Source organism: Phyllostomus discolor, chromosome 5 (assembly GCF_004126475.2).
Source record: "Phyllostomus discolor isolate MPI-MPIP mPhyDis1 chromosome 5, mPhyDis1.pri.v3, whole genome shotgun sequence".
NCBI lineage: Eukaryota > Metazoa > Chordata > Mammalia > Chiroptera > Phyllostomidae > Phyllostomus > Phyllostomus discolor.
The window spans coordinates 43,362,861-43,434,949 of NC_040907.2; the positions used below are offsets into that span (position 1 = coordinate 43,362,861).

A 72,089-nucleotide genomic window follows, 5' to 3' on the forward strand; every position below is an offset into this window, starting at 1 on the left:
TTTTCCTCCATGGTTATGGAAGTGCATATTTAGCAGAGAATGAGTTTTCTGGGCTTTGGACGGAGGCCTCAAAGAAGGAGCTAGAGACCCTATTGTGTAGCAGCAGGAGGGATACCACAGCTGTGTTAAGAACACTCCCTTTCAAAAAAAAATTGAAATATTATCCTAATAGCTGCAGTGTATTAATTCTTTGGTCCCATTCCAGGAAGAAATGAAGTTATTGTAGAAGAGGCCTGCCTCAGAGAGGACACCTGCATCTTAGTCATGGTAGCTGATTATGGCTTATTGTATTTCACAAAGCCCAAAGTGCACAATAATAATATGCTGATGGAACCAAGTCAGATTTTGCTGCAAGCTAGGATCCCACTGATAATGGTCAGAAAAATCAACAAGGAAGTGTGGGGCTGTCTATCTAATATTGCTCTGGTCCCAAAATGTCAGTGAACTGAGCTCTTTGCAGAAATACCTTTTCTTCAGGACTTGAGAGAATCTAAGGAAGTAGTTAACATAGGGCCTTCATATTATAGCTGAAGAACCAGAGGCTAAAGTTGGTACAGTAATTTGCTGAAAAGTCATGGAGGTGGTTAGGGCTAGAGACTGAATGAGAGACCAGGTCTTCTGAATTGCATTACCATCCTTTCTTACATTGCATTCATGAAGAATTTCCTAACTATTATACCTTTATTAAGAACAAATACTTGAGGGACGGGATAGACGAAGAATCTACTATTGGTTAAATAGTTAATAGATACTTAGAGTAGTACTTGACGGCTCTTATATTAAATATCTCATTTAATCCAGAATAATTTTGGGAAGTCCATATTATGCTCACTCTACAGATGCAGAAAATGAGGCTGAGAGAAGCTAAATTAGTCAAAGTGTCAGAGCTAGTGTGTTGGAACTGAAATTAGCTCTGAGGTCAATTAGGTTCCCAAATTGCCACAAACCACTAAATAACTATGAGGCAGTATGAATTTATGAAATCAAATATTCTAAAAGTTGGAATTACATTAGAGATAATGAACTACTATCTTCAATTTGATGCAATATTTTTTCCTACAAAATTCTTGACAAACATTCATCACTTTCTATTTTAGTACCTCTAGTCACGAAGGACTCTGTCCCTCATGTGATATTTAATCCTTGTAGATTTATATTAAAAACTATTGCCCATATTTTATTTCTTATTTTATCTTTACAACTCATATTTCCTAGGTTATGCTAGGAAATACTCAACTATTCATTTGCTAATTCAAAAATATATATTGAGTATCTATTAGTATCTATTACTTGCCAGGCACTATATTCTGCCAGGCACTATATTCTGAGAGCACAATGATGTAAAAAGCACATATCATTCCTATCTTCATGAATTTTACATTGTTTAAATAGCAAGGACTTGGGAATAACTCATGTTTAAGTAACTGCAAGAGGAAAATATTAATAACAGAGCACATTGAATTAAAAAAAAACTATAACCCAGGTTCTAAAATGTGGCTTGTTCAACCCTATAATAAAATGTTTATGTAGAAGGCAACTGACATGCCTTTGAGGATCACTTAGAAAATGAATTATGTGGAGATTTTTTTTTCTCAGAGAAAGCAATGGAAAAATTTGCTTAGAGCATCTAAATGGTTCCTCAGAGATCTGGCTGAGTTATGGCTGGTGACATAAAGGAATCCTCTGAAAACAGGGCTGGATGTTTGGCTGCAGGCAAATTGTGTTACATGCTGGAGTTTTTGTTTTGCAAATACTGACTGCAGAACTTGGTGTGAACAGGGCCATGATCTGATCTGAACTAGCAGCTGCTTGGACTGGCTCTCAGAGGACTTGGGTGAAAATCCAATTTGATCATAACAGGTAGAAAGCATGCCTGGGGAATGCTTGAAAGGAGACTGCAAAGGCAAAACTAAGCAATCACTAAGCACCTTTTTTTATGCCAGGACCTTTGTGTAGTTATTTCAGGTAATTGTCTGTCATAGATGAAGTAGACCAAGTCTCCTGGAGGTTAAATTCCCTATCCAAGTTTACAACCAATAAGCAGAGGAGTTGGAATCCCCACCCATCTGTGTCTGATTCCCAGTTCTAAGCATTTTGCATCACACCAAGGCTGCTTTCTTCGCATCTTTGTGAAAACAGCTGGAAGATTTCTTGAAACTCTGAGTTGAGATCCACGAAGTTACTGGTTGAAGCTAAAGAAGCTTAAGTTTCAGGGCTCTATATTTGCAGTGGACCCATTCAATGTCATGGGAGGGACCTTAGCAATATGGTCCCATGTTTTTGAAACACTGAGACATTCGTACATTATTTTTCTTAAAGAGAGCCTCCAAAATTGCTAAGACCTTTGGCTCCATAACCTGTGCTATGTCACCCTATTTAGAGAACAATGATTCATTGAAGAAATATTTCTTGAGTGTCTAATACATGTCAGGCATTGTACTAGGGGCTGGGGAGAGAGCACTGAGCAACCCAAAACAGAGATCCCTTTCCTCACAGAGTTAATAGTCTAGAGACCATGAAGATTGGAAGGGTCCTGCCAGGTAAGATATGCCACACTTAAACTGGATAATTTGAAGAAAGTTTGGTAAATAGATTATTTGCCAAGGTATGGTTGGGTGCAGGTAAACCACAAATAGTGTAGTGTTTTCTGGTTAGTAACAGGAAAGCACTAGTTCGATGGGCAAGGGAAAGGAAGATTACAAACCTGAAGACAGAGATAGCTGGGTGGAGAGAAGTGTTTGATAGGGGATGAGACCTTTGGTTGATGGCAACTAACCAGTCATGATGGGAGAGAGTGGGGCAATACACACTCAGCCTTACTCTGCTCTTGCCCTCTGACATCCCATTGGTATTCTTCATTGACCAAACCCAATTGGAAGTTAGAGAGCAGTGTAGTCCATTTACATATTTGCACAGATCAGCCTCCTGGATCACACAGTGCAGAAGGGTGGAACATAGATCCGGACAAGAAACAGATGATATCTAACTTATCATTTGTGTTCAGTTTAAGTCTTAGAACTTTGGCGAGGATGCTGTCTGGGGAAAAGACTTACAACAAGTAGAATGCTAATTCTCTAGTATTAATAGTACTCCTGAGAATAATAATAATAATAATGGCAAGAGAAAACATTTACTGGAAGCATACTCTGTTGTAGACATGAGGTGAGAATTTACAGCTTCTGATATTACATAAGTTCTCTCCTTCAAACAGTGTTCTAAAATGCTCTAGAAGTTGGTCTTTTGCCAAATTTGAAGCATTTTCCACCAATATAGGAAGAGTTAAACTTCCTTCGGGACCCCTTCATGCCTGTGTTTTATATATTAGTGTCTGTGGAAAAAAAAGAAAAACCATTGGGTAATTGTATATGTGAAGAATTCACATTCAATCGGCCATAGTGAGGATAATAAAAGATTGAGAAGCACTAATTACTGAGTCCAGTAATTTGCAAGTGTCTTAGTTACTCCTTGATTCTCTCTCAGACTGGGCACTTATTAAAGGTCCATTAGACCTAAGAGGCAGAGTGTGAAAGACTCAAGGCATTGAATAGTTCCCATTTCCTTCTTAAAATATTCTAAAGCAGAAAGGCTATTCCCAACGAGGACCAACAGGGACCAACTCATTTATGAAACTAAGTTGATATGTCAACCTGTGAGACATGTTTCAAATCACTCAGGCCACTGAGATCAGTTATACAAATGAGTTCTTCAAAATTCCTCAGAAGCATTCAAGGTAAACTTGGAAAAGTTTACAAATTTCAAAAATGTTAGCAATGACTTTCTCTGTGCCCATGATATCAGATGTACATTAGCCATACTTACTATCCAGAAAGTTGAATCTTTGTTGGAGTAAATGAAGTGCCTAAAAGTATCAGGAAATCAGACTGCAAATTCAACTTTGAATTAAAGAACTTTTACCCTGTAAATTGAGCTCACAAATTATTCATTGAATGCCTTCATTTGACAGATGAGAAAAATGAAAAGGAAATTACTTGTTCAAGGTCACGATGTCAGCTAGTGGCAGAGCTGTGATCAGTAGTAGCCTTTGTGTCCTGTCTCCAGCCCTATGTGGTCCCTATATTTACATCATAGTGGCTTTCAGATGTGTAGTCAGGGAGACCAACAGTCTGAGGAACCTGTAGGTTATTCAGTCCATCACAATCACTTCTTTGATAACATGGAGGTAAAAATTCAGTGTTAAAGAATTCAATTGGAGAAAAAGTACAGGAGAAAAAAATGTTTCTAAAATATTCTTCTCTGCTTACACAAAAAAGAAACTTTTAACCTGTGCAATCTTGCTTGACATCACTAGGTAGTTAGCTTCATGAAAAATGGGCAGGAACAATACTCACTTTTGAGACTACTGATAATTTGGGTAAATGACCTTATCTCAAAAATATATTAAGAAATTTAATCAGCAGCTCATACTTTACAACACCAGATTAAATGAGAAATGAGTAAATGAAATCTAGGCTCTGATAATTGTTGGAAATCTTAATGCTTCAAGAGCCATTTACACCACTGATGCTTTCTTTATGCCTTCTCCTGAGCAGGTGTGGACAACTTGAGAGATGTCTGTGTTCAGATTCCCAGCTTCTTCAAGATTTCACTATATGAATTTAGCTTTGGATAAAATAAGAAAATTAGCTATGCCCCCTTTTAACCACCACCTTCCCACTTAGCTGGGTCTGGTGCCACTGAGTTTACCTGCACTGTGATTTAGTCATACCTTATTTTCAGAGATGCCATTGACCCCACCAGCTGTTACCCGTCTAGCGTCAACTGCCATCTGAGGTACAAATATTATGGACTTTTTGTCTTGATGTCATCATGAATGATGAGCACTTAATTCCTTTCACTGATAGTTAATATCTCATTTCTTCTGTCTTTGTTGTTTTTGGCCAGGGATTTATTTTCTTTCTCATGAAGTTCTCTAAGAACTTCCCTGGCCATTTATTCTCCCACCAATCAACACTCCCAATGTATTTTCAGTTGGTTGGTGTTGACAAAAATCAACTTATATTAAAAATGTTGAATCTTGAAACAGGTTCAATGGAACCAAGAATACTGCCAGAATGCAGAATTGATGAGCTTCCTTCTACTGCAGATTGTTACTCCCTTTCTTATTTGACCTGAATAGGGGTAACCTATGGAAATATTTGGGGATAACCAGGAAGTTTGTCAAATCTCTTATAGAATGACATTTCTACATTTTAAGGGAGGAAAGTAATATCTTTTTGAGTATGCTTTTATTATTTTGAGCTCCTGACAGTTATCTGTTTGTTTCTAGTACTCTCCCATGACTTAGAGAATCATGCATGGGTCCATGCTCTGGACTTCATGTCCTGATGAGTATCAGTGTTCAGGCTTATTTTTCTATGGTGTGAAGTATATTAACTAAGGCACAAGCAGGAGAAAATTTGCCATCAATAGGGAAATTTGAACCATGGTTGAACTAAATGGTTCAACCATGAATGAATTGAACCACTTCTGGTTGAATCAATAGTGAATTCAGTGCGATTGACTTGTCAAACCTACCAAAAGGTAATCTGGTAGGTTTACCTTTTGGTAGGCTTGTTTTTTTTATGCACTTAGAATGAAAACATATATCCTGTGGAAATGTATGAACACTGATGTGATACATCATCATGGATCTTTTGAAGATACGCAAGCTACCCTGGATGATCACAAAATTTCAGCTATGCCCAATCCACGTATTAAACTCATAGGACTTCAAGACCCATCTTTTAGCTATGGATTCATACAGTTTTCAAGTTTTACATTAACTGAACTGAAGGAGAGCTATGAGAAAGATTGGGGAGGCCTACTCAAATACCATTTAATAAATGCAATTTTTATTTGATGTAGAATTAAAACTTCAAGTAGGGTGAACCAAAGACAATGAGAAATGACAGATAAAAATGTGTATCTTTTTTGGATTGTATATCCCTGTGGATTGATTGATTAACTGACACATTGTATCGTCCAATAAATATTAATTGAATTCTTACTAAGTTTGATATATTATATCAATTGGTGACTAAAACATAGAGTCCATACTCATAAAATACACAGTCCAGTGGCCTTTACCTAGTACTTGTAGTAACAGTATAAAAACATATATTTATGAGAGACCTACATGATTTTTAACCATACTTTTAGGTAAAAATAAAAGTATATTAGTATGGGCTCAGGAGTCACTCAAGTGCTTTATATCAAACACTTGCTTTGTTTTAAAGGTAAAAATATACATGTCAACTATTTAATAAATAATATTTTAACTTTTGTGGGTTGATACTTATATCATTGTCATTTATTGTGGTAGAAGAAGAAATTTATTTTGAGGGTAGGATTATATGAAATATATTGTGATTTTTATTTCTTGATTTTGAAAATCATCACAAATATCTAAACATATTTTTGTGCCAGTCAGAAGAAAATTCCCAAGAATTCTCTATGGATTTCTGGCCCCATTCTTTCTTTCTTAATCCTCTCCATGTAATATTAATTACCTAGAATACCTTAGTTAAGAGTCAGCTTGATATAGCTATTTGATTTCATGATCTCTTACTGATATATAGGGTTTCCAAACACTTTCAAGGTTGGGTATTTCTGTAAACAGGATCCTGTGGCTTGCGTTTGCTGTAGAAGTTGATGTAGTGCAACGAGGCAAACCAAGAGTAATGACAAATGACAGAAGGGAACTAGTCAGGTAATTTCACCTTATTGATCTCTCTGGGGATTTCTCTGAGGTGAAAAATTTCTCTGTAAACCTTCCAACGAAGTCCTGCAGGTCAAGCAAACACATCTGACAACAAGCTACTGTAAGTCTTCTTGACTTATTGAGAAAAAGTGACCAGGTGATAAAATACGTTGCATTGCTTCTCATATTTCCTTGCCTTGTTCTCCCTTCCTTTCTCACCTTTATACCTCTGGGCTTGCTTCTTCTATATAAAGTACCATTACTTTAATCCTTGCCTCAGGCTCTGCTTTATAGAAACTTGGTTAAAGCCAGAAGTAATTCTAGAAAACAAGATTTTAAAATGGTATTGCCCACTTGGACAGAAGCACTAATAAGACCCATTGCTATGCCTTGTAGTAAGATGCTGTGCTTTGCAATCACTTAAGTTCCCTGCCTTCCCACACCCACCCCCCCACCCCCCAACTTCACTTGAAGGGCAAGGCATTGGGAGGCCAAGAAGTTGTAGCCCTTAGTTGGTACAGAAACAAGATTTTTTTTGTTTATTTGTTTTTGTTTTCATTTGTTTATAAAGGCTGTAAAGTGAGGTGACTGCTTTTGATTGCACTAGAGATTTAGTTAAAAAAATGAAATGCAAAGGAGAGTTAATTTCAACTTAAGGAAGAATATGAAAACCAGAAGACCTATCAGAGATTTAAATGTCAGTTTTCTCTCCTGAAATCTTAGGATACAACTGTGATGGAAATCAGGCACAGAAATTGATTATGAAGGTGTCTGAGTTACAAAAGGGGTACATGCATCATCTCAGTAAGTCTGCTAGGCCAAAATCAGGACCTTGATCGAAAATGAATAGAACCATGAGACCTGGGATGGTAACATTTGAGTAAACAAATACGAGAAATTTGAACCCCTAATACTTTTGAAACTTTCTGGCCAGTAAAAACAGCAAAAGCACCTTTTCCAGAGGAAAATAACCTCTTCTTTCAAGACCCTGCTATTATTTCACCTGAAGCAGGTGCTTCATAAGATGGCTCTCTTTATAACCCCTAAAACCCCTCATTTCCTCTTAAATGCTAATCAGAATTAGGTCTCAGTAGAGTAGCCCTGACAGAAAAGTACAACCCTAGCTCTTCAGGAAAAAATCTTTAAGCCAAAGCAATTCCAGGATTTGTTTAATGTGTATCAGGAAGAACAAGGGGATGCACTGATCCCTGTGTTGCACATTTAATGCCACTGGAGAGCACCCAATGTAGGACAGAATGACCAAAGCTGAGAATGCCAGCCATATTCTTTCTTCAGTATTCCAGTGCTCCTGAAATTAATAGATAGGCCATGGTGGCAGATACACAGGTTATGCAAGAGCTCAACCATATAAACTTCCCCTCACCAAGGCTGATCTAACAATTGCCACTGCTAAATGCAAATTTGCCAGCAGCAAAGACCAAGGAGCAATTCCTCAGGGATGCCAGACAGCCGCCTAGTAGCAGATAACAACATCAAAATCCTCTACTTTGGAGCAGGATATAATTTAGTGGAATTGACACATAATTTCTAGATACTGGTGTGGCCTCCCTTCTAATATGCCCTGTCCCATCTGCACCATCTGAAAGCTTATAAAAAAGTCATCCATTGACGTGGGTCCAACAAAACATTGTCTCTGATCAAGGGATCCATTTTATAGCAATGGAAGTGTGACAATTGACTTATGATTATGAGTTTATGGTCTTACTATATACCTTATCACCTAGGAACAGCTAGCCTGATAAAAGAATGGAATGGCTTGTGAAGACTCAGCTAAGGCACTGGCAGTCTGACAAGGGTTTCAGAGTAGGATACTGTCCTTCAAGATGTGGCTTATATCTTTGGTAGTATTTTGTCCTGTTTAACTAAAGTTCATTGCTCTGCAAAATAAGGGATGGAAGTGAAAGTAACTATTCCAACTCTCACGTTCAATAATGCACTTGTGGAGTCTGCTTCCATTACAGAATTTACGGAACTTATTTCTGTGGTGGGGGCAAACTCTTTTCCAGGGAGTAGAGTTCCACTAAACTGGATGCTGTAACTACCACCAAAACACTTTGGGGTCCTCATATATCTGGCTGAGAAGAGCATTACTGTACTGGCTGTGACAATTTATCCTGTCACTGTAAGGCAATGGGGTGACTACTACACTAAAGGGGCAAGTGCAGAATATTCAAGAACCACTGGAGTGTCTCTTTATACTTCCATGCCTCCTAAAGCCTATGCTCAACTACAACAAACATACCTGAAGAAGAGCAGAGCAACTAAGTACTCAGATCTCTTAGGGATTAAACTCTGGGTCACTCCACTAAGCAAACAACCCCAACCAGCTAACACCCTGGATAAGGCTGAAAGAATCTAGATGGATAGTTGATGAAGGAATTAGTGAGTATTAACTTTGCCCTCTACAAAAACTGTAGCAGTAGACTGTAGCTTGTTTCACAAACTCACTTTAGTCTTTCAGGATATCATAGCTGGCTGCCACGTTGAATGTGAATCATTGGACTAGCATCTCCACTCTCAGAGAAGCAGTGAGAACAGCTTCATTTTTTAAAATGGTGCTATATTGTACTTTTGGAGCTTCTCATGACAAGAGATAACAAATAGATTTGAGTGATGCAAGAGGTTATCAGTATTCGAACTGAACCTTTTTTTGTAGCTCAGCATTTTCCTGGACTTAACCAGTCCCCATTTGAAGTTTGTCAATTGATTTGGGTGGTTTGATTGCTTACACCATATCTTTGTGGATTCATCTCAGATGCTTGCAGCAAGCTCACAGAAGGACTGGTCACAAGCAGACACAGAGCCTAAGTCTATTTGATTAGCTTGTACTAATAATCAGTACCCTAATTCAACCCAGTACTTCATAAGTATGTAGCCTTGGCCTTAAAGGAGACTTAGAAATAAAACAGCACAATAGGAAAAATAACACAGAACACTGATTTAGTTTGTGGTGTATCACTAGACATTTTATTAATCAATTAATATGTGCTGGACATTGAATTTTATAAAATGGCACAGTTTTTACACAAGAAAGTAAAAATGTACTTTCTTACAAAGTGATAAGAAAAATAATGGCAATATAAGCTCACAAGATTTGCAGTCTCTTACAGAGTTGAGGATAAAGTATTTTAGAATTTGTGAAATTTAGTGGAAAGTTGAACCCAGCCACCCTCTAGATAGCAGAGTCTTTGTCTGGGTTAAGGAGACTCAGTTGTGAATCCTAATTAGCAACAATTGCTGGTATCCATTTCAGAGCATGTCAGGTTTCATTGTGCAGGCACCAGCATGGAGCATTCATTGTTCCAGTGCAGCTGATGTGAAACTCAACACGAAGACAAAAACTGTAGGAGGAAGTCTGGCACCAAGTGTGTCTTTCATAAAGATAAGAAAAGTAATTTTGACTACTATTTCTTAATATAGTTTTCTAGTGTTTAGTTTGATCTATGAACTCATTTCAGTTTACTTTTATTTCTCCCCCATCTCCTTTTTCATCGTCATGTACATTAGACAAAAAGATGTTACTGGTCCGTCTTCCTTTGCCCATCTAACTCTTCAAAGGAATGAAAGAATCTCACGGAATTAGATGAGAATGAAGTAGAAGGTAAAAATCTGTTCCTGACTGATTTAGGAACCTCATGGAGTGCAAGAAAGCTATCAGGATATTGGCCCCTGCTTTAAAGCCATGTGGCTGCCAGTGAAACACTAGGTATCAATTCAGGTTTATCACATCTGTGGGAGGCACAAGTCTAAGAATGACCCAATGATCCTCATCCTATGTCATACCCTTTCCCTTGTACATGGGTAGAACCTGTGGATATGATGAGCTATCACTTCCATGATTATGCCATTTTTATATATGGCAAAAAGAGATGAGATGATCTGTGTGGTCTAATATAATAGCATGAACCCTTTAAAAGCAGAGGGCTTTCTCTGGCTTGTATCAGAAGAAACCAGAGAAAGCATAAGCCTGAGAAAGATTTGATATACTTTTACTGACTTGAGGAGGCATGTGATAAGAAATGTGGGTTGTTTCTAGAAGCTAAGCAGAGCCCAAACGGACCGCCAGCAAGAAAATGAGACTTTGGGCCTACAACTGCAAGGAATTGAGTTCCACTAGTAACAGAAATGAGCTTGAAAGAAGCCCCTGAGCTCCAGATAAGAATGGCCAACTGATGCTATTATTTTAGCATGAGCAGAAAACCTAGCCATATTAGTATTAGATTTCTGCCATCACAGCTCTAAGATAATGAATGAGTGTTTTGTTAAGTTGCTAAATATGAGGGATTTTTTTTCAGCAATGGAAGATGAATGCAATATTCAAGACTGGAAATAGTTTGAACTACAGATTTACAGTCAAACATGGTTCATCTTGAGCATGGTTTCTTACATGCTGAATGACTTTGGGCTTCACTTCTCCAGGTGTTTATTTCCTCATCTGTAATAGGGATAGAATAATACCCATCTGAATTTAGAATTTTTGCCACAATTAAATGAGATATAATTTACACAATGCCTACTACACAATAAATATTATTTCCTATGCTCCAATAAGACTGAACATGACAATCAATTTAGAAGTGATAGAAACAGACAAGATAGCTACTATGACTTGCAGGAATTATACCATTAGACATCTCTGGAAGGGGAACAGTTTGGAGCTTAGGAGAACACTTGGGTCCATATTAGGAAAGCACATCATGTTCCCCATAGTTTGGAAAAAGACTAGAACCCAAGAGTTGTAGGGTCATTGCTAAAACTTAGTGACTCACAGCCAGGCGTCATAGAGTACCACATATCATGATCTAGATGTGGCTGAGAAATCTACAGATTGGCAGTGGTGCCAGCCTGCACCTCCAGGAAAAAATCTTTTCATTCATTCATTCACTCATTCATTCATCCAACAAATAGTAATGGAGCACCTATATGCGTGGTAATTGTTCAAAATACTAGCTTATAGCAATGAACAAAACAGGTGAAAATTTTTGCCCAGTTAAAATCACAGATTAGTGGGGAAAGGCAGCAATAGACAGGACAGTTTGATGGCGGTAAGTGCTAAGGAGAAAAAACTTCAGAAAGAGGGATAAGACATTTAAGAAAAGAGCCCTTCCCCCATCACAGTTGTAAATAGATAGTTAATGTATCACAAAGCAGGGATCATGAAGCAGACCCAGGGAGTGAGCCAGATGAATATTTGATGCATGGGTCACGGGTCAGCATTGGTCACAGAACACTGCGGATGGCTCGTAGAAATGCAAGAAAAAACATACACAGAGACAACCAGGTCCTGTGGGGGAATAGGAACAGCAGGGCCACTCCTCACATGGGGAACACCTTGGCCACCCTCCCTGGTGGGGAGAGCTTGCAGTTCCCCCTCTGGGGAGGCTTTTTATTGGTTTCCTTTGCATAAGAATTCAGGTAAAAGCTCATTACTCATTGCTAGGAACTAAAGATCAAACCATAGATAACAAAGAAGTCTGAGGGCCTATTTTGAGTCAGGGTCAAACAGCTGTAAAACTTTAAGGAACAAACTAACTTCTTCCTTGGACCTTTCTCATTCAACTGAGAGTATTCTAAACAAAGAAGGTTTCACAGGAATGTACATGCTCTTTCTTAGGCCTGATCACCCGGGTAATCTACCCTTTTTAGCACAGAGCTACACCATCCTGTCATTGTTTCAGGCTTAGGTGGAGCAAGGGAAGTGAGGCAACCAAGAGATAAGGAGATTTTCTCCCAGATGATGAGAACTCAGGCTATGTCAAAGCCAAGGAGCAAGGGTCCATCACCCCCTTTTGCTGTAGCCCCCAAAGTCCTTCTTTTGGGGGCCTCCCACATGATCGTGCCTGTCTTACATTGTTCCCCCCTTGGGGAATCTTACCCGTCTTTGGCTAACCGACTGAGCTTTGGGGTTCAGTTATGAATGAAGCAGCAGAAGCAGCGCTCCTGCCAGGGAGATAAGCTTTTGTCTTCTTGCTGACTTACAGTCCAAGGCCACTTCCTCAGCCTTAGCCTAGGCGGGGGTTACAGCTCCTGATACCAGGCAGGGCGGTTCCCAACAAATATTTGGGGAAAATACCCTCTAAGAAGAGGGGTCCTGGTTTAAAAGGTTTGCATAATCTGGGACCTGCTGTACAAAATAGTAGTATCAGAACAATTCCCCTCACAGTGCCTGGACAACCTTCACAGATCCACTGAAGTAGGTGTTTAAGCAACACCTTACTTACCCCAAGTTTAAATAGAGACTAGCAAAGGACTGGGTTTAATAACATCTCAGGAGTCCATTTAGCTCAGTATCTCTATTACCAGAGTTTTATTAAACGCTAGTGATGTGTCAGGCCTTGACATTGGTGCTGAGAACAACTCCTCCATGGATAGAGAGAGAGGGCCTCCTGTCCTTAAGGAAAACACACTCCTTAAAGAAGAGACAACACAGACATTAAAAAAATAAATTGTGATGATTGTGATGAACTAAAGAAACAAGGATGAGCCCAGAATGGAGACTGGCAGGGCAAGGAGCTGCTTTACATAGGGTGAATGATGAGGGGCTCTGAGAGGATAACACTGAAGTTGATTCCACAGTGACAGAGTAGAGCCAGCACCTGTGCAAAGGTGTGGTCCACAGTGCACTCGGGAAAAGTGTGGGGTTCTTAGAGTTTTCCTCAAGACCTGACAAATAGATTTGGGTGGATCTAAAATGTTCTCCAAGCAGCGCTATTCATAGTAGCCCAGGGGTGGCAACAACCCAAATGTTCATCAGCTGATGAATGGGCAAATGAAATGTTCAATGTCCCTGTGAAGGAATATAACTCAGCCATACAAATGAACAAAGTACTGATGCATGCTACCATGTAGACAAATGTTGAAAACCTGATGCTGATTGAAAGTCACCAGTCATGATATTGCATGATTCCATTTATATGAAAAGTTCAGAACAGGCAAACTATAGAGACAGAGAGGAAATCAGTGATATCCAGGGGTGGGAGAATTGGGAAGTGACTACTAGTGGATATGGGGTCTCCATTCGAGGTAAAGAAAGTTCCTGGAACTAGACAGTAGTGATTATTGCACAGCATTGTAAAGGTACTTAATGCCACTGGATGGTACACTTCAAAATGGTTAAAATAGTAAATGTTATGTTATATATATTTTACCATAATAAAAACATGTGAAAGAAATGATCTCCCAGGCAGACATGACTACAACCATTGAACTCTCCAATTTACCTAAATTCTTACACTTCAAGCCACACATACTTGAAAGGCAGACCATGTCTACCTTTTCCTTCCCTTCCAAACCACTTCCTCTTTCTTGTGCCTTTGAAACTACAAAAAAACCCAGTATGGTCTTTCCCCTCCCTACCCCTTCACTCATGAAAACACATGTGAGTGTGGTAAAACTGTACCACCCTAGAATTGTACCATACATGGTGAAAGCCAGAGAAAATGTAATGTTTAGCAGTTGTTTATGCTTTATGTCTTCTGTGGGCACCCAGGAGCCCTGCCCTGCTCTCACTCATTTTGCTTTTTATTGAACTGATATATTTTTTTAAGTGTGTGCTTCTAATCCTTAATTATATGGTCAACATCTTTCCTGATTGGTGCCCTGAATATTTAACCACAATGACTAAACCATTTCTGGTTTCCTACTTTTATTTTCCAGTGTGTGTCAGAAAGCATGCTGGCAGGATATCAAACACCCAGGTTTAATGTTTGAAGTTGATGTCATGGTAGGTGTTGTAGAGGCAAAAAGACACTAAAACAGGAGCAAGCAAGAGTATTAACCCTTTAGAGACTGGACAGCAATGTCTCATTGATTCACATGTTCCAGGGCACCAGCTCTAACTTTCTATGCATTAGCATGGGGCTGTGGAGGAACCATAGATTTTGGAGTTGGAGGGTACTTTCAAGTTCTATTTCATTTCCTCAGCTAACTGTTGGACAAGGGACAAAAAACTAAATTTGCTGAACAGTTTCTTCATCTATAATATGGGGAGGGTTGTTAAAAAAGTTAACAGTATGTATCAAAAGCAACTAGCACATCATAATAACTCATAGAAAATACTCAATAAAAGGAAATTAATATTGAACATAGAAATAATAAAAAACTTTTCTCCAGAGAAAAAAGTGAGTGGATGTTTGAAATGGTGATTCACCAGCATAGATAAGACAAGGACCAGCTCTAGTCAGACTCAATGTCCTTAATGGATATAGGCCTGTTCCAATTGTTTATTTCTTGTGTGATTTTGACAAATTGTGTCAAGTTTTTGGCTGGCCTGTTTCATCAACAAATCTTTTACTGAGGGTCTGTTGGTGGTAAACTTAGTTTTGTTTACCCAAAAGCCTAATTTTTCCTTGATCTGGAAAAATAGTTTCATTGGGTGTACAACTATAAGTGTTTAGTTATTTTCTCTTAGCCTTCTAAATATGTTTTATCCATTCTACCTAGTTTCTCTAGTGGTTTTGGAGGTTAGTGTCAGTTTAATTATTGCTTCCTTGTAGGTGAGTTAACTCTTCTCTTTATTTGCTTTTAAGATCGGTCTTTATCTCTGGTACTCTCTTGTGTTACTATGACAAGCCTAGGTGTAGATTTATTTTATTTATGTACTTTCAGATTCATTGGATTTCTGTCATCAAGGTTCAAACATTCTTAGTGATTGTCTCCTCAACTATCTCCATTTTTAAAGTCATCTTTGACAGAAGTATAATTAAAGATATATTATACCTCCTCATTTTATTCCCCTACTCTCATAAACTCTTTTGTATTGTTTGTACTGTAGTATGTATTACATTATGGGTAATTTCATTAGATGCTTCTGCAGTTTATTCAGGTACTCTTCAACTATCTTACCTAGTACCTAATGTATTGTTTAAGTTTTTAAACTCACTTACTACATGGTCAACATTTAGAATTTCTTTTTGATTCTTTCTCAGGTCTCCTGGTTCATTTTTAATAATTGCTTGACCCTAACTTGAGGTTCTTTCACTTCTGCAGACATATTGAAAATACTTATGTATGAGGTCCTTGAGGATTTACTTTTACTGTGGGTTTTTTTCTGCTTACTGTCACTCGTGGTGCTTTGACTTTGTAATTTTTGTGTTCTGCGTGATGTGTGATTTAGACATGTTTATTGTGTGCTTACTTTTGTTGGGGCTTTGCATTTGGAACTTCCACAGGACCTGGATTAAGGGGATTTTTTTTTTTTTTAAGAGCAGAATTATGTTTGCTTATTTTAAGTGCTGGAAAGTACTGTTAACAGAACAGTTTTAAATCAAAATTTTAAGCTGTGGTTTTGGGAATGATGATATTGTTGGTACAGACAACAACTGCTGAGAGATTTTTGTTCTTTCTATTCCTATCCAAGGATTAAAAAGCTAACTTTTCAGTGAGGCACTTTTCTTTTTTCCCCTCATTTTGTAGGTTGCATTTGGGTATCTCAGCTATTTGTGGGTTCTCTATTTTTACTTCTTTCCTTGCACTGGCCCTGTGCCTCATAAACTCACCTTGGGTAGATTGTAGGCTATAATAAATATTTATGTCTGTAAATATATACAAAAAGTAGCATCTTTTTGCAGTTTTGCTTACCTGTCTAAATCCATGTTGTTATATTACATCTCACTATCAAGAATTTTTCTTGTGGTTTTGTAAGCCTAATTTTGCATTTATAAATTTCCTTTTTTAATTTATTAATTATTTCCAGGTATTTTACAGTGAGAGGATTGATAGGGTTTTCAGTGAACCATTTTGCAGAACAAAATCACAAATTTTATTCCTTAAATGCACTTCTAAACCCATATATTTGCCTAGAAAATAATCACTTTCATTGAGAATTTCAAAATTGATTATATTAGATTACACAAATATTTTTGCAATAATCTCCCCTGTAACCTTTACATATTTATCTCCATTTCATTCCTATTTTATATATTGTATTGTTTCCCCATTCAGTTTTTTTTTTTTTTTTTTTTGAAAAATGAATGGTTAATTAATTTCATTAATCTTTGTCTAGGGAGTTCATATAGGACATATTCAGCAATTTTTTATTTAATCTATTTTCTAAGTATTACCTAAGTATAGAATTAATATATTTTAATCTGCTCAAATTCTGTGAATTTTCCTCTTAGTACATCTTTGGCAAAGTTAAATAGATTTTGATATTAATGTTTTTATTTGTAATTTTTCAGAGATTTCTAGGTGTATTCTAGATATCTTATTTTTTTACATATTATTAAGAAACCATGTCTACATTTCTAAATTTTCAATTCAGAAATAAATTTTTTATGACTGGTTCGCTGTTTGTTTTTATTATTGTTTACTTTTGCCAAAAATATAGTATGTAATAGTTTTATTTTCTGAGTTTCTTGAAGGTTTTACATTTTTTCCTAGTATATGATACTTAATAAAAGTATTCCATGCATCCTTAAAAGGACAGTATGTTTGCCTGGGCTTATGTAGCTCAGTGCATTGAGTGCTGGCCTGCAAACCAAAAGGTTACTGGTTCATTTCTCAGTAAGGGCATATGCCTGGGTTGTGGGCCAGGTCCCCAGAGAGGGCACACAAGAGACAACCACACATTGATGTTTCTTTCCCTTTCTTTCTTCCCCCTTCCTTTCTGTCTAAAAATAAAAGACTGTATTTTATGTTTGTAGATGATATAGTTTAATTTAGCTCTATTTTAATTTATGTACGAAGCTATTTCTCCAGGTTAGCATATACCTACTTATTTCAAATTATATTATTTGAGTGCTCTGTGCTCACAAATTTTTAGCTATTTAACCTGCATTTTTACGTTGTACTTCATACACTTTAGTTTTATATATTTTAAATATATAAAACTCTATATAGTTATATAGAGTTAGAGTTTTAACTAAATATCTTAAAAGATAATTAGAGTTATAGTCTCATTATGTCTTGTATTTTTAGTAAACTTCCTTGTTTAAGACATTGAAGCCATTTTGCTTTAATTTTACTTGTGTATAATAATAATATATTCTATATTTTTTCACTGTGTCACTTTTCCTGCTTTTTCTTTTCATTATGTTTCAAAGGTGTTTTGTTTTAAGCATATCAGTTTTTATTTTGATTTAACCTAAAGATTAAAAATGTTTATCTTAACCTTATTATAATTCTTTTTTTAAAGATTTTATTTATTTATTTTTAGAGAGGGAAGGGAAGGAGAAAGAGAGAGAGAGAGAGAGAGAGAAAGAGAGAGAGTCATCAATGTGCGGTTGCTGGGGGTTATGGCCTGCAACCCAGGCATGTACCCTGGCTGGGAATCGAACCTGCGACACTTTGGTTCACAGCCTGCGCTCAATCCACTGAGCTATGCCAGCCAGGGCTTAATCTTATTATAATTCTTAACTATCATTTAAAGAAAATTGTTATGACCTTACATCTGTCTTTTACATTTTCTGTTGTTTTTAAAATTTTTTCTTTGCTTTTTCCTTTCTCTTAGATATATCTTTACTATATTAGGAGATTTTTGTCTTTGTTTCTCTCATCCAGTAATTTGAGAGGTATATTGCTTCCTTCTAGCTCTATTCATAGCTTTCAGCTCCATTCATAGTTTTAGGTCTATTACATAAAATTATACTTGTAATTTTAAGTAATTTCCTCACATTTGTATTTCCTAATACAGCCTCTTCAACATCAGAATTCTATCTATTGACTGTCCTATGAAAAATGAGGACTATCACTTTTCACCAGTTTCTGCTCTTTTACTAGATGTTTTTGTTTATATGACCTGGAAATTTCATAGTTTTTGTTAAGTTGTTGTTATTTTCATATTATATATAATTTTGATATACAAAAGACTGTTTTGTAACTATAACTACTATTCTTCAGATTTAATTCTAGGCTGCATGTGTAACTATTCATTGCCAATCATTTCACATTAAATTTCTCTACTTTGAGTATCAGTTTTGATATCTTTTTTTGATGAAGTATATGTTTAAGTAGGTTTATGAGGAATGGTATATGAATAGCATAGCTCCAGAAAGTTTATTAATTAGAATGTTAAATTTCTGTTGAATGTTATTAAAAATTCATAAAATAATAGTGGCTTAAATAAAACAGATGTTTATTTCTTTTTGCTGTAAATCATAACAGGCATATAATACAGTCTAATAAGATAAGCTAATATATTGTAAGAATTGCCCATAGTTATGCCTTGCACATATTAGGTCATTTAATCTTCGCAAAGCCATGAGATGGTATTTAGTCTTCCCTATTCTAGAGACAAAATACTGCAGCTCAAAGAGCAGATGTTTCTGGCTCAATGCTAGTAAGTGGCACACCTCAACGTTTAAGTCAGTGTTACCTCCTTCTCCTGTCATTTTCATTTTAGCTCTCTTCCTCTGAGGAATTATAAGGCATAATTGAGGTAAGGCTAAAATGCTACAGAGATAGAGCTGAGCAATCAGTGAATTCTTTCTGGGAAGAATCTTCCAGGGAAGTATCAGACAGCAGGAGATATTTGAGAACAATAATTAATACAAGTTTTCCAGGTGAGCAAGAAAGGTGAAAGCATTCTAGGCTGAGAATATAACATGAACAAAAGTTTTGTGCCTTAAAGGAATTAATCAAAACTTTCTCTTTTTTATTTCCAGATACAGAATAAGTACTTAAAAAGGCTTATTAGCTTAATTTTTTAGTCATCTTTTGTGCTCATTGTTGCAGACATGCTACTTGCTTCTCTAAAATTGTCCTACCTTTGCTTCTTAGTAACCAAATCCTAGTTTTAGTGGAGCTAGCAATGTATGCAGGTAAAAGATTATGTTTCCCAGCCTCCCTTGCAGCTTGAGAATAGAAAAATAAATTATTATTTTTTCATGTATGACCTCTTTATTCTTTTTTTTATTTTAATCATTGTTCAAGTATAGTTTTCTGTCCTTTACTCCCATTCCAGCCCACCCACCTATCCCTGCCTACCTCCCTCCCATTTCTACCCCCCTAGCTTTTGTCCATGTGTCCTTTATATTTGCTCCTGTAAACCCTTCCCATTCTCCCCTGAAATTCCCTCCCCTCTCCCGTCTGGTTAGTGTCAGCCCATCCTCCATTTCAGTGTCTTTGACTATATTTTCTTGTTTCTTTGTTTTGTTGTTTAGGTTCCTGTTAAAGGTGAGATCATATGGTATTTGTCTTTCACTTCCTGGCTTATTTCACTTAGCATAATGCTTTCCAGCTCCATCCAAGCTGTTGCAAAGGGTAGGATCTCCTTCTTTCTTTCTGCTACATAGAATTCTATTGTGTAAATGTAGCAGAGTTTTTTGATCCATTCATTTGCTGATGGGCACCTAGGTTGCTTCCAGCACTTAGCTATTATAAATTGTGCTGCTATGAACATTGGGGTGCATAGCTTCTTTTGGATTGGTGTTTCAGGGTAGAAAAATTAATTATTGAGAGGACTTTTGTGAAAACTCCACAAGAAATTGAAAGACAGCTGATTTTTCCTTTAACCTTATGTTTTGATTCCTGCTTTGAATGGAGTATTCATGGTCGTGGACCCAGTGGCTATCTGAAACAAACCATGGGTTAACCTTGAGAATGGAAACCACATGAACCTGGTAATAAAGTGAAAGTCAGAAAGAGCCTGGATACATGTTGACAGTGCAAAGTCACCATACTAATTCTAAACACCTATTTTAAGATACATGTTATGTGAAAAATAAATTTCTAGCATTTATGCCACCATTATTTCTATTCTGTGCTAGTATCAGCCAAATACAATTCTCATTGCTATGTCCCCAATTCAGCATCCATTCCAGGAATGTAGGTGACTAGGACATTTACACATGCTTATGCCTAGAAGTTACTATTTGGAAAATGCACAGAAATACTGAGAGAATTTTCCAGCTGGACCCCATTCCCAAGCTGGATCTCAAAGGCAGTTTTATACCAACCATATAACCTGGAAGAATTCCAGAGGCCTTTTAAAAAGACAAAGTGGCTGCTGTTGCTGCTGATACTGCTATAGTTTAGTGAAAACTGAAAGGCCGGAATGATGACCTTTCAAGAAGAACAAATGTTGTTAAATAATGGATTTTGTCCCACCTCCTGCTACAGTCAAGAGCAAGAGGATGAAAAGGGAATCCTATTCTTCTATTAATAACTCCTCAGTCAGTTTCATGCTGACAAAGCAGAAATCAACTGTAAAATTAGCAATTTTGCCTGCAAATTAGCCCCTTGAAAAGCCATAAAAAGAGGAAAGGAATTAAGAAAAATTCTATTAATGAAGTCAAGGATGGAAAATCCAAGAGTGATAGAGTATAAATACCCAGACAACTGATACTTATTTTAAGGAAGATATTACCCAGGTTTGAAATAGCAGCTTATAGCTATATATGAAGAAAGTGTTAATTTATAGCCCTTGGATCAGTGGCCTTTCTTAATGGCTCCTTGGAGCAAATCTATCAGAACTCGAGGAGTACAAGGTTTAGGTTGATGTTAATAAAAACTAACCCGTCTACCCCATCTGAGATATTACTCTTCTAGTTTAGAATGGCGATGCACTAAGTGGAAAGAAGTTAACTTCAGAGGCAGAAAAAGTTAGCTTTGAACCTGGCTCTGCTCCTGTACTAGCCTTGGGAAAGACTTTTCATCATTCTGGGCCTCTTATTATGTCTTCTGTCAAAACAGAGGGTGATTGTGTTTCACTTTGTTAGCATTAAATTAAGTACCGTGCAAAGAATTTGGTCCTTAATAAGTTGTTAGCAAATGTTGTTCTTTCTTCTTTCCCTTCAAGAACAGAAGACCAGGAAGTACAATCCTCACAAAACCAGGCAAAGTAGTCATAATTACCTTTGTGGCATTTCCCCCATAAGAAAATCAGTCCCTACAGAGGAGCTGAATATGTTTTCATAATTTATAACTGGTGTCAAGCAACAGGCTCCTATTTGCAATTTTATGAAAATGTTAAATCAGTGTCCAATAGTGGGGGGTAGTCAGAAAGATGAAATTGAGATCCCTTTAATGCTAAAAGGCAGGGAGCTCCATTTCCAAGAAATTTGAACTTGGTACAATTTGCTTCATTTGTAGCTTTGGTAGTTTCCACTATCACAGTCATTTAATACTTCTTAAGTTCCAAGGGGATGTGAGGAGTTAGTGCTCTTTCGGAGGTCCTAGGTGAGTCTCAGTCATTCCTGTTTTCTTAGTTCAAGGGGGTGTTTCATCTCTGAAACACACATTTTCAGGTCTAGAGCTGAAAAATGGCAAGATACAAACAAAGCAAATCAATCCACAATGCACATGGAAGACAGACACTATTTGAAGGCAGATAAATCATTGAGAAAGACCTGAAGAGCATGTTAAAAATCTTTTTCTAGTTGGTGGCTATAGCTTACAAGACTGGGCAAATTTATAAAATTCCAACTATATTAGAAACACAAGTTGTCACTTCTGAATGTTGCATTGTAATCCCGGAATCTTTTCCCTTCTTCCTCTTTAGATCTTAAGATCATAGGATCTGGTTTAGGTGAGACACTTAGAAACAATTTAAATTCTTCCACTACCTCAACACTGAGTGGTTTTTCTACTTGTGCTTAGCACCTCCAGCGACAGAGAAAAACATGCTCCCCAGAGCAGTTTAGTTCACATGTGCGTCAAGAAGCTCTGATGTGCTGTGCTGAGGATGTGTATTAATTTCCTAGGGCTTCCATGACACAGTACAATAGACTCCCCCTCTTTTTAAAATTTAATTCTATTTAAAAAAGTCATTGAATTTATTGGGGTGACATTGATTAATACAATTATATAAATTTAAGCATACAGTTCCACAGTACCTCATTTGTATATTGTATTGTGTTGTTCACCATCCAAAGTGAAGTCTCTGTCCATCACCATTTATCCCCCCTTTACTTTCTTCTACCTTCCCCACTCCCCTTTCCCTGTTATAATCACCATACTGTTGTCGGGTCTATGAGTTTTTTTTCTTAGTCTCCCCACCTTGTTATCAGTTTTGCTTTCCATAGTTTCAGTCCCTGTCCCCCTCCCTCCCCCCATGAGCCAACAGCAGTCTGAAATATTAAATGGAAAATTCCAGAAACATATAATTTATAGGTTTTAAATTGCACACTGTTCTGAGAAGTGTGATAAAATCTTGTGCTGTCAGTTCTGTCCTGCCCAGGATGTTAATCATTCCTTTGTCCAGCATACCACCTATATATGTTCCCGTCCATTGGTCATGTAGTAGCCATCTTGGTTATCAGGCCAGCTGCCACAGTATTGCAGTGTTTGTATTCAAAGAACACTGATTTTACTTAAGAATGTCCCTGAACTGCAAGAGTAGTGATGCCAGTAACTCAGATATGCCAAAGAAAAGCCATGGGTGCTTCCTTTGAGTGAAAACATATTTTGAGACAGAGAAAGGCCATATTTATGTAACTTTTATTATAGGATACAGTATTGTTATAGTTGTTCTATTTTATTAGTAGTTGTTGTTCATCTCTTTCTGTGCTTCATTTATCAATTAAACTTTATCATAGGTGCGTGTGTATAGAAAAATATATATAGAGAGAATTTGGTACTATCCATGGGTCAGGCATGCACTGAGGATCTTGGAATGTATCCCTGTGGATAAAGGGAAACTACTGTACCACAAACTAGTGGACATAAAACAACAGAAGTTAATTATGTTGCAGGTCTGAACACTGCAAGTTTGAAATCAAGGTATCAGCAGGGCCCTGCTCCCTCTGAAACCTGCAGGGAAGAATTCCGCCTTGCTCCGAGCTCCTTGCTTCTGCACTGATATGAGCCCCTCCGAGCATTCCTTGTGTATATAATGTTTCATACATATGTTTGTGTTGACTTTGCCCCAGTGTAATTTTCCACTCTAAGTAAAGTAAGTATGTTAAAAAAAAAAAGGAAGAAGAAAAGAAAGAAAGAATAAAGGTAAACTGAGTTGCATCTGAGGACCCCAGTGTCAGGGCCAGATTCAGGACCCTGACCTCAGGCAACCTAAGCTGGTTGCCTTTCAAGACTGGGAAGCCCAAGAAATAGATCATTGCCTGAACAGTGAAGAGAGATTTTGAAAGGGAGTAATGAGAAACTCCAGCAGCTGGAAGTGCAGACCAAGAGGCTTCAGAAGGACACAAAGGAGAGCTTGGATGATGACCTAACCATGCCCAAATCTGCTGTGAAATATCCTTAGACATCTCCTTCAATCTCCTTTGTGAGCAAAACCAGGACTTTCTGAACATGGTGACAGTGCTGGCCATGTCCATCAAGCAGATGGATGCCTTCAATCAGGAAAAGGTGAATCAGATCCAAAGGACCTTGGATCTGAATCCTTTAAAAAGTTTGGCAGAGTTTTCCCAAGCCTCAGCATGGCAGTGAAGCAGTGGGAGCAGGCCTTACAGGATAGTGGGCTATTGAAGGCCAATGTAGAAAAGTACAAGGAAAAGGAAAAGTCAGGGCCAGTGCTGGCCGAACTTCACCAGGCCCAAGACAAGCCTCAGCCTGTGTCGGAAGACTTGGAAGCCAGATCAAGCAGTTCCTGGATGAAATGCTGTGGTTCTCCAATAGCCAACTCGACTACCCCCAGCACAACTTTGAGTTCCTGATCCTAGCACAGATGGCACACTACACTGAAATGCTTAAGATCTTCAGAAACTTGACCCATCAACTTGACCAATTAGCCATACAGATAAGCAGCAGGAGTGGGAGAATGAGGTCAAACTGAGTGGGTTCAGAGCCCTCTCTATGGTGGCTGTTGACTGAATGTCTATTACCCTGGGAAGACTCCTGGGATATCAGTGAATCTCTCTAGTCTTTTCAAGTGTAAGCTCAGGCATCAACCCAGCAAAAAGCCCTCCCTTTGGGAAGAGGACAGACAGCTGCAGGGTTGGGGCAGAGGCAGCTCCTGCTCTGTCTCACCAGCTCTTTAGAATAAGCCTGGAACCAGGAGCCCCAAGCAGGTTACTATCTCCCCACCCAATAGCAAGAGCTTGCAGACACCATTAAGCGGTGTAGAAAAACCCAAAGGGCTTTCTTATTTCCAAAAATCCATCTAAAATGCATCCTGGCCTAAGGCCAGAGCTTCCAGCCTTTGAAGGGCATGGGCTTTGTCAGCTCATTTGAGGTCTTAACCTAGCTTGCATGGTTGGGATCACATCAATCTCCATAAGACATTGTGGGGAGTCCACCCATTCTCATTTCCTTTTTCCACTTCAAAGACTCTCTTTCTCTCTCTCTCTCTCCCTCCCTCTTTCTTTTTTTTCTTGGGAGAGGCCTGGGATACTGCCCTGGGGAACCTGAGAGAGCCTGGTTTTCCAGCCTTGACAGACCCAGCCTCTGAGCACAACAAAGGCTAGTTTAGCCCACTTCTATCCCTAGGTCAGGTGCAGGGAAGAGCCCCAAGTATTCTAGGTTTACTAGGTCACTAAGAATTAACTTATACTCATATAAACATCCTAGCACAGAAAATGTCACAGGTTGATTCACAGGCCTCAAAGCAAAAACGGTGGATTTGTGCTGGCAGGAAAGAGAGAGCAATGCCCTTAGGCAGTTCTTCAAGGGAAGAATAGGCAGGTAAGAATTCTAGATACAGGTCAGTGGCCAGGAGGAGGAAGTACAGTAGATGGCTCTTTGAATTGGGGCCCCAGGGTACCTTGCTAGAAGCCCGCATTGCTGCCCCGAGGCCTTTGGCCTCCTGTGTTGCACTGAGTAAAGACGATGAAAGAGGAATTCTAGCCTGAAACCCAAATTACACCTTTGTAGTGACTGGTCCCAAAAGGTCAGGACTGAATTGACAGCTTGCTTCATTTTTTTCCCCTATCCCCAACTTAGGATCCACAGTGGAAAGCCAGCTGTGCTCTCCCTCACCAATTATACTGGATGCCCTTCTAGTCAGCCCACCTCCAGCTTCCCCAGGCCAACAACCTTCCATTAGGACTGACCTTCCCTTTTTGCCATTGTAAAGCTTTCTCACTTCTCAGGCGGCCTTTCATTTGAGTCTCTGCCAAATGCCAAGTGCTAGTGGTAGCTGACTCTCTTGCTCTCAGTAAGCAATGCTTGTGCTCATTGGGTGATCTTTGCTTAGGTTTGCAGAGCTTAGTAGATCAAGGAGCAAATAAAGTGCTAAAAAATACCCTCCCCTCAAAAAACAAAACAATACAAAACACCCCACCTAGACAGGTTTTTGTGATACTATGCTTATTGATGAAATAGTTCCATTTATAAAGTTTTATATATCAAAGAGCTTTGAATTTGGCCAGGTTGCCCATTAATTTATCTCTGAAAAAGTAAGGGAAGTAAGTGGCATTTAATTTTAGCTACTGTATTTTACAGCATTAAAAAGCTTATGCATTAGGTAGTTTTCAAAATGTTACACTATGTGCAATAGCATTTAGTAGCTAGAGTCCATCATTTCATCCGGATTCGCACAGGGAGGTCTCCTCTGAGAGCTGAATGCTAAATAGCTGGTGTTTAATGACAATAGAACTCCTAACCTGAGTTTTCTAACACCAATATGGACTTTTTACTGTGAGAGCTGGTCTCCTCAGTGGTATTTTGTCCTGCCAGTGAAGACATGCCAGCAATTACCTCGTGTATAACTTGGCATTAGAGCACCAGGTCTGTCCGATGGTGGTGGCAGACACTATGGTTATATCCAGGTAAATAAAAGGCTATTTTTAAAAATGCCAATTTGAGATACAGATCAAGAATTCAACATATTCAGAACTGAGTTTTGAGCAATCTGGTATCCTGAATGCTCCCAAGATTCTGTTGGTTGCCAGCCACCCTTGGCATTTCTTGACCTCACTCCAGTCTCTGCCTCCATCATCACATGGCCATCCATCTTCTGTCTTTGTGTGTCTCTCTTATTGTAATGGTCATTTTTAATTAAGATCCTGCCCTATTGCAGTATGACCTTTTTTTAACTAGTTACATCTGCAACGAGTATTTACAAATAAGTTCACATTCTGAGGTACTTGAGCTTATGACTTCAATATGTCATATTTGGGACATAATTTAGTTTATAACAAGATATAAAGGTGATTAATAATTGGTCCCTGTTATGGATAGCTCCTCGTCCTGTAGATTACAGAGATGCAGGCTTAGAAGTTAGACACCTTGGCTTTGATGCTCAGCCAAATCCACGTAGACCTTAGCCAAGTTACTTAACCATGTGACCTTAACCATGTGACCTTAGCCCAGTTACTTAAGCCACAGTTTCATCTTCTAAAAAAATGGGACAAAAATTTGAGAAATTTAAATAAATCAAAGGCTAAAGAGTGTGTATCAAGGTGATTAACAAAGGGTAGGCACAGAATAAATGCAATTTTTTTCTTTCCAATATCATGACTTTATTGTCTGATCCGTGTATTCACTTGTACATGCACATTCATTCTTTCAGCAAGGTTTATTGAGCACCTAATATATGCTAAGCACTAAGATATCATGCATATAATACAGAAAAAGACAGGTATGATCCCTTCTTTCACAGAGATTACCTTTCAACTCTTACCTGGATTTTAATTGAAAAATTTATTCAGCAAAATACCAAAACAAATTCAAGATAAGAAAAATAGTCACTAGCCCGCAACTTGAGTATTGAAGGGTGATAAAGGGAAAAAGAACTAGCATGTATTGTTTACCACGTAACAGACACTGTCCAAGTTGAATTATATATCATTTCAGTGAACCTGAAATCAACCTGGTGAAGTAGTTGTTCAATTAAGTAAACTTGGGTTCAGGGAAGCGAAGAAACCAACGTACAAACACCCAGCTAGTAATTACTAAGAGTCTTTCCCCTTGACATATGCAGGAGTTTGTGCAGCTGGTCAGGCATTTTGTTGTGAAATTGAAGATGAAATTGAAGCAGGGATAAATGAGGAAGAACAGTGACTCAGTCCTCCTTCCCCCAAACTCTTGACTCTATGCATTATAGGGCAATTTATCTCCAAGCAAACTCTCAGGCCATTTTTCTACTCAGTCTGTCTTCTTCTCTTTCCATATTACATACGAGAGCAATTCAAGCAAAGCTTAAGTTGTGCCAAAATCTGTTCATTTTATGCTCAATTGGTTTGGAGAGATCCACTAGCCCTCTTTACCCATGGTCTCTTGAAATCAGATTGGCAAAGGATGCAATCACTGGTCACATATCAGGACCCATTTCAAGATTTTGATTTTCTGAATTCTGTGTTCTAAGAAACCATACACCTATGCAATAGCTGAAAATTCCTCCAGCTTTACAGTCTTCCCCACAGATTGCCAGTATCTTCCCAAGGCCCCATATCACTGACTAAGGACTCATAAACACTAGCGCGAGGTAACAAGCTCTCCATATGGTTTGTCTTTTCAGAGAAATCCTAGCAGTTTGGAAGACCACAATAGCCATGTAGTTGATGCCTACCCCTATGTTCTTTTTCTTCATTTTATTGCCTGTGTGGTTCATATATTCTCTTGGATACCAGCAGGAATCATAAAAGCTTTTCAAAATAATATATTCCTTCTGTTCTTTGGGGTAACTTACTTCAAAACTGTTATAGGTATTTTATCCTAAATTTGCTGAGGTTTAATATGTAGGTTTTGCTTGATTCATTTGTCCACATGTGGTTGTGAGTAAAGTTTATTCAATATTAAAAAGAATGACTTCTTACCGGCATTTCTTCCAAAGAGGATCTGCTTTCAGAAACTAAACAGCAGGAACCCTCTAGAGTAATGGTTTTTAACCAAGGGCAATTTTGCCACTACCCTCCCCCACAACCTAGGGAACATTTGTCAATGTTTGTAGATATTTTTGGTTGTCATAACTGGCATGTGTGTGGGTACTGTTGGCATCTATTGGGTAGAGGCAAAGGATGCTGCCGAATATCCTATAATCACTCTTCCATAAGAAAGAACTATGTGGTACCAGTATCAGTACTAGGACTGAGAAGACCTGACCTAGAGGAATATTTTTCTCCTGCAATTTTTAGGCATCTCCTTGAAAACTTTGTGACCTGTGTTCCAGGCTCAAGTCAAGTACTTATTAATTATTTTAATATGGTCAAAGAGCTTAATGCTTTTGGACATTAGCTTGCTTGTATGTAAAGTGAAGAAAGTGACTTTTGGGAAAGAAATTGGAACAAATTGAGTCACTAATTTTATTTTATGGTCAAAGGAAAAATGTTTAATATTTATGGATGTTCATTGAAAAGTTATTTGTCATGGTTAATATTATAAAACAGTTCTGTTTAAATAATAGTTCATTTATTTCATAGAACATTATGAGGATTGTACAAAAAGCAGTTCTCATAACACAGAAAATGCCTTTACTATAATGTTAAGAAAAGGAGTAATGGGATTCATATTTGTATGTGAAGTAGAACAGAGGAAAATGTGTCACTTCATTTTCTGAGCTGCTTCTATCCACCTTTCTCACTGCCGTACTCATCGCAGTGTCTAAGATGCACTTGTTTATGTGGGTGTGTCTTTATGACCAGACTGTGCATCTTTTGTGTGGATGATGGTGAGGTCTTAGTCACCTGTTTCCCTGGTGTCTTGTGCATAACTAATTGTACAGCGTCTTGAGAGAAAGGTAGGTGCTTCATACTTTGGTTTGCTCATCTGAAAAGAAACAGGCAAATTTTTGTCTCAGAGTTGTTGAGAGCAATAAATGAGGCAATGTTTATAAAGATCATAACATCCTATGTCTAATACACAGTGACTGTTCACTAAAATTAGTTACTGTGATTACTTGCATCCCAGTTCTGCCAATAACAAGACATGTGACCTTGGCAAAGTAAATTTGGGTCTTGTTTGTTCTTTTTTATTTTCTTCCCCTCCTCCCAGCCCCCATATATGATGATCTGTACTAGACTATCTCAAATCTTTTTCATGGATTCTAGATTTTTATATCCTTTCATTCTGAGTATTGAAGGCTTTAGGAGCTTTGTTGGAAGTCTATTCCTGTACAGACTTGATAGAGCTGAAAATGACTCCATTGACTGTGGTCTGAGGAGGCTTTGAGGCTGGGGGAAGTCATCAGGAGGGACAACGGTGGCAGGTGGGTGGGACACTGTGGTACAGGGGAAAGAGCACTGGGTTAGGCTTCAGAGAACTGGGAGCTAACTGGGGTATTGTGTGGCTGCATATATCATTTCTCCATGGCAGCATCTAACTTTCTCACCAGTAATATCAGAACAAAACATACAGAAAATGCAAGAACTCTCTCTCCCAGCTATCATATGATTTTTGGCCTATTCATGTCTTGCCAGGCATGCTGTTCTGAATTATTCTTCTGTGTGGTGGTTATTCCCAAATGCACCATGTGGCTGCCCTTCTCTCTCACTCTTTCTCCCTAGGTTTTGAAGACAACGTTTGCTGTCTTTTCATTTAGATGCTAGCTTATTAACCACTGTTTTCTGCTGCATGGAAATCCTAGAAGAATACAAGGTGTTTGTGTCAATGTCTTAGGGTCCTTTCTTTCTGTATCAGAATGACCATAATGAGGCTCATGGGACTAACTTAAAGAAAAACCATCTGGTGCTGAGAAACCAAAGGCAGTGGGAAAATCCTTCACAGGAACCAGAGAGGTTGGAAGAATAACAGATCAGAAGCCTTCTGGAAACAGATTAATAATAATGAATAAATAATTAAATCTTAGACTTAGCTAATCTTGATCCAGAAGGAACAACAGATAAATGAAGGTGATTTTAGACTCAGTGTTTGAATCAAATTTGTAACAACTGTTAATCTATAGAACAATGAAACCAACTACCTCTCAAGGTAGGAAGCTTCAAGCTGAAGAAAGGAAAGCTTTAATACTGAGGAAGATACCTTCTTCTGATGAGAGAAGAGATTTAATAATCTCTAAATTTGGGGGGGGGGCTCTAAAACAGTGGTTCTGCCCATGAATGTAGCCATGCTCAGAGAGCACGGATCCCGTGGAGCAGCTTTTATAGCAGGTGCCAGGCACTGTACTAGAAGCCTTACCATTTTCACAATGACCCTAAAAAGAGGCCCTTAACAATTCCATTTGACAGATAAGGAAATTGTGGCTCAGACAGGAAAATGAAGTGTTTTTTCCAAGCTCCTAAGAGTTACAGTAAGGTTTGATTTTATATCTGGGGAGGAATCTTTAAGAAGCCAAAAATCAGTGGTTCTTATTGTTTTGGCTGCACTGGTTTGACCTCCTAGACTCCTCCTAGGGGTTCCAATTGAAGTACAAAGTGTTAGCTGCTTTGCACATAGAGGAGGAACAAATGACTGCATTCTTTGACAAAGAGGAGGAAGGAGGATATCTGTGGGGAGATGTCTGGGAGCTCCTGCCACCTGCAGCCAGTCATTTCACCCTCTTGGAGTTGGACTGCAGGCCCCATGCCAGCTTGCAGCAGAGAAACTGACTAGCTGAGAACTCAGAGGCCGTCAGACTCGAGCGCCTGCCCTCAGGTTACATTGTGAAAGGGGGGCTTTAGGAGCAGAGAGCAATGGCCAGTCCCAGCAATCAGCAGGAAGAAAGGAAAAGGAAGGGAGGACTAAAACGTATGATGTGTACCATATTTTGCTCAGTACTTTTAAAATATTTCCTCTTTTAATCCCTTTCCACTGTCCTAAGTAGGTATTAGTTCTTCATTTTTCTAAATGAAGATGTTAAGACCACAACAGTTTAAGTTGTCTTACATTATTCAGTAGGCCTTATATATGAAGCCAATTTTGTCTGACTCCAAATTCCACATTTTCCAACAAATTACAGTTTTCCAAATTCTATGCACTGGTGTTCCCTTTCATGTTTCACCATGGCTACACAGCAATTACACTTCTATTTAACATTTTTCCAAAATGCGACCACCCTCCTTAAATTTTTACTTATATGAATTCATTTTACAAAGAAGATGTATAATGCTATCATAAATGAAGAGCAATTTCACTTGCCATAAATGATGGTATAACAAAAATAAATGAAAAGTGTTACTAAATTCCTGCAATAGAGTTTATGTCTGGAAAACTCTGTGCCTAAGGTTTCCTTTCTTTGTGATTAGAGAGGTTGCTAAAGATGTAGAGTACCGAACTGATGTTGTCCTCCTTGGTATAATCAAATGAATTGAAATGTAATTGAAATTCATATTCTGCGTTTCAAGGCTACTTTCGCTAGCCTGCCTTGAGGACTGTCAATATTCCATGCCCACACTTTGGGAAGCTCATTATGACAGTGGTGATAATATTAGCTTCTGTTCTGATATCAAGCAAGTGCTCACTTTGAATACCATTTCCTTGAGTGAAACCACACAGTTTGCTAGATAGGAAGTGAAGAGAAGGAGGCAGAAAATAAATGGGTTTGGATTGTTGTAGTAACCTCCTAAATTGTTTCCCTACCACAAGTCTTCAATTCAATGCATTATAATTAAAGATCATGACAATTTTCTAGTAAGTAACATGAAATGTTTTCTTTTGAAAATATAAGCAATTCTCAATTCCTTAGCTTCGAATTTAGGCTTTGCAGAATTCTCTTACACCCCACAGCCAACATTGTATCTAAGCCAGAGTGAGCCCAAATGAACCACTTGTCATTTGTCTTATGTGTCCTCAAAATGTTCTGCCTCCATATTATTACTATTCTCTTCCTATCTCTAGAGAGCCTCTCCCTGTTCCTACAACATATCTACATGTGTAATGGCTTTGGACAGAAAAATACAGGCCTGCAAAGATAACAGTAAAAGTAGTGTACTTTGAAAATGGCTGAAAGAGGTCTGTTGCATTTGGCAGTATCAAAGTTCTGAGAGATTCTTGCTGGAACTGTGTTAGCTGTATGTTGGAGATGTTAGTGGATTGAGTCACAGAGGGGAGTTGAGTAACTGGAGAGAGCAAGAGCACATGATTGATTGAGATGAAAGATGAAAAATGAAGTGTTAGTTGGAGGAACACAGGAGAACTTAGAGTATTTTTGGCTCCTTTTTGGGGGAGGTAAAAGTTTAGAGAGGAACAGGCTAAGATCTAAATCTAAAGAGCATGAGGGAACAGAATCAAAAGGAAATGGGAAGGGTGTGGCCTTGTACACGAGGAAGGACACTTGGAGAAGCTCATAGTGAAGTGATGACTTTCTATAAGTGGAGTGGAATTAGCAGAGTGAATTTGTGACACACACTTACTAGTAAGTAGCTGGAGAGCCAGGATCTCTCTGGATTTTTGCCATTCAATATATAATATTAGAAGAGTCAGCCTGCTAATACTTATGTGGACTTACAGAACACTTAAGGCTGAAGGAAGTCCAGTCCTCTACCTTAGGCTTGGGTCTGCATCACAGAGAGCAAGCCTACACTCTTAACTTTTGTGTCAGGAGATTCACCTTTATATCAAACAAAAAGCTCCATTTTCAAAAAGCCTGCAATATCTGGAAGTCCTCTTTTAAATAAAAGCAGTGCCTATCTCCCTGCCAGATGGGGCCAGTTTTGCCCTTAGAAAACCCCCAGGACTTGAATTCCTCCTTAAATTTATATATAGTGATAGATTTTTTTCCTTAAACCAAAATATTAGGTTATCCAATTATTTCCCATAAAATGATTTCAAAACTGTTCAGAGATTCTTTTTTGGATATACCAACATCTGTTTAAATTGTAATGTCAAAGAAAAAAATATCATTCCAGGTATGGTTTGATCAGGAAAAAGTAGCGAAGAGTTCATTCTAGGCACTAGATTTCATTAAGTCAAGCCAATGAAACTTACATTATTCATTAGGCATTGTATACAAAGCCAATTTTGTCTGACTCCAAATTCCACATTTTCCAACAAATTACAGTTTTCCAAATTCTATGCACTGGTGTTCCCTTTCATGTTTCACCATGGCTACAATCAGTCAAGTTGCTGATTGAAATTCATGGAGTACTTATTATATGCAGGCAATTTCTTAAGAGTTTTAATATATCATCTTATTTAATCTTTTCAATAACCCTATGAGATAGAAACTATTATATTAATTTTTTATTTTACAAATTGACGATTGGATGCCAAGATGGGCTAAACAATTTTCCCAATGTTACTGAACTAGCAAGTGGCTGAATTAGGATTTGAACTCAGGTTGCTTGACTTCCCTACATTATGATCTCTTCAGGTGTTGGTGTGTTTTTATTCATTCCTCTTTCATCTCATACATGTGCAGGTAGGTTTCTTAAACCAAGTGCTGAACAAAGAATGTGACATACAGGAGCTCTTGTTAAACATGGGTTGAATCTCTGTAGTACAGATATTACTTGTTCCCATTTTGCAGATTAGGAAACTGAGGCTCAGATTCACAACACATACTAAGAGCCTGCTAAGTACCAGTCACAGAACTGTTGCTAATAGTGTGACAAAAGTAAGCAAAGAGTTGTATGAAATAGTCCTATCTTTAGACTCAAAAAGTCAATGCTATTTCCATAACACCACAGCTATTTCATTCCACCAAATTGCTCAGAATCAGTCTATAAGAATGGAGTTTGCCCTTATTGTGTGCGTGTGTTGCGGGGGGGGGGGGGACCTTCAGAAAAGTGAGTATGTCCTTAGAGAGAAAGAAGGGTCTCTAGTAAGGGAAACACAATAATGTATAAGTCAAGGAGTGGAGCTCTCTTTACCTTCTCCCCACAAATCTAAATTTTTTATTAATGCCCTCTCCCCACCAGCAAATGTGGCATTCTTTTAAATATTCACTAAAAGTGAAAATCAGAGCAAAGACCATATTTCACGCCAAGAGGCTTGTATATCTATCAGGTATTTACGGCACTGCTGTTAGCCAACTCCTCCATCTGGGATGTCTTTAGCCATCTTTCATCTGGTACACCTATTAGAGGAACTCCAGAGCCATCCATAACAAAGGGGCTCATCTTTTAGAACTCCTTTGGCAGGAGGGGGAAATCCAAAGGTTTCCCATAAAGCCTGTGTTTCACATTCCGTTTAAAGCAGTTGTTTGATATGATAATGTCTTTAGAAGGAAAACTTGGCCTTGCCTCTCAAGGATAATAGAACACAATTATTTTATTCTGTTGTGCGGTCTAATGAGGAAACATCTATTAGAAGCAGAAGGGTTTGTCTAATCTACAAATTATGAAGCAAAGAGATTGCAGATCCTCTCTGCATCTCTTCCCCACCCCAAAGAAAAGCTTCCCCCACCCCCACAAAACCCCCCAGCTTTTTATCCTTTCTAAACTGGGTAGTGAATATCTGCACTAGTTTAAAAAAGAACAGAAGAGGAAAGATTTAATGCACTCTCCCATTAAATATGATCAAATATTCCTGGAACCAAGTTGCTTCCCATATACTTTTCAGTTTGAGTCTGTTCAAGTAAAGGTGAAATCTAAAATCTAAACATTAGCTTTTTTTAAAAAAAATAATCATTTTGAAAGAGATGAATGCATCACTGGGAAAAAAACAAACAGCTTTAATCGTCACTTTGAACACTGCAGTTCCATCTCATTAATCCCCTAGCAGAATGCCTCATTATTAAAATAGTATGTGGGGAGTTTGTAGTCCAAAAAATCCAGGAGACAAATCCACTGCTAAAATGTTCCAGAATGTCTCAGAGAGAAATAAAACTACCAGAACTTTCATCCTATTCCAAACATAGACACAATATCCACGAGGCACTGTAATTCATTTTGACGTGACTACTCAGAGGGTTCCAAACACAAGAAGTCATGGTGGAAACCACTCCGACTGTTTCCATCCTCAGCCTGGATGCAGACACACAGGCCTGCAAATGTCTCCTATCAATCAGACATTCAGAATACAGAAGGACCAGCTAAATGCATGAGGTTGAGGAAGCTGCAGGGTTTTATGCCTTATTAATTGGACATCACTATTTAAACTCTTGAGGACTCCAAATGGCTTTTGGCATGCAGTCAGAACCATAAAATAAATGGTCATAAGAAGTGAAAAGGAATATTCTGAGCTAGGCCATTTCCTGTTCCTCCCTAGAATCCTAAACTGTATCTGGTACCTGAATTTCAAGCTCAAATCTCAGCTGAATACTTAGCCAGCCTTTATGTGCTGCTGCAACTGGAATTGAGACGTTTCTTCCATTACTTTTGGTTCTGGCCTCTTCAAGAGGTGGTGGAATGAATAAATAACCACCTTTATTTTTAACAGGCCAATGGGTATGCATATGTTGAAAGCATTTGCCCAGCAAAATAAAAACCTTACTTTTTTTTATGGCCAGTATTTTGTCAAGCAATAGTGCCTTATCTGCCTCTCATATCAGTCTTTCTGAGTGAATCACCCTGAAAAGAAGTTTACCTCTGGCCTGAGAGAGGTTATGTTTCTGGGCGAGAAGGTGGTAGGAGAGATCACTGTAAGTTTCTATCTTTGCTTCCCTGAGAATGAACATAGTCTTCTGGGACAAGATAGCTCTTTCCCATGAAAATGAGCAGAGTCAGGCAACAAAGCAGAGACCTCTGTCATCAGCATTATGCCTATCACCACCCGTCCTCACACCTGTCTAGAAGGTTACCTTCCATACCTGACCCATGAGTGGTGTGGGCCAAGGGAGATCTTGAGGGTAAAAGTAGTGGAGTCACAGTATGGATTGATGGCATGCTACTTAAAATATACAGAGATAAATTGACTAGAACTACTGGCAAAAGTTAAAGGTAAGAACATTGTACCACAGAGCCCATTTTAGATGTTCTACTGAGGGAGATTAGAGAGGGAAGAAATGGACACCTTTCTTACACACCTACTCTACACTAGATGGTCACTTAAGAGTTTCACAGACATTGTTACGTTTATTCACAACAGCACTTGGAGGGAGGCATGACTTTCCCCATTTTATAGATGGGGAAAGGGAGGCTTAGAGATTTTAAATGCTGTGCTCAAGGTGCATGATGTGGACTTTAGGGTTGAAAAGTATGTCTGTGTGTCCCCAGAATCCTGCCACTTCATGTGGACAACAGCGCACTGCAGCCTGCATACCTCCTACCTTCCCCAGTGTCTGTCTCTACCAGCTCTCTTCTCAGTGCTTCTCATGGCATCTGCCTGGAGTCTCAACACTTGTCCTGGGCCTCTGTACATCATCTTGGTATTGGTAACCAGTTCTTTTTCCTCCAAATAAAGCCTAATCTCGTCTCCAACATGCTACTTCCCTGCACTTGTGTCAGCACACTGTGAGGAAGCACGAGCAAGCCTGGGCAAGAAAGTGTTCTATAGAAACCTACCTCCATAGTCTTTTATTAATTTAAGGTATCATTTCCTGCTAGGAACATGGACTTTAGGTTTACTCAGAACTGGGTTCAAATCCTGACATCATTTCTCAGTAGGTGGGCCACCTTAACTTTCTGTGTTAATTAGCCTCAGTATTCTCATTCATGATATGGGGATAGGAATGCATTTCTCACAGATTTATTAAGATTTATGTGAGATAATGTATAAGAGCACTAAGCATAGTGTGGAGGGCTTACTGAGTACTTAATAACTGGAAGCTATTATTTAAGACACATGTTTGAAATTAAATGGTCTCCATATTTATTTTAGAGTTGATGAATGAAGCTAACATCTCAGGGAAGGAATGAGACGGCACTATTAGCAAAAACTAACCCCCCTTCCCCTAGGATGCTAAAGTCCCTCCTTACCTCTTGGTGGAAATACTTCTTGTACTGCATTCTTTTCATGTTTTGCAAGGTCCAATCAATACAATTGATTTAATGATTAATTTATTGTGTTCCTCAGTAAAAGCCCCACATTGACTTCTTAAAATGGGATCTTATTGAATCTTAGACAAACAAAACTAATTGGCAGCACTCATTGTAAAGGGGAGGAACAAAGTGTTCTAAACACACATACACAATCCAAACCAATAATGAACAAAAACGCCTTGTACTATTTTGAGAATACAAAAGTGAAGGGATGCGCTAGAGGGTCATAGTATTTTTTGAGTTGCTGAGCCACAGAGAAAGATGATCAGGGCCAGAGATGCTCCTCTGAGTATTGATGTTACTCAGGACCTTTGTGTCTGCCTTCCTCACTGAGGACCTCAGGCAAGGTTTGTTCTTACCGCTGCGCCCACCCCCCTCCCCGGCTGTTAGTATTAGGAATAGTGGTGTTCCTCTTTGACTTACAGTTTGTTTTCATCTCATAGTCTGTAACTGGTGAGGTCTCCACCCTTCCGTTGGCTTGTAGGAGATGAGAGAAAATCCTGGAATGGCATTTTTTTAGTGATGCAGGTTGTATATGTTTCACTTCTGGACCTGTGCTTTGTTTTCTACCATTGTCTACCTTTGCTGCATCTTGCCCACCAAATTATAAAATGGATAACCTAACTGAGTGTCTATTGACCTTTTTAAATTGCCTATAAGTATATTTGAAACAAGGTAAAGGATATATAAACTGGTACATTAACAAAACAGAAATTAGAAGAGAAAAGACTAATTTCTGCTCTCTCATGCCACAGAGCAGCTTTGTAGTGGGTTGCAACAGTATTGGCCTTTCCGATGAGAACAAAATGGACTATACCAGCAGCTATTCTAACCCAGTGGTTGGTCCTGCTGCTCAGTGGTCAGTGATTAGCGATCCTTTCTGCGAGTCTGAGAGGGCTGGTGGGCCTCCCACCAGAGGCTGTGGGAGGGGGTTCGAGGAGAGCCTGGGGAGGGCTCACTTGGCCACAGGGTGTCAGTGTTGCTGCACTGGAGCGAGGCCTCTGGAACTTGTCTTTGGCCACAGAAAATGCTTCCTGCCTTCCTCACACAGCTAATTCTTAGGTGAACCAGAATGAAATAGCATTCATTCAATTTTTTTTTCTGCTCCATAGAGAAAGGATAAGAACCCTCTTTGATATATGCTTTCCCAGCTGCTGTATTAAGTTTAAGGCAATGGAGGAATTGGTGATTTTTTTAAATTAATTTTTTTCACCAGGATGCTGTCTTGATGGGATTGCATATGCAGCACCACACCAATAGAGCCTGCAGAGAAAGCCAAGAGTAGTAGCCAAATCCTGTGCTTGGAGCCTGGCAGACCTAGGTTTGCACCTGGGTGCTCTTCCTGCCACACTGGTACTCTTACTAGCTGTGTGACCACAAACAACTTGAAACTCCCTTTGACTAAGTTTCCTTGTCTCCAAAATGCAATTTATAATACCTATTTCAGAGCAATGTTGCAAGAATTAAATTGGGATAGACATGTAGTGGAGCAGAAGCTCAAAATAGGTGTTCAGTAAATGAGAGCTATTATTGATAAAATGTGAATGGTGGATAGCTATTTGATAACTCAAAATATATCTTGAACATTTTTTTTCAGTGTCCACTGAAACTAGGTAGAGGATATGTGTAAGAGAGAAAGAGAGACAGAGAGAGAGAGAGAGAGCATAGAAAGGCAGGTAGTGGGATGAGCTATACAATGTGCTTGTGTGAGAAAGGCTCTCAGGTGATATGCACAAGAAGTGTTCCTAACATATCACATGAGACAGTTTCTGAATCAGCATTCTAACATTTCTTTTCAAGCTCAACTGTTCTATAACTTCCATCTAGCTACAGAACTCCAAGATGCTCCCTCGTGACAGACCACCCAGGGTACCAGAGCTCGCTCACCCTGTGCATCCTGTGCTCTACCATTGTTTGCACCGACTCTGGCCTTCTCAGAAAGAAAGTTGCTTCCCTAGACCAGTGGGATCTCTTGGAACTGTCTTGCTTTAAATATATGCAGAGAGAGGAAAACACAAGTTCTGTTCTAAAGACATTAAGTTAGAAGTACCTATTGGATAGGTAGGTAGAGATGTTTACTGGACAGTTGAATGTAGTTTGGGAAAAGCTTTGGGTCCTGATTTGGAAGTCTCCTGAACAGTCCAAACTGCACTTAAGCAAATAACTTTCTTCCTGGTCTTCCCTGTCCACTGCCCTCCTTCAACTAGATTTAACACTTCCTGACTGCTAGACCTTTCTTTCTAAGAGCCTTAGACTAGAAAGAGATACTATTGTCTTTCACTTGGCTTATTCTTTCTTTCTGGCAACCTTTACATTACCACCCAGGTATCACAGAGTATGAAATCCACCTGGAGCTATGAAATTCTGTGCCATAAGCCATGGCTTCCTGCCTCACCAAATTCAGAGGTTTGAGACTGAGTATTGTCTAGGTTGACCAAGGATGCGATATTGTTGTAGACTCTAGAGGAGTGCTTCTAGATGATGCATAATAATATCCTGTTCTTCAGAACTGAAAACTGAGGCCCAGAGTATCTCAGTGTTTTTTCCCATTGCTGTGGAGCTCAGAAGCACAACACCAAGCTGCCCCCTTAGTTATAAGGCAAGGGGTTCTGATCCAATGTTAAATCAAATACTTAAGAGACCAGGGATTTAAGCCCAGCTCTTCTCACAAGCCAGCTGTTCTAAGGCTGGGAGGAAAACTCGTCAATGACTTTACATACATAGAGCCCTTAGTTATTAGGGGCCATTATGACACAGACTATGATTTGTCATGGGATAAAAACAATGCTGACCTTCAAATATAGTGCCAAAATAGTGAAACACAGTTTCCCTAAAGGAAAGAATCAGGTAGATTAAAGCTATGCTGGGGATCCTATATGCTCTTCCCATATTGGCCAAGGTTTCCCAGTGTGATTACAGGCCATGAATCCTTTGGGATGCTTAGTTAGGGAAAAATAAAACAAAACAAAAAACTTGCAGGCAACTGTAATTGAACAACAATAAAGTAATTTAAAAAAAAAGGAAAAAGAATAAAAAGCTTTGGCAAAAGTGGAATGTACTCTCTCTTAAAGTTGCACAATGAAAACTAGCATATTAAAAACTCTAGTTGTAAACAAATCTGCTCAAAGTTTGCACTGAGTTCAACTCCATATTTCCAAACCATAACTGATCATGAAACTTCAAATAAAACATCAATTACCTTCCCACAGAGTCAGTGTTTTATGACTTATCTTACTTTGAATTTCTGACATAAATACTGTTCTTGGTACTTTATAGGTTTTCATCTTTAATCTTTGCAACCAGCCAATGACATAGACATTGTTTAAAGTCATTTTATGATAAGAAAATTGGAGCTCAGAAAGGTAAAGGAATTTTCTCGGGCTTACACAGTCAACATGCCCCACTTTTCATTTTATGTTTATAATTTTTTTTAACAAAGTGGTTCTTTTTTTTAAGATTTTATTTATTTATTTTTAGAGAGGGAAGGGAGGGAGAGAGAGAGAGAGAGAGAAACATCAATGTGCAGTTGCTGGGGGTTATGGCCTGCAACCCATGCATGTACTCTGGCTGGGAATCGAACCTGGGACACTTTGGTTCCCAGCCCATGCTCAATCCACTGAGCTATGCCAGCCAGGGCTGTTTATAATTTTTTATACATCTGCCATAAGTCCTTCCTCTGTGTCTTCACTCATAATGTTCTCAGTGCCTGGGATTTGATTCTCACCATTCCTGGCTGAGATATTCCTTATTTTAAAGATCTAGGCCAGCAATTCATCTCAGTTGTGCTAAGTGTTTCTCCCCCATGCTCTCATGTCACTCTCTTTACCTCTATCTTAACATTGCCCATTTTATTCTGAAAGTGTCTATTTATGTACCTTCTTTTCCCAATAACCTCCTCACAAGTTCAGTGTTTGTCTTATAGTGAACTCACGTTTATTAAAACTCCTGGCATAGAGGTTCAGTGTCTCTCTGTTGCACTGAATTGAACTGAATTGAACTGAAGCCAGTTTTCTCATCTTCAAAGCCTCAAACATTTCCCATTATACTTCATTGCCTCCCATTCCAGCTGTAAAAGTTCTATTACATTTTGGCCCAAATAAGCAGTGGGCCAATTTTGTTCCCATGGGAGTTGGTAATACTGTCAAGAATTATAAGGAGCAAATTTGGGAAGAGAATAGACACCTAAACTCAAATTTGTATTACATCAAAGATTGTACTAGCAAACTATATATAAATTTCTTAGTATGGGGCCAGGAACAAAGAAAGCTCTCAGTAAATATTAGCTATTATTCAAACTAATATTTCAGAGAATGGGTTTAGCCATTGTCAATAATACTTTCATTTTGTGCTTTGAGTTAAAGATTACAGGGTAAATGGGGTCAAATACAAGGTGACAAAAGGAGAGTAGACTTGCGGCGAGCATGCTATAGAGTATGCAGATGTTATATTACAAAGCTGTAAGCCTGAAATGTATATGTTAGCTCAATAAACTTAATTTAAAAGATTAGATTATAGCATTTTTCTGTTGTTGGTGGTGAATACCATGGCTGGGTAGATTCAGCCTGCAAGTTAACATTCTAGTAGTGCTCAGAGTGAATACAGCTGAGTCAAAGCCACTGGTGGGGCTTCTGACGTGGGCAGGCTTATTCTGTGTGAGTGGGCTACAGGCCCACACTGGACATGGTAGGCTGCAATGAGGGTGCAGACTGGACAGAAGGGTTCTGCCTGGAAGTCAGGTTAAATCTCCATCTCTGCTTTGCTACCCATGCCCATCAGGAAAACAGGAGTCTGAAACTTAAGTTTGCCCATGTATTTTTGTATATTTGCTATTATAATTTTTCAAGAATAGATTTATAGGATTTTACTGTTTGTGATTTAATGCATCCTTTTCCCTTTCATGAAGGCTTTGAGGCATGCTTTTCTCTCTCTACTTCCTTTCTCTCGATACCTGACACTAAACCCTGAGGTTATTCCTCATAAATAGCCCCCAGGTTTGGTCTTTGGCTCATTCACAACCTTACACTCTCTGAAATGTTGGAAGACCTTCTTGACTTATCTTCCTGCACCTGATCTTGTTAAAATAAATCATGCCAGTTCCATGCTTTGAGATTTCTCATGAAAAATTAGAACTATTTCAACCTGACAAACAAAATTCTTTATACTCCCTCCCAAACATTTCTATGGTCAGATCTCTTATCACCTGCTTCCTCCTCTCTGTCCAGGTACCCAAGTGTTCATCAGTTCTTATCATTTCCCATTCTGTGCCTCAGAACTTTCTCACTGTCAGGAATTCTCTTCTCCATATGTTTGGTATTTCCTACTCATCCCTCAAACACCTCCTCCTCTGTGTAGCCTCTCTTTCTCCTCAAAGGCAGTGTACATAGCTGATTCTTTGGGCTCCTGCTGCACAGAGTCCTCTCCTTTCTTTAACCAGAAGGAGAGTTCTGTTGATACATAAAGAACCTTTCACTAGTGGAAAAGAGGGGTCAAAATGATTATTTGCCATGTGACATTCCCTGTCCTCCCCTGTGGCTGGAATATAAAATATAGGTTTGGTAGACCTTTTGCTAGGGAGTTCCCAAGACTCAGAGGGCCAAATGGGATCATCTGGCTCCCATGAGAGAATGGAAAAAGGGGAACTAGTTACTTGGAATTGATTCTGAGCTCTGTCTTAGAGTTCCCCCTCAAGCTTACTTTTGATTCTCTTATTTCACAAGGAGTCTATTCCATATCCCTAGCATAGGCAAGAATTCACACAAAAACCATGGCAAAGAATAACTGGGGCACCTACAGTTGACATTGTTTATGATATTGTATAATTTTTCAAGAGCTTTACAAACTGAGCAGGAATTTGGGATCCTGGCTCTCTTACAACCACACATTATAACACCCAGCATATTGAATGATAATTCTTTTTCTATGTCTTTCCTCCCTGTTAAATTGTGACCTCATTGTGTTCAGGTCTGGAACATATTTGCCCTTGTTCCAGTCTTGTCCTGGGCCTTGCAGCTATCTTAGCAAAAAAGAGCAGAGCAAGGCTGATGGCTAACAGTATGGACTTTGGAGAGAGCTTAGGTTCAAATATCACTTGTACCACTCAGTGGGATGTACATCAGGTAGGTTATATAAACTTTCTGTGCCTCAGTCTCTTCATGCATTTAGTGACAATAATAGTAGTGTCTTTCCTATATTGTTGTTGAGATGATCTAATGAACTACTCTGCAGGGAAAATTTGTGCCTGCCACATAGCAGGCATTGAATAGATGCTAGTTGCACATAATTTTATTTTTCTAGGACATAATATCTTATCAGCATATAATAGACATTTAATAAGTGCAAACAAATAATAAAGCATTGGATGGAAAGTTTATCAGAGCACTGTGTAAATTGTTTTGAGGCAAGGTGATGTTCTATCAAGAACATGGTTTGGGAGTCAGAATGATGAGTTTGAATCATAGGTCTGCTGCCTCCTACTTTTGTTAACATGGATAAGTCATTTAATTGGTCTCAGCTTCTATAACATCTTATTTAGTCCCAGAGGTAGGTATTATGTTCACCTTCTATGTTATCTGTGTCCCTGTACAGTGTCTGGTGTCCTGCTCTCCAGACAGAAAGCCACTTCCTTATGAACTGAAGCTATGTGATAGAGATGATAAAACAGGGAGTAGAGGTGAGGCCAATGAAAATTTCCAATGTTCAGGAGTTCTAGGGACTCCTGAATGCTGCCTTTTAAGTGGATATACTTTGTGTAATTATAACCCATTTTTTTAGAAAAAAAATTGATCATGGGTTTTATTAAAATAGTGAACAGATAAGGCTCAGTATCTTACTTATCTCCACCACTTCTTTTATTTAGGGCACTATTTTCCCAAATTATTAATTTTAATATATTTTAGAAAAAGGTCTTTTGATTTAGTTAATACCTCTGAATTTTGAGAATTTAAAAATATAGTTATTTTAATTTTATCCATATCCAATAATTTTAACAATCTGAAGTAGAGATTCTGAGAACTATTTTGGTGAGGAGACTAACCAGAGCCTGGGGTGGGGGGCAGGCAGTGGCTGGGCATTAAGGCATTGAGGTTTTTGGGGTGCTTAGTTTTGCCATGTCTCTTCATTATCTGTCATCTTAATGAGCACCTTGTTAGGCCCTATTAGGTCCATTTTATGGATTAGGAAACTGGAAAATAATCATGGACCTGAAGAATAACAGTTTCAACATTTGAAAATGATCCCTGTGCTTTTATGAAGCAGCAACAATGACTCTCAGACAGGGTCTGGCCCATGGGAGGGGTCCAATAAATATTTCTGGCATGCTGGATGAATGCACTGGTGGATGGATGGATGGATGCATGGATGAATACTCTCAAAATTCCCAGCAAGGTAAAATGTGTTAAAAGTCACAAGAAGTACAGAGGGTTAGGGGGTTTAGGGAAGCAGAAAATGTTTCAGCCTCTAGGTTAAGTACCAAGTGACTGAGGGGAGGATGATACCAAGTTCAACAAGTGCAGACTGAACCCACAGACATCCATAAGGAGAGGAGCGAGTGCTTCAGACGCCTCCCTTCCAGCCCCATTTGCTGAGTTGACAAGTTAATTACTCAGCTATCAGGAGATAACGTGGTAGCAGTAACACGTGTAAGTGTGTAATTATCAGGGGTTCCAGTAGTCACTGTGTAATTATCAAGTAGTTTTCATGAAACAACATGTGTTTGCTTGTAAATATACAATTAAACGGTGTCGCCACAGTTGACTATAAAACAAAACCAGCATCTGGCACTTAAGGTACCAGCTGTGGGTCTCGACAATTAAACTTTTCTTTAAATAGGACTAACTTTTAAAAGGCACCAAGTCCCCAAAACTCAGAGAAGCACATTGGATACTACCATTCTCTTCCTTTTGCCTGAAATTATACTTTTCGATTTTCCTTCATACTTTAAAAAATCTGGTCTACTCTTTAAGGTCAAACTTGAATGTTCACTCTTTTCCTTGTATTTTGCAGATTCCTTTAAACAAGATATAATGTCTGCCTCCCTAAAGTCCCTAAACCTCTTTGCACCTCTGAGGCCTTTTAATACATTCTATCTAGCTGGAAATTGTGGGCATAGCCATCCCTCAATCATGCTACAAATATTTATTGTTCTCCCATTATGTGGCAGGCCTTGGGCTAGGTAATGGAAATATAATCATAGTTTTGGCCTTTGCCACCACAAACTTTACAGCATAGGAGGGAAGACATGTATCAAATAATTATCAGTATGATACAACTTGGAAAAGATGAAGCAAAGTCTAATGCTATGGGTGTTCATTCTCATTCAGTCTAAGTTACTTGAAGGTGGTAGTTCCAGGTTCTATTTCATCACTTTCTCAGTAATTATTTAGTTAACATATGCTTTGTATTATTTGCCATGTTGTCTGCAAAGGATTTGATAATATACAAGATAAGCATTATCCCTGCTTATACTCTAGACTCCAAAGTTATCTACTTCAGGAACTGGAGCATATCAAGTACTCAGTTATATTTGTTCTTGCCTATGAATAAATGTAAACTAATAACCCTAATTAAATTAATTAGCATCTTTATCTTTATGTTGTCCAGGAGAATCTAGTGACATGCATCATGAGTATTTATATTATTAATAGGTATATATTAATATAGAGCTATTGTTACAACTCATATGAGATATGACCCAGAAGTAAAAACTTAGATTTATAATTTGGTAAATATATTTTCTTAAAATTCTTTTATTTATTCTAAAAGTCTTTCAAGAAAATTTGGAAAATATGCAGAAATACAAAATTATGACACAAAATTCTCTCATTTAGAGGGGCTTATTGAGATATATTTCCTCCCTATTTTTAACTCATATTTTTTAATGGCTTTTATATTTCACTATATATGTATCATAGTTCTTAACATTTCCTTAATTTCTGAATATATAATTCGTTTATTCTACCTACATTTATTTAGCGACTAGTTCTTTTTTTCAGCTCTGTTCTCACTGGAAATATAGTAAAAGTTAAAACTGAGAAGAACCCATATGGAATTTATATTCTGGAAGGTAGATAATAAAACGAACAACTACATACTAGGGCAGATGGTATAAAAAAGGTGAGGTAAGAAGATAGAGAGTACCGGGGGTGGTGAGGTGCTATAGTCCCTAAAGTGGTTAGGTATAGTGTCACTAATTAGGGGATATTTGAGTAGGAAAGACCTGGAGTAGATGGAGTTCACAGGTAGGAGTTGGGAGTAACAGAGGGAAAAGCAAGCACAAAGACCATGAGGTAGGAGTGTGCTTGGCTTGTTCAAATAATAACTAGGAGACTGGCATGTATGAAGGAGCATCTGCAAAGGGGAAGAAGAGTAAATAGAAGCAGTGGTATATGGGCCTTTGAGGTCTTTGGGTCAAATAGGGACCTATAATGCTCACATTTTAATATGTCATTCTGGTTGTCATGTTGAGAATAGATTGTAGGGAAGAAGAGTGACACAGAAGTCCAGGTAGAAGACTATAGCAATGACACAGAACTATTTTCTGGACTTTGAAATAGAAATAGCTTTTAAAAATCTTTATGATGAAAATTTTTAGTAAAATTTTGTAGAGGAGTAAAAAAATAGTGTAATAAACTACCACACTCGGCTTCAACATGAAAAACACATGGCTAATGTTGTTTTATCTGTACACTTACACATTATCAGCTCCAATACTTGTTGAATTTTTTTAAAGAAAAGAAAATCCGGCAATCTAGTGACTGGGGTGCCCAGCCCTAGTGAACACCTAAGGCTCCACCCCTCATTGTAACAGGAGCAACCAGACAAAAAAGAAAAAAAAGAAGAAGAGAGAGATGGCTAAACAGAAGAACAAATCAATGTCCCAGGACTCATCCTCTTAAGCGACTGAGAGACAGCCAATCTATCAGACGCACAGTTCAAAACACTGGTGATCAGGAAGCTCACAGAATTGGTTGATTTTGGGAGCAAATTAGAAGAAATGAAGAAAAATGCATAGGGAACCAATAGTGATGGGAAGGAAACTGGGACTCAAAACAATAGAGTGGACCAGAAGGAAGAAAGAAACAACCAAATAGGAAAGAATGGATAAATAAGAATTCAAAAAAATGAGGAGAAGCTTAGGAACCTCCAGGACATCTTTAAACGTTCCAACATCTGAATTATAGGGGTTCCAGAAGGGGAAAAGGAAGAGCAACAGATTGAAAACGTATTTGAACAAATAATAAAGGAGAACTTCCCCATTCTGGCAAAGGAAATAGACTTCCAGGAAGTCCAGGAAGCTCAGATAGTCCCAAAGAAGATAGACCCAAGAAGAAACACACCAAGGCACATCATAATTACATTAGCCAAGGTAAAAATGAGGAGAGAATCCTAGAAGCAGCAAGAGATAAGGAGACAGTAACCTACAAAGGAGTTCCCATCAGACTGGGAACTCCTGATTTCTCAAAAGAGATCTTACAGGCAAGAAGGGGCTGGAAAGAAGTATTCCAAGTCATGAAAGACAAGGACCTATACCCCAGATTACTCTATTCAGCAAAGCTTTCATTTAGAATGAGGGGGCAGATAAAGTGCTTCTCAGATAAGGTCAGGTTAAAGGAGTTCATCATCACCAAGCCCTTATTTTATGAAATGCTAAAGGGACTTATCTAAGAAAAGAAGATTAAAAAAAAACATGTATAGTAAAAGGACAGAAAACTCACAATTATTAACAACCACACCTAAAGCAAAACCAAAAGAAACTAAGCAAACAACTAGAACAGGGACAGAACCACAGAAATGGAGATCACATGGAGGGTTAGCAACAGGGGAGTGGAAGGAGGAGAGAGGGGGAAAAGGTACAGAGAATAAGTAGCATAGATTGTAGGTTGAAAATAGGTAGAGGGAGGGTAAGAATAGTATGAGAAATGTAGAAGCTAAAGAACTTATAAATATGACATATGGACATGAACTAAAGGGGGGGATGTGGGTGGGAGAGGGTGTACAGGGTGGAGGGGAGTGAAGGGGAAATGGGACAACTGTAATAGCATAATCAATAAAATATATTTTTTAAAAAAAATCTTGATTTTAATTATAAAAAAAGAAAGAAAAGAAAATCCAGATGTATATTTTTGTCTCTAAATAAAGGAAAACATTGCAAGCTAAAACAAACAAAAAAAACCAGTGAAGAAATCCCAATGGAAACTCTTATAGAATTTCTGAGAACTAGAACGAAAGATTCTGGACACAAAATACTGTACTTGGAAGGTATTTGGACTAAATATGCAAAAAGTTTATGTTGCCATATATAAAGAATTTATAGAAATTGGTAAGAAAAATTATTAATACCTTGGCATATATATTTGAATCAAGAAAATAAAGACCTTTTAAAAAGTGTTAAAATGACATTAAAAACTTCAATTATACAAGAAATCAAATAAAAATAAGCTAAAATAATAAACTAGTCTCCCACCCCATAACACACTTCCCTTCAGCAAACAAAGGGGGTACGGGGAGTGCATGTTCAAGTACTACTGGAGAGTAAGCAAATGTAGCAAGGCCTTTGGAGTTATATTCCCTGTGACCCAGTAACTCCACCTCTTTTGTTATTCATTCCAGCATCACATAAAATGCAGAAAAATTGGACCAACTTTGGTGCCCAACTCGGGCTAGAATATTTGTTATTTCACTTGATTGAAAACTTTAGACTTAGGATTGAATCATGTACATGAACATAAATTATATTTTGTCTAATGTTGTCTATGGCTGTTCTGTGCTAGATCTGTCCTTCAGTCAGTCCTGTCTTGTGCATGGAGTGGTACTTTCCCTAGAGCAAGTGGGCTGTTGGATACTTGTCTAGATCTGCCAAATCCCTGCTTGGAAATTTGTCTTGATTTTTGTTTCCTCTCCTTGTCCCCAAACTGTTACCAGTCAACAGGTAATCATGTGTTAGAATCAAAGCAGATAGTCAGTGAGTAATATGAGTATCTGCTCTAAGTTCCAGCATTCCAGTGTTCACCATTTATCTAGTCAGGCAAGCCCAAAGCTTGATAGCTCTTATGCTCCCCTGACACTTCTAATTCATTAACAATCCCTAGTGATTTTACCACCTACAATTATTCCAATCTTACTTCTCTTTACCACTAAGTTTGTTCCATTATTTTTTTTCTAGATTACTTTCTAATTGGGCCTACTTACCTGTACACATGCATCTTTTCTATTGATTCTTCATATTACAGGTGGAAAAAACCCTTTAAATGCAAATGCAAAATGTGTTTCTGCGCTGCTCAAAACCACTCAGTGCCCTCCCATTGGTCTTGGATATGTTATGGACTTAACCCAATCTATGACCTGCCTTCACCTGCTTCTTCACTCTACCCTACCCCATCCCATCCCATCCATCCCATCTCATCCCATCCCATCTGATCCCAATCTACTTTGTAGTCTTGGCTGGTTCCAACCATTGTGCATTTCTCTCAGTTCCTCATCCTGGAGAGGTTCCAGTCCACCATAGGAGGTATGCATGTACTGGAACACTTTGCCCTCATCTAGTACAAAGGACAATGCTGTCCTTACCCCTATTTTCTAGTAGACATTTCTGTCAATTCTTTGCCTCTTCTCCTTCTGTGTGCTTTCATGCTACACAGCACCTTCAGCCCCTCTGTGGAGAATTGCCCTCTGGTTACTGCAGCCACATTGCTGGCAGGAAGTACTTATGTGTTTAAGACCCCTCCCACAGCAATATTTAATCAATGGCTCTAAGTGAGAGTCTGAAAGACCCACAACCTTGTCATAGATTAGAATAACTCTGAGGCAAGAGTTAAAGTCCAGGGCCCCCTGAAAGCTCTGGCTGAAGATACTCTCTGCACAGCTATGCCTGAGGTAACATTATCACTAGGCTTCCTCCTCTTTTCTGGGCTACTCCTCTAGCCCTTACCCATCTCTCTGTGATAAATTTCTAGGGAAGGATCCTACATTTCTGGCTGCTTTGGGGAGTCCTTTATAAGACACCTAACAGCTTGAGATTCTTTAGATCTCAAGTCAAGTGTCACTTCGTAGGGGTTCCTGACTATTAATCATTCTCCCTCCATCCACTCCAACTGATGAAAATCTCTCCTTCATAGCGAGTCCCAATAAACATTTTATATGTGAGACTCTTTGATCATAAGCCACATAAGGCAAGGACTATGTGTCTTTGATATATCATTGTGTCCCCAGTGCTTGGCATAGTAGCTCAAGAACAATCAATAATGATTTATTAAATGAATGAATAAAAGTTGACACCCTATAAGTGATGAATGTTGAGTATAATAATGGATGAAAATGTTGCATTATTCAAACTATTTTTACTGAGTACCTGCTATACGTCAGGCACTGAAGTAGTAAATGTAAGTTTCATATTGTCTTATCCATATTAGGCACTCAGTAAATATTTGTAAAAAGAATGAATGAATGAATGAATAATGTGCAAACAAGTTGTACAATGGAAAATTACAATATAGTTTGATAAAATAAAAACATAGGTATGGAAAAAAGTTTTAAACTTAGGATTTGTTAACATATCCCAGAGGTTGTTTAGTTGGTTTTAAAGTTACTTTAACAAGGGAAGAGTTTATTCTCTTTGAATGTCAGCCAGATGGGCTACTGCCAATGTTATTTGAACATACTTAGCTGGAACTAAGTTAGCTATAAGAAGGTAAGGCTCATTATAGCCCACTATTTTGTGCCTTCACCCTTACTTCTGTGGTTTTCCTTAGTACAATCTCCTTTTACAACTGCTCAGAATTGAAAACAGTTGAAGTTTAATAATTTTATAGCTAGCTTGTTTTAAATGACATAGGGAAGTCCTCAGTTTGGCAAACTTTAAGTTGTAAAATCCCATATCTATATTTTAGGGTATTCAGTTGCTCAGGATACAATCAGCATCTGAAAATGTAAGGTGAAGTTTTCTTAAGTACTGACTAGTTTTGCATTTAGAATTTCTTACTCCAATTTATATGTCCCATCCCCAAAGTTATATGAATAAGCTCTTACCTTATTACAATAGCAATAACAGTATTACAGCCCCATTTCCAAGAAATTTTTTTTATTTTAAATGAAAGGATTAGTACATTTACTGTGCTGAGATGAAACTGGACTGAACTAAAGGTACTGAGGATAATTCCGAGGCAACTCTTGTTGAAACTCTTATCTGGACTATTGTATATTATACTAAGAAAAAAAGGACATTTGGCCAGCTGAATAATTAGAAATTTCTTTGATTTATGCTCTATTTTGAATTTCTTGATATTATTCAGACTATGTTTCACAGTACGTACTTCAATGGTAACATCAGCAAAAATGATTGGGCATATACCAAATGTAGCACATCATTGTGTTAACCTAAACATAAAAGCCAAAAAATCAAATACTTCATAAAACACATCTGCACTCCAGTTTCAACATACTCCAGTTGCTAGCCATCCCCTCAATAACTCAACCAACTCCAACCAAAGGTGGTTCCACAGAATTCAGTATTTCCTTTGAATTTTTGTTTAGGTTTCTGAGAACTGCTATAGCATAATGGCTAAGTGCATGGATTCTGTGGGTTCAAATCCTGCTTCTCTATTTATTAAGTTCAGAGGCAAATTGCTTAATCTCTAATGATTTTTGTGTTCGTGGGAAAGTCATCTACTTTTTTTGGTCCCAAGTATCCTCGCCTGAAAGCTGGTAATAATAACAATAACCACCTCAAAGCATTTTTTTGGTAAGGATTAAATGAATTTAATATAAATAAAGTGCTTAGAGTAGTGCCTGAAATAATAAGAATGATATAAAAATATTTTTAAATTTAAAAATTATTTATCATCTCACCTTTTCACTGACATTTGTGTAAATTCCTTATTGTCTTTAAGTTCTACTTTCCTTATTTGTAAAATAGGCCTACTGGCAAAGTCTCCCTACAATGTTTTGCAAAGAACAATTGAGATAATCTAGGAGAATATTACCTTGCCAACCCAAACACAAAGAATGTGACCTTGTACATAACAAGAATTTAAATATATTTCTTATATAAATGACTGAGGGAGTTGACTAAAAGAACAATTAATTTCTATGATACTCCCATGTTGTATTCACTGACTCATTTCACAAAAGATATTGCATATCTTCAAGGTACCAGATAGTATACTAGTTCCTAGGAGATGCTGAGATAAAGCAGGTAATTTCTCCTGGAGATTTAGAGTCTGAGGTAAGAGATATTACTCAAATAGTAAGCAGTCCATTATAATTGTGATTATGTGATACAAACCCTACAAAATAGGATGTGTGACTATTGGATTCATTAACTACATTTCCCTCAATTTATAGATAATAAATGATAGGGGCAAACAGTCCATTTGGGGCTGGACCAAGGTCAAAATGTTAATTTTTCATTAAGACTATTATTTTAGAGTACTTTAAGGTTCACAACAAAAGTAAGGAGAAGATACAGAGATTTCTCATACACTCCCTGACTTCACACATGCATAGCTTCCTCAATCATCAACATCCATCAGAGTGATACATTATACTTGTTGCAGTTGAACCTATGTTGACACATCATAATCACCCAAAGTCCATAGTTTACTTTAGCATCCACTCTTGGTGTTGTGCTTTCTATGGATTTGGACAAGTGCGTAGTGAAGCGTATCTACCATCATGACATCATGCTGAATATTTTTAGTGTCCTAAAGATTCTTGGTGCTCTGAGTTTTAACCCTTTCCTTACCCTGCAGCTCCTGGCAACTGGTGATCTTTTTACCGTCTGCATAGTTTTGCCTTTTTCAGAATGTCATATAGTTAGAATCATACAGTATATGGCCTTTTCAGATTAGCTTCTTTCACTTGGTAATATGCATTTAAGATTCTTCCATATTTTTTTCATGGTTAGATAGCTTATTTGTTTTTAGTGATGAATAAAATTCCATTGTCTGGCTATACTACAGTTTATTTATCCATTCACCTACTGTAGGACATCTTGATGAATGTTTATTTTTTACATTAAATTTCATGGTGGATGATATAGACTAATAGCTACTTATGGTGCCTTACAAGATTGTGTTGAATTCTGTTTTTCAGATCAAAGTATGGGGCTCAGTAACAAATAAAGGAGTAGGGGATAAAAAACCTACCTCAAATAAAAATATTCGCAGTTGCCAAGTGTTGAATACCTCCCACATACCAAACACTTTATATCCATTATTTGATTCAGTCCTTACAACTGTGAATAAGTATTATTGACAACTATGGCTTAAAGGAATTCCAAGCAAGATTGTTTTGAACCCACATGGCCAGAAAGTGCAGCGCAGTCTGCTTGATAATAAAATTCATGCTCTTTCTAACACAGCAAGCTATTTCTACTTCAGAATAATTTGGGCTTAAAAATCAGCCTCCGAATGTGCAATCTTGTAGACTTTAAGTTTCAGAATAAGCTCCTGAATTTCTGGCTGAGGAAGACTGCATATATTTAAATATAAATCTTATTGATTTCTTCCATTGGGCACATAACTTACTTTTGTTCCCCCATGTGGAATACATGTATGGCATGTTGGTATAAAGGGAAAAAGGGGGAAAAAAAGATTAGGATATCAGAGAGCATCGTAGAAACTGAGATGTGAATATTGAATCTTTTTGGTGTTCTGAAATTCTTTAATTTTTCCAGCCAGCTCCAAATTAGTAGACAATGGGAACTAGACTTGAGGGAAATCCCCAAAACAATCATTATTAATCAACCACATCCTCTTGAGGAGGCCATTCTGTTATAATTTTCTAGGACCCTATTTCCAGAGGGATACACAATAATATGTGATGCACAGTATTGTGAAAGTGTTGTGTTGGTCACTCACCCTTAGAAGTTTCTGAAGAAAAGCAAAAGAGGACCATTATTCTGAAGAGAACTACACCTCAACTAAGTAGAAGGGGCAGAGATAAATAATATATCCATTTACTGAGTCATGGGCCAAGCACTATGCTAAGAATTTTTATGCATATTTCCTCACTTTGTTTTCTCCATTTACAGATGAGGAAACTGAAGCACAGAGAGGGTAAGTGAATTGTCTAAACAAACTGACATTCAGATCATAAGGGTAGGGGTAAGAATGAAATCTAGATGAGTGACTCCAAACCTAGTCTTTTTATTTGCCATTGGAGCATATTCAAGAAATCCTTGGTTAACAAGGTAGGAAGGAAGGAAATAAGGAAGGAAGGAAGGAAGGAAGACAGGCAAATTTGACCCACTAACAGATTGTGTTTTATTTGTCCTTAAGTCTATGGTTTAATTTTTGCCCTATATTTCATATTGATCCTCTAGTAAACAAAAATTTAAAATGCTTCTAGAATCTTTAACTTATTCTGAGACTTCATTGTTAAAAGGACACTGGGGAAGGAAGCAAGAGTGGAGTTTTCCAAGTTCCAATACTATATGAAAACCGTCTTTTCCCACATGTCTCCTGAAATATCACCACCTATTCAGTTTCATGCTATCACAGGAGCAATAAAGCAGCTCTCTGTAAGATATATGGAAAATCCATCATTCTCTACTAAAGTAGAGGTCTTTTAACATATTAGGCCAGAAGAAAGAGGTATCATTGTGGTAACTTTAAACTAAAAAAAATCATATATGTATAGTGATAATACAAACATTTCACACATAAATATGTAAAATGATCATACCAGCTTTTAAATAGAAGAATATGGAAAATTTTGGTCTCTCTTTCAATCAGACTTGCTTGAGTATGCCAAAGTGGGGGGCAGAAGCAATACTCACTGTAATTATTTTTGAGAGGCATTCATATTCTTTTTTCCAGCTATCTCTAAAATGCTAGAATTGACAGAGTAAAAACAATAGTAATTATTTTCTTACTGTAAATGACTTATCATGTATGCCTCATTACTGCAAAATAATTATTATCATGAACGTAATAGAAACTTTTTATTATTTAATTTCAACCTTAAATCTTTCTCATTTATCTGTAGTCTGTCAGTTCTAGCATTCCTTTAGTTAGCTGGATAAAGAAGTGGTTGTAGGGAGAAGAGCCAGGCAAGGGAAAAAAGGCAGTGTTTTCTGTCTGTTTTCCTGTTGCCTTTTCTGCTGCTGGGGGGAGTCAGTCATTTTTTCACTTACATGTCTCCAAACAGATCTCACCTGCTCCAGCTGAAGCTGAATCCAGACCCCATCTTCTTACCCCCAGGGCATGTTCTGTCTCATTTTTTTGGAAGAGTCACACAGAATCCCCATGTAACACTGTTCACTGACTTGGAGAGGACATTCCTATTTCAATGGATAGGTGGTATACTGTAGGTCAATGGTTCTCAAACATTAGCATGTATCAGAACTACCTGAAGTGTTTGTTAAAACACAGGCTGATAGACCCAAGCTGCAGAATTTCTTACATCTAGGGCAGGGTTCAACATTTTGTGCTTCCAACAAGTTCCTACATGGTGCTGATACTAATAGTCTGGGGGCCACACTTTGAGAACCACTGATGTAGAGGTTAACTAAAATCACAGGCTCTAATGTTGGACAGATCTGGGTTCCTATCCCAGCTCTTCCACTTGTATGGGCCTAGGAAAACGACTTTGCCCCTTCAAACTACAGTCTCCTCAGCTACAAATTGGGCCCAGGTCGCAGCATTATTGTGTAGATTCAATAAGATAATGCATGCAAATTTCTCATCATAAGGCTTAGAGTTTGGTAAGCATTTTGTAAATGTTAGCAAATTTTTAAATAATATTTTATTGCCTCTCTTGGCAAACCATTGCCTACAAATTATTTTCAGGAGCTGCCAGCTGGAGTGGAAGAACCAGATCTAGGAAGCTCCAGGGCTGAGTAACAGATATGACTTACAATTAGGTCACAGTGAGTAATCAGATTTCATTGTACATTAGTGCTGTGCAGACTGTATAAGAATCATCTGAGAGACGTGCTAAAAATACATATTCTAGAGGCCACTCCCAGAAATTTTGATTCAGTAGACCTGAGACAGGCTCCAGGCTCTGGAATCTGTATTTTTGAAACAGCTTTGCAGAGCTCTTGAATGTGTTTTCATTTGTATCACTGGCATTAGCCATAGAGTGCTTTCCTGATACTCAACATCCAAGGCATTACTCTCAACCTTAGTAGATCATCAGAATCCTCTGGGGAGCTTTCAGAAATCCCAATGGCCAGGCTCTACCCCAGACCAATTACATCAGAATCTCTGTGGGTTGAATCCTGGCATCAGCTTTTTTGTTGTTACTGTTATTTATTTGTTTTGCAAGATCCCCAGTTAGTTACAATGTACAGCCAAATTTGAGAATTGTTGTTCTAAGAGAAGGAGAGTTTTCTTGGATGAAGATACAGTAGGAAGAAGTAACTTTGAAATATTAGGCATTATTATATTAAGAAAAACCTGATCTTGATGATAAAGAAGGTTTGCTCTTCAGTGGAGATTATAAAGGCACTAATAATCCTTCTAGTGCATTAGGCATTGGGAGGTTGGAGAAGGACACAGAAAAAATAGGCCCTAAATTATGTTTGCTTGTTTGAAATCTTTGGGCTGCCTTTGCCTCCTCTATATCTCAGATAAGATGTTTCTTATTTGTTAGTCACACTTACCTCATTACACAATGTGAGCCAGTGGTGTTGTTTTGCCTGCAGTGGGCTCAGTTCTGTGCTAATTTTTCATATATGCAATCTCAGAACCTCAGATCATCAGTCTGAAATACATGTCCTTTAGAGACGAAACAGGAACTCAGTCACTCAATAGCAACTTGCAGGGTTATCACAGACTCTGTCCCTCCTGTGCTACTGAACAGTAATAACTTCCTTAAAATGGCCTCAGATTTTATTCCTCAAATGTTTTTTAAACTTAAATAGGGTGAGATTCAAACTGAATGTCAGCCAGAGGGAGGAGAAGACCTATTCTTGACCATAAGCAGGAAAACCATTCTCTTCTCTTTACCTGGGTAGGGATTAAGGATACAATACAATTTCACTTATATGTGGAATCTGAAAACAAAACAAAACAAATGAACAAATAAAACCAAAACAGAGATTGTACTGATGGCTGCCAGAGAAGAGGGGGTGGTAAGGATGGGTAAAAAGGTGAAGGAGAGCATAGTCAATAATAGTGTGAGGACTGCACAGGGTGGCCACATCATAAGATATATAAAAGTTAAATCGCTCTGTTGTACAACAGAAACTAATATAATATTGAGTGCCAACTGTACTTAAAAAAGGAAGTGTCAGCACAAATGTCCTCTGGTACCTCTGCTTACTGTGCATATAAAAAATAAATAGTTTTGAAAAGAATACAGCTTTTATTAAATTGATTTGCTTATTTTTTTAGATATTTGATTAGTCTCAAAGTTTTCCATCATCTTCTCACCATTTACAATATTGGACATAAAAGTAAAAAATTTTATTGAACAATAAAAGTGCTCTAATAAAGTAATGGTAGTAAATCATTCCAAGAGCCGGCACAGAAGGCAATTCCAGGAGAGCCAGGAGAATGGGCCTGCCTGGAGAATGCAATTCTACTTATGGGAGAATATTGAATCTTATTTCTAAAAATCAAAACAAATGGAAAATTCTTGCATACTTAGACCAGCAAAAGAGACACACACTGCTGTCTGTGAAGAATCAATCAAGACCTTGGAATGGTTAGACCAAGCTTCAACATTTCCACTATGTGTGTCCTGCATTGACACTTCACGTTCAAAGCCACCTAAAGTCACTTCCGTGAAGGAGCTTATGAGGTATTGAATGGTCAGCTGATTTAAATAGGTCTCTGCAAATATACTCGGTGTAAACTTACCTGTCATAGACAATAGCTCTATTTTAAGAGGGTTTTCAGATTTAATAATGCATCTTGAAAAATAAGATGTTTAGCTAAGACTGTTAATTCTTTGAAACTCTAATCATTTAAGCTGTCTAGCCCTGTTCAGGGCAATTATTTCTATCCATTATCCATCATGCTAAGAAATGACAGCTCAGGGACAAAGAGACTTTTCAAGCAAATGCTTTAAGACAGTGTTTTAGTTTGCAGGCACTGGCCAATGTTAATTAAATTATATAAACAATGACTCATCTTATAAATACAGTACAGAGAATCTTGAAAGAAAAAAAGAGCAGTTCAATAACTTTAAAACAATTTATTCTTTGCAAAAGGAAATAAAAGGAGCCCTTCACTCTCTTGGTTTTATTTAGTTTTTTCCATCTGAAAATTTAGGTTTTGTTAATATACAGTGTCTCTGAAAGTTTCACTTCTAAGATTCAAAGGGGGACCTTTCTGGATTATATTTATGGAATATATTTTGGATTGGAGAAAAAGAAAAAAAAAACAAAGGAAGAAAAGTAAGCTCCTTGAGGAGCCACATAACCATGAATGAAGCACCTAGACGTCTGCAAAGTGGGAAACAAATCCCAATAAACAGGAGGTGTAATTGCTACTAGTGTAAGGGCTAACATTTCCCTAACGCACATCAGTGTTGAGTATAACTTTTAATGTCTAATACCCATGATTCTTTTCTGGAAAGTTTTAGATGGTTACTGCTTTTTGAAATTTTATCTTCTAAGGTGGATAATAGTCTAAGAACCAGTGGCATATATAAAAATGAGGAACTATAACCTCCACCCACTGCTCACCTTTTCTACCCCAAGGAGAAAAATATCTCACATGTCCTTTAATTTATTGTAAAGTCAACAGCTTTCCAAACTACTAGAAATTTAGAATTTTGGAGTGCTGGATTGACACCTACAAAAAGAAAAGAAGCTGCTGGATTGCTCTGATTTTCTAGGAAGGATTAATGCTTCACAAACATATCAGTGGCCTGTACTGTATGAACGTATCCTGGTAATTAAGGGGCTTTTGGTAAAGTAACTTGCAAACTCCTTGAGGTCAGAAGCTTTGTGTCACTCATCCTTGTACAGCCCAGAGAGCCTGATGGGTTGCCCCATAGGTTCTCAATGGGAATGATATATGTAGTAGTAGTTGCAGCTTGAGCCTGAGCAGGATCATCATGTGGTCAGGAGGGTGTCCATAAGAGTGCATTGTTTGAGGACTTAATAAACTCGGAAAGAATATGTCCTAAAAGAGGAGAACACCAGGGACTACAAGTTGGATTCAAACTTGGTATTGGAGAAGGGTGATGAATTTCATATCTCCCAATAAGTTTTTATTCACACAATCCCCATCAACTTATAATTGAATCCCAGCTTTCTAGAACTCCAATAAAAGAATGAGTATACATAAATATACAGTTAAATGGATAAACAAATAGGTATAAATTACAATGTGAACAGCAGCTCCTTCAGTGAGAGGAAGACAAAGCATCTGATGCAAAATTCAGCATCCTCCACATTTAGCAGCCCTGACACAGATTTCAGTTGGCTGAGGCAGCCACGGGAACACTTTTGTAGACACTAGCAGGCTGCATGTTGATGCGATCAACATCAAGTGCCAGACTTAGGCAGTCTTCTTGATGGCTATTAAATGTACTGTTGGCCAACTCACCAAGGACACAACATAACGCACTAAAATCATTTTCTTAAATAAGTCCCACCAGTCCCTCCCCTGCCTTAAAGAGAATAGTACCTGAGGGGTCAGTCATGCCATTTTAATTAAATGAAGGAAATGTCATGGGTTGGCATGCCTGGATTTAAGCTAGATCATCTTATTGACAACATGGTGACCTATGCACCTGGATGATTCTAAAATATTTGAACAATTAGCTTTAGGTAAAAGGCCTCCAGTGTCATAGTTGTTCACCCAATGAACTGAGTAGACTTGTGGAAATAAACTTACCCCAAGGAAGGAGGATCATGTGGTATAAACTGTTTTAATAACAGGAAAGTAGGATCAAAGTATGAATGATGTTTAAATGATACTTATAAAATGGAGAGAACATGGTAGCCATATTGACTACTGCATCAGACACAAAGAGTTTCCATAGACTGGATCTTTGGGCCAAAGCTAACATGATGAGTGAGGAAATATAAATGAAGAATGCTTTAAAAAAAATATATGCAGGATGGAGTAGTGAGAATTATATTATATGTCCAGATGGAATAAGGTTGCATTGATTTTTTGTTATATTCTTAACATTAAATCCAACTTATTTCTCAAATAAAATAAATTATATACAGTTGCCCTGCCAAATCTTAGGAAACTTGTATTTTCTGGGACAATAATATGTATGGATGAAGTTTTTGAGTTCTCTGCATGTGGAAATCAGCTGTTGCATGCTAAGTGATGATGGAGAGGAGAGATAATTCTCAGTTAGGGGTAATTAGGCTATTGAATGTGAAATTAAAACAAACTATTCCCTATATTCTTAGGCCTTTTAATAGGCATTTGCCCTAGGCAAATTTCCAAATGATTGAGAGTTTTCCAGATATTGTTCTTATACTAACATCTGATTTAATTATGCTATAGTTAGAGAAGATACTCTGTGTGCTTTTTCTCGGTTGAAATGCATTTAGACTTTTTCATGGCCCAGCACATCATCTATTATAGTGAATGTTTCACGTGCAATTGAAAAGAAGGTGTATTCTGCATTGTTGGGTATCATGTTCTATAAGCGTCAATTAGGTCTAATTGGTTGATAGTGTTGTTCTGACTGATATTCTGTCTGCTTACTCTATCAGCTATTGAGAGAAGGCTCATTGAAATCTTTCACTATAACTGTGGATCTGTTTATCTTTTTAGATCTCAGTTTTTGCTTCAAACTTGAAGCTCTATTTTTAGGTGGATACACATTAAGACTATTACTTTTTCCTGATGAGTTGGTGGCCCTTTTATAACTATGACTGACCCTTTTTATCTCTGGTAATATTCTTTATCCTGAAGTCTACTTTGTTGGATAGTAATAGAGTCACTCTAGTTTTCTTTTAATGCTTATATCGTATATCTTTCACTCCCTTTACTTTTAGTCTTTGTTTTTATATTTAACTTGAGTTTCTTATAGACGATATGGAGTAATCTCACATTTTTATTCAGTCTGACAATCTTTGCCTTTTGATTGGAGTTTTCAAATAATTTTCACTTAATGTCAATGTTTCTATAATGGGGTTTAAGTATATCATTTTTTATTTTTTATGTGTCCCGTTTGTTCTTGTTATATTTTCCTCTTTCTGAAGAAGTTCTTGTATTTGTTCTCATGTATGTAACATGTCTGTCTCCCAACCCCCTTCCTGGATGCCTTTAAGATTTGTTCTCAATCACTGATTCTCAGCAATTTGTTTATTATATATCTTGGTGTGATTTTTATTTTTGTTTATTCTGCTTTGTTTTTATTTATTTTTTTGCTTTATAGATATGTGGTTTAATAAAATTGATTAATTATAACCATTATTTGTTCAAATAAGTTTTTTCACCATCCCCTTTCCTTTTCTGGAAGTTAAATATGTATTAGTATGTTTAATATTGTTTCTTATTACATTGCAGCTTTAATTTTTTCAGTCTTATTTTTAATCTTTCAGTTTAGATATATTCCATTGCTATATCTACAAGTTCACTGCTCTTTTGCCATATCTACTTTGTTGTTAATCTCATTTAGTAATTTTAAATATTTTCACATATTATATTTTTTCTCCAGAGATTTTATATTCTATTTCTCTCTTTATTGTATTCAAATTTTCTTTTAAATTCTTAGTCTTACAATAGTTGTTTTAAAATCCCTCTACACTAATTCTTTTCAGTTCTTACTTTCCTGAATTTGTTTTCATTGACTCTATTTCCCCCTTGTTATGAATCAGGTTTCCCTCTGCCTTATCACATGTGTTGTACTTTTTATTAAATGCTAAATGTGTGGATGTGACATTATTGAGAATACAGATTTTGTTGTTGTCTCTTAAAGGCTGTTGAATTTGGTTTTGACTGGTCATTAAATCCCTTGCAAATCAGCTTAATTCTTTTGAGCCTTATTTTTAAGATTTTAAAAAAGTGACTAAAACTAGCCTTTATTTTATGCCTAATTGGGACTTCTTAAACAGGCCCTTGTAACATGCTTACTGAGTGCCCTAGTTGTTCAACTAGATGTCTCCACCCTGAATGGTTATATCTTGAAAGTCTTTCAGCCGTGCATGATCTATAGAAATTGTTCAGCTTACAGCTTGGGGTAATTGCTTTATTTATTTATTTACTTAGTATTAGTTTTGGATATACAGCTTAGTCGTTAGATAATCATATACTTGTATTCTCCTTGATATTGTCAGTACCCCAACTGGCATCATAAATTGTTCTTTTTGTATAGCTGATATTTTTTTGGTCTCATGTACTCTCCCATTATACATATACAGCTTCATGTTCAGCCAGACTCAGGGGAAACAACACAGTTTCATTAAGATTCTTCTCTATATAATTCCTTCTTTTTATTACTTTACCTTGGAAATTACATGTGCTTCAGCTTCCCAAATTCTGAGGTCTGTCTCCTTTCAGAGAGACCACTATTATCTTTGGGCTCCCCCTATATTTGTAGTGATACAGAAAATGCCTCCAGGTAGAAAATGTGGACAACTGCAGGACCTACCTTTTACTGTTCCCCTTTTCCATGGATTTCATGCCTGTGCTGCCTGCTGTTTGATGTCAAAGAACAGTTGTTCACATAGTTTGTGCATTTTTCTGGTTGTGTGCTATAAGAAGGCAAATCTGCTACTAATTATTCCATTATGGTTAGTGCAGAGTTGACAGTGTGAGTTTTAATCTCTTGAGGTAAAATTTTCAGGTTTTACATTGTCTGTGAACAAAAGGATATAAAATGTGTATAGTTTACTCCATGTACTTTTGACAGTTCTATTATGTATGCCACATTTACAAGTTATGTGAACTTCAGTAAGTTCCTTTTGAAAAAAAGGATATATATACTTACATATATACATAAGTATATATATACATATATATGTGATTTTTAGAAAGAGGATGAGGTGGGGGCAAAATGAAAGGTGGGGGCGAGAGAGAGAGAGAGAGACAGAGACATTGATTTGTTGTTGCTGTTCCACTTATTTATGCATTCACTGGTTGATTTTTGTATGTGCCCTGGCTGGAGACCAAACCCACAACCTTAATGTATTGGGACAATACTCCCAACTGAACTACCTGGTCAGGGATGAGCTTCAGTAAATTTTTAGATGTATCTGAGATGCAGCTTCTTTAATTATCACATGGGAAGAATAGTATTAATCTATGAGGCTGTGAGGACTAGAAGTCATCAGACACCTAAAGCCTGGTCCTTAAAAGAAGACTGATAAATATTTCTGACATATAATTAACAGTAACAGAAACTGTAGCTTGAAGAGAGGCAAAATTTTATAGCTACTTATATTTGTCTCCAGTCAATTGTAAAATAATCTTATCTTTCCTATAAATCAAACAACCAACTAGATGCAAGTTAAAAACAGTAATCTCATATTACTCTATTTTAATTACTCCCCCATATCACCAAAAATAAATCAGTATTCCCTCTGTGCCAAAATTTAACTGACTACTCAGGTCAATAATAATTTTATATAGCACCTTTCAGAAACCACAAGGAATTAAAAACTACACATATAGGATCACTTAAATTTTTTCTACACCAAGCACTTGGCCACCACTTTATGTCTTAATCCCACACAGAATTCTAAAATGATATTCCATTTTCAAAGCCAAGATACACATACCATACTTTTTCTTCATTAGTAAGACAGAATACAGATCCTAATAAACCAGCCAACAAATATTCTGGATGCCAAAACAAAGCTATTGATTTCCAGAATAACTTGACTTCCTTTCTCTGTTAGGCTAACAAAAATAAAACCTAGTCAGGATAGAGATGTACCCCAGGGCCTGGGAAAGGGGTACCTCAGTGAGAAACAGGTCACTTCAATCCACTGCATAGATAATCCAAGAGTGTTTTGGATGGTTGGGATCTTACACATCACCTAGTTCTATGGTTTTCAAACTGTGCTCCAAGAATGGGGAGGGTTGGGGGTGGGGCAATGGACAAGGAGAGGGTACAATGGCATGGCTCTAGTTTTCTTTTTTCCATGTAGAATAGCCCCAGTGTTTTATCTGGGCTTTGCAGTATGATTTCATTGTAAAAAGAGTGTTGCTGCTGACCAAGAATGTTGACCAATCATGATTTAATCAAATAACCTTATCTATAGATGGAGAGTGAGAACCAGAGTGTGACTTCATGAAGTTTACACAGCTAGTTGGTGGTATTGCTCTACTAGAATCCAAGCTCCAGGCTGCTGTTTCTTAAAAAAGAGGATTGTGCCCTGGCTGGCATAGCTCAGTGGATTGAGCTCGGACTGAGAACCAAAGTGTTGTAGGTTCGATTCCCAGTCAGGGCACATGCCTGGGTTGCAGGCCACGGGCCCCAGCAACTGCACATTGATGTTTCTCTCTCTCTCTCTCTCTATCTCCCTCCCTTCCCTCTCTAAAAATAAGTAAATAAAATTTTTTTTTTAAAAAGAGGATTGTATATAAAGGGTATGTTGTATCTTTCTTATTTGTTTCTCTTACTATGTTCCAGTTAATGTGCTAGGTTCTTGCAAAAGTAAAGTTAATGTCCAATGGGAAAAGCATACCACTACAACAGTAATTACAGTAGAGTGTTAAGTGTTTTAAAAGTAAGTACAAGGTCCTGCCAGAATGCAAAGGAGGGGCATATAAATTTGACTACCAATAAGGCAGTAGTGATATAAAGAAAGAGCCTGAAAAGATATTTAGATACTTGGCAGAAAAAGAGGACAGAGTTTCCTTCCTGACAGAGGGGGCAATATGTGCAAAGGCATTAAGGTGAGACAGTGCTGTGTTGCTGGGCTGTGGGGTTAAGAAGAAGAAGGAATAAGAAGCCCTGAACCCTCTTCCTCCTCATGGGCACACCTGTAGAAGAATACAACAAGGACCACTTCCCTCAGTGGCAACTCCACAAACCAGGTGAGAGGCTCCTATACCCAGGGTGAGCATGAAACCAACCAAAGTGAAGAAACTGGTAGCAAAAGCCAAACATTGTCACCATAATCCCTTCCCCCCACACAGCATTAGTCACATGACTAAAGGGAAATCTCCAGCTCCTATATTCTCCCTGGAAGGGGAAGAAAAGCACTAGATGAGACATCCCAAGTTCTGATTTTTGTGGGGGTTGCCAGAGTCTGTTTTGCCTGAATCTGAATGCTGACAGGAAAGGATCCCAAGTTTGGAACCCCTGAGAACAAAGATGTTGTTTTGAATAGTGTGTACGCATGCACCATTAGTCCTTCTCCACAGTTCTGCACAGAGCAAGAGGGTGAAAAATCCCACACTTCATGCTCTCCCTGGGGAGGGAAGGAGTTGGACCATGTATCTGTGTTCCATCTTTTTCCTGGACTTTCCAAGGGATTGGCCCCATCTTGCTTGTCCCAGAGTGCTGAGAGGCCCTGGTATACTCCAGATGACTGGAGCATGCTAACAACAAATGCAGCAGTTTGGAAGAGTGTATGAGCCCTCAGTGAGAACACAGAAAGAATTCAGGGCATAAAGCTGCTCCAGAAAACTCCTGGTAGAATAGACATGCACAAAAGGGAATAAGAAATTATGAACCCTTGACAAGGAGGAGAGAAAAAGAAAGCCAGCAAATCCCTCTAATTGGGAATTCACACACAGAAGTCCAGAGAAGATTCACACACAGATAATATTTCAGAGGCCTCTGTATATACTCTGGTCAAGCTGAATGGCGAGGGCTTCTCTTCGATAAGGCCTGACCATGAAGACTGGGAGAGGTGACTGTTTTATCTAATGCTCAAATATCAACACAAAGCATAGAGTGAATGAATGAATAAATGAATTCAACATAAATAGAATAATATTGGAGTTTTATACCACATACAAAAATCAACTCAAAATTCATTAAAGATATAAATATAAGACCTGAAACTAAAACTACTGGAGGAAAACATAGGGAAAATATTCATGACATTGGTCTTGGCAATGATTTCTTGGACACGACACCAAAAGCACAGGTAATAAAAGCAAAAATAGGCCAAAGGGATTACATCGAACTAAAGAACTACTGCATAGCAAAGGGAACAATCAACAGTATGTAAGGGCAACCTATGGAGTGGGAGGAAATATTTGCAAACCATATATTTGATCATGGGTTAATATCCAAAATATATAGCAAATTCCTACAATTCAGTAACTAGAAAAACAAATACTTTGACTTAAAAATGGGAAAAGGACTTGAATAGACATTTTTCCAAAGAAGATATGCAAATGGGCAACAAGTATATGAAAAGATGTTCAATTTCACTGATCATCAGGGAAATGGTAATGAAACCACAATTAAATATCACCTCACACCTATTTTTAAATTAAAAAATAATTGATGAGGATGTGGAGAAATTAGAATCCTTATATGATTGGGAAATGAAAAATGGTACAGGCATTCAGAAATAATTTTGGAGGTTTTCATATAATTAAAACAAAACTTCCATATTACCTAGCAATCTCATTTCTGGGTATTCATCCAAAATAACTGAAATCAGGATCTGAGAGATAATGTTCGTAACAGCATCATGCACAATGGCCAAGATGTGGAAACAACCTAAATGTCTATTGAGTGACAGAACTGTGGGTAAAGAAAATGTGGTACATACATAAAATGTAATATTGTTCATCCTTAAAAAAGGAAGGAAATCTTGCCTTGTTCAACAATGTGGTTGATCCTTGGGGACATTATGCTAAGTGGAATAAGCCAGTTACAGGACAAATGATGCACAGTTCCACTTATGTGAGATATCTAAAGCAGTCAAACTCAAAGAAGCCGTCAGGGGAACAGTGGTTCACAGAGTCTGGGGGGAGGGGAGAAAGGGAGTTGCTGTTCAAATGGTGTAATTTCAGTTATGCAAGATAACTGAGATCTGTAGGTCTGCTGTACAATATTGTGCCTATAATTAACCATACTGTATTGTATATACTGTATTTAAAAAATTTTCAGAAGGGTAGATCTTATGTTATATGCTCTTACCATAAAAATTTTGCATTCCAGGAATGGCCAGCAGATTAGTTTAGAAGGAAAGCAGGCTACTGGGAGGGAGTAGCAGGAAAAATGAGAGGTAAACAGAGGTCAGGTCAAAGAGGCCTTGAGTTTCTAAGCCCAAAGAAGCTAGGGAAGCAGCCATAAGTCACCACCACTTGCTATTCAATCCCTCTGGACTTCCCTCACCTTTCTGATCACTTGTCTCAGAAGGAACAAACCCCATTTCTAAGACACTCTCTAATTACTGTCTCTGCTCTACCACTCTGAAGGGACATTTCTCTAGTTGTCATCTTATGACACCTGATCAGTGAACTATGGAATGGGGCTTAAGAAATGCGTAACTCAGATATTGGTTTCCACTGAGTCTTTCTCTGTCCAACTGTAAATACACTTCAATAAAAAGAAAAATAATTAAGGCATTTGCACTTGGAGACAGTTTATATCAGCTGAGCATGGGTTCACATCTTTAGCTATACCATCCATGAAAAAAATATTCTGAATCAGAGCTCTGCTTTTAAACTACTCTTGAAATGAAAACCAAAATGAACAGCAATAAAAACACAGGTGTTGAAGTATAAGTATTAAAACAATCTGAAATAGAATTCTTTTATAATAAAATGTATATATCACAGCAGTGATGTTATTGCTCCCAGTGGAAAAACACTCACATGCATATCGACACACACAAGTAGTGCCTAAGTCAATTCTTGAGTTGAAAAGTTTTGTTTCTCTTTTACTCCTGCCTTGCCATAATTCTAGAACTCAGTGGTCTCCAGGGTCAATATGCTTTGGGATAGACACACCTGGGTTCAAAGTTCAGTTCTGCTTCTTGCAGACAAATTTAGAGACAGGTTATGTAACCCTTTAAATTTCAGTAGTCCTATCTACAAAATTGAAATAATTTTTTTCTGAGAAATAAATTAAACTGATTTAATTTTGAATATATACTGCTTTATTTTGAGTTTTTTTAAATGTATGCTACATATCAAAAGGTATGGGGTGAAGATTTGACTATGATTGTTCAGGACCTATAACTGAGAGTGGGCCAAAACTAATCTTTCTACAAGGCTTTCTCATCAGTTCCCAAGCCCCTCTTCCTGGTGGTTGTGTGCTACCTGGCACGTCTGAGGAGATGGCTGCAGGAATGCAACAGTAATCAGTACCATTAAAGGTGAAGTTGTAAGTCAAGTAAGAACCCCATGACTTGGACTGGCACCAGTGGCAAATGATGGATTTATTATATAATCTGAATCCTTTGCCTTAAAAAAGAGAGACAGTAATTAGCTTTTCACTGTTATATAAGCCTTAGGTAATTACAGTTTTCAGAATTCTGAAAATTAAAATAAACCTCATTTAAAAATTGGGAAAAGTAGTGAGAACTATTTGTGTGGCTCCTGAAATGCTTTTTAGTAGACCAGTCTGGCATGATTGTCAAGATCTTATCTCAAATCATGTTAATATAAACATTTATCACTCAAACCTCATCTCTACATTAGCTAATTGAAGCCATTTAAATTAAGCAATTGGACAATTTAGGCTAGACATAGGGCTTAAGACATCAGTGAAGTTCAAAATCACTCATCTAGCACCTTGCTCCCATAAAATCATAGAATCTTTGTGTTGGAAGGGATATTAGGGTGTCAGCTAGCTTATTCTCCAACCCATACAGGAAATCCCACTATAATAACCATTTCTGCACTTTGCCAGAATTTTCTTGAGTACTTTGGCAGATACAAAACTCGCTAATTCAAAAGAAAATTTTGTCAGTTCTAATTGTTAGAAGGATTTTTCTGTACTTCATGTGAAATCTCTTTTTTACTTCCTTTAATTTGTTTTAGTTTTGGCTTGGCACCACAACACTACTCTTGCTATTCAAGTACCTTTCAGCTGTCTGAAGACATCACTCATGCCTTCTTTGGATCTTCTCTTCTCTAAGTTGAGTATCCCAGTTTCCTTTGATTTACTGCAAAAGACATGGTTCACATGCTAACCTTCTAGTTGTCCTTTGCTGAATGTAATTCAGTTTCTCAGTGTTTTTTTTTTCCTTAAAAAATGACCTTGATTAATGAAAACATGTCTTTTTGAAATATGACCTCATCAATACACCTGTTTGTTTTGTTTTATATTTTGTTTTGTCCTTAGTTGTTTTAGTGAACTGTTGGATTGCCCATATTTATGGACAAATAAAAATCAGCTCTTGGGTAAATGAGAAGTTATGTTACAAATCCTAGATAAATGCCTTTTTAAAACTAATATAGAATTTTTTGAGTTAATCTAGTTGATAGAGCAAATAAACATAAACAAATAAATATAAAAAGAGATTAGGATAGTTCAGTTTTATGTGATTGATTTTTTAATATTGAACCAGATTTGCATCTCTGGAATAAAGTTGCTGATTTTTATTTGCTAGTATTTGTTAAGGATTTTTGTGTCTATATTTATGTGGGGTATTGTTTTGTAGTTATTTTTCTTTCCTTTTCTTTACCTTTCCTTCCTCCCTTTCTCTCTTCCTCCCTCCTACCTTCTTTTCCTCCCTCTCTCTCTCTCTCTTTTTCCTGTCTTGGCCTGATTTTGGTATCAAAGAAATCTGACTTGGATAAAATGAATTTAAATTGTCTTCTACTTTATGGAAGAGATTTTGTAGAATTGGAGTTAGTTCTTTAAAAGTTTGGTAGAATTTTCTAGTGAAACTGTCTGATCTTTACCTCACATTATACCCACAAATTAACTCAAAATGATTAATAAAATGAAATAAAACTAAATAGAACTATAAACCATCTAAAAGAAGACACAGAAGAAAATCTTTGAGATTTTGAGGCAGGTAAAAATTCCTTGAGTAAGACACAAAAAATAAAACTTACCATTCCTGTATGTATCTGACAGCAATCACCAATGTTAGATTGGAACATTTGATTGATAAACTGATAAATTATCTGATGTACTTATATTTAAATATATATAATTTTGATGGAGTTTTAGGTATGATTTCAGGACTGAATATCAGGAAAATCAGAAAAATACAAATCTAAGTCAATTACTAACTCTAAGAAAAATTTAGTTTGTACAACATAGGAAAACATAATTTTAATATAAAAGTTGGCTTCCATATGAACAATGATTTATGGTCATGTAAATACTGACTGCTCACTTAAACAGAACAATTGATAGCTATGCATCTGAGGAAAGTATAAATAGAGGAGGAATAGGATTGGTAGGGCTGGTTTAAAATCATGACATGTTATCTTCAGTATTAGGAAGTCAATAAATAATGTCTTAAGTTGAAAGAAAACAGAAAAAAAGGAACATAATCATTGTTAGAGGTAAGAAACTAAGTACCAGAGTGGGGAATGAAATTGCCAAATGAATGAAAAGTCAGGTGGAAGTTAATCTAAGGAGTGGCTCAAAAATCTATATAATATAGGAGGGGCTATGGAAGAGCACAGCAGAGTAATGCATGGGACTACTTAAAAATATATTAATAATATTTACCTTTGATACAATGAATAGTTCTTACTTTAGCAAAAACAAAACAACCCATTTCATAAAATGAGAAGGAAGAGGGGAAGGGAGTGAGGAAGGGAGACAGGGAAAGAAGAGAACGAACACTATGCTGAGTTGCTTTATTGTGCAGATAATGAATGTAACCTTGCAGGATAAATGAACTTAAACTAGCTGAATACTATGCAAATGCTTATTCATTGCCTGTAATAAAAGTTTAAGTGACAGTATGTTATTGTTGTAAAAGAATGTCACATAAGTTAGGCAAAAGTAAAGATGCTTGTTAGATGATTTCATATGTATCATTTTGATATCCAAGACATTAGAACGTAAGATGCATATACAAAAACTAATAGTAATAGTAACATTTATTTGGCATTTATTTTATTCTAGGCTGTTGTCCCTCATCCAAGCTTCAACTGACCTTGGTGGTAGTAACCATTATTTTCACCATGTTATAGGCGACAGAACTTGTCCAAGGTCACAAATATTGAGTGATAGAGCTGAGATTCAATCCCAGGAAGTCTAACTGATATTCCATGAATATCAAGTAGACCAAAGCAATATCACTTATGTATACTTCATTAATTTACATACTAATTCATATATAAAATATTAAAAGTAAATATTTGATTATTTTATCTTTATCATTAGAAGTTTATTCAAGTAAGTTAAAAATATTTTGGCTGATAGAAATATTACTATTGGGAAAATCTGATTATTTTTATTCATCATTGCTGTATTTAAGGCATATTTGTAATATAGGGAGCTTGCCCTGACCAAAATCCTAGTTTATATATTATCTATTATGTGTTTTCACAGTATCCTATACTTTTCCTTCATGACAACTTAGTATAATTCAAATTTTATTTATTTATTTTTATTAAATTTATTGGGATGAATTTCTTTAAGATAATATGTTTCAAGTGTACAACTCTATAATACATTGTCTGTGTATTGTATTGTGTGTTCATGGCCCAAAGTCTTGTCTCATTCTGTCACCATATACTTGGCCCCTTTACCCTTTCCATCTTCCCTCCCCTCTGGTAACCACCACACTGTTGAATGTGTCCATGAGTTTGTTCAGTTTGAATTGTTTGTTGCTTCCTGTGTATATCCTGCATATGTGTGAAATCACATAGTTCTTGTCCCTTTCCATTTAACTTACTTTGTTTAGCATGACTTTCTCGAGATCCATACATGTTGTCACAAACGGCAGTATTTCATTTTCCTTATGGCTGAGTATATTCCATTGTATATATGTACTATATTTTTGTTATCCAATCATCTATCATTGGACAGTTCAG

General features: G+C 37.6%; 1 pseudogene; it reads left to right on the forward strand.

Moving 5' to 3' along the window:
- Positions 1-19,469: 19,469 nt before the first annotated feature.
- LOC114496951 lies at positions 19,470-24,480 on the forward strand (annotated as a pseudogene).
- Positions 24,481-72,089: the final 47,609 nt, after the last annotated feature.